The 71597-nt window shown below is 38.1% G+C and overlaps 6 protein-coding genes across 13 annotated transcripts in view; 3 read left to right on the top strand and 3 right to left on the bottom strand.

Annotated features, from left to right (window-relative positions):
* Nucleotides 1-906, top strand: part of LOC146482026 (homeobox protein Nkx-2.4-like) — a 1842-nt gene extending 936 nt beyond the window's left edge. Inside the window, exon 2 of the mRNA XM_085108059.1 lies at nucleotides 1-906. This exon is cut by the window's left edge and continues 233 nt beyond it. Within this exon, the coding sequence (XP_084964185.1) occupies nucleotides 1-249 (249 nt within the window). The 3' untranslated portion in view covers nucleotides 250-906.
* Nucleotides 1-29708, bottom strand: part of LOC146482024 (nicolin-1-like) — a 39526-nt gene extending 9818 nt beyond the window's left edge. Inside the window, exon 1 of one of the 2 annotated variants that reach the window (XM_085108126.1) lies at nucleotides 29604-29708. The gene's annotated coding sequence lies outside the window, so the exon portion shown is untranslated. Of the gene's footprint in view, nucleotides 1-13670; nucleotides 14092-29603 lie in introns of those variants that run through there. The other variant, XM_085108125.1, reaches the window with a different exon arrangement.
* LOC146482025 (uncharacterized) lies at nucleotides 15116-21846 on the bottom strand. Its single transcript, XM_085108118.1, has 2 exons — nucleotides 21543-21846; nucleotides 15116-17288 (listed from the first exon to the last, which is right to left on the bottom strand). The coding sequence occupies exons 1-2, from the start codon at nucleotides 21751-21753 to the stop codon at nucleotides 16750-16752; spliced, it is 750 nt and encodes a 249-aa protein (XP_084964244.1). The 5' UTR covers nucleotides 21754-21846; the 3' UTR covers nucleotides 15116-16749.
* An 11435-nt stretch (nucleotides 29709-41143) lies between the features above and the next one.
* On the bottom strand, nucleotides 41144-68224 carry LOC146482022 (homeobox protein Nkx-2.2a-like). Of its 6 annotated transcripts, none has more exons than XM_085108130.1 (3): nucleotides 68105-68224; nucleotides 42892-43026; nucleotides 41144-42218 (listed from the first exon to the last, which is right to left on the bottom strand). In XM_085108130.1, the coding sequence occupies exons 1-3, from the start codon at nucleotides 68139-68141 to the stop codon at nucleotides 41767-41769; spliced, it is 624 nt and encodes a 207-aa protein (XP_084964256.1). In that variant the 5' UTR covers nucleotides 68142-68224; the 3' UTR covers nucleotides 41144-41766. The 6 variants fall into 6 exon arrangements, with proteins under 6 accessions (XP_084964256.1, XP_084964258.1, XP_084964260.1 ...); XM_085108132.1 differs by lacking the exon at nucleotides 68105-68224 and adding an exon at nucleotides 49241-49262; XM_085108134.1 differs by lacking the exon at nucleotides 68105-68224 and adding an exon at nucleotides 48992-49210.
* Nucleotides 50382-53414, top strand: LOC146482023 (homeobox protein Nkx-2.2a-like). Its single transcript, XM_085108127.1, has 2 exons — nucleotides 50382-50627; nucleotides 51137-53414. Exons 1-2 carry the CDS (start codon nucleotides 50435-50437, stop codon nucleotides 51622-51624), a joined length of 681 nt encoding a protein of 226 aa, XP_084964253.1. The 5' UTR covers nucleotides 50382-50434; the 3' UTR covers nucleotides 51625-53414.
* Nucleotides 66478-71237, top strand: LOC146482021 (homeobox protein Nkx-2.3-like). 2 transcript variants are annotated; one of them, XM_085108121.1, is made up of 3 exons: nucleotides 66478-66613; nucleotides 68298-68357; nucleotides 68928-71237. In XM_085108121.1, exons 1-3 carry the CDS (start codon nucleotides 66574-66576, stop codon nucleotides 69458-69460), a joined length of 633 nt encoding a protein of 210 aa, XP_084964247.1. In that variant the 5' UTR covers nucleotides 66478-66573; the 3' UTR covers nucleotides 69461-71237. The 2 variants fall into 2 exon arrangements, with proteins under 2 accessions (XP_084964247.1, XP_084964245.1); XM_085108119.1 differs by lacking the exon at nucleotides 66478-66613 and having other exon boundaries at nucleotides 68171-68357.
* The last annotated feature ends 360 nt before the right edge of the window (nucleotides 71238-71597 follow it).

The following is a 71597-nucleotide window of genomic DNA, read 5'->3' as shown; positions in this document are numbered from 1 at the left end:
AATCATCGATACAAATACAAGAAGCAAGTCGGCGATAAAGGACATTTGCACATATCAGGAGAAGCCTTTCCGACATACATGAGTCCAAGAATTGTACCAGTACCTGTTTTAGTTCACGAAGGACAGCCTTGTGTTAGACACACAAGTGTGACTTCCAGGCAGGAATTCGCTAATGGATTCGCCTACCCGCCGGTGCCATTATTGTACTCGAACCAGATATACAACAATCGATATTGGGGCTTTTCTTAGATTACAGTAATGCGTTGGTAAACAGCGCGCTTCGTGGCGAGTTATGTTCGTTCATACAAACGCAATTGAAGCGGACTTAATCTTCTACATGTTTGAACTGCTTAGCTGTTTTCCGGGGTTTGTGTTTCGCTTTCCACCACTTATCACATTCAAGACACTTCTGATGTAATCCTCAAAGATTAGTCTTTGATTCCACGTATTTAAAGCACACCAGCTTGGCTTGACTTTTCAACTTTACAAGAAGTTCAATTCTCTAAGATTTTGTCTCGGATTTTAGGTTCGTTTGAAAAGAACTTCAAGTATTCGCCATAATGAATATTAGTTTATGTACAAAAGATTATGACCATATCTGTTTTGTATTTTAAGTAAAAATAAAATCTTACCCCCGTCAATGAATTTTTAAGTGGGTGTGAGAGGTATCCCACCAAAGGCGTGAATTAGATTCAACCATTCCTGTTCTGGATTTGCTTTTTTGTTTAAGAGTTTATTGTTGGCGCTAAGAATTCGCGAGGAGACGCTTTGGGTTAACATAAAGCTGCAATGTTTACGTTGAACTTGGCAAACAAGTTGTACAAGATTATGAGATTTTGTAATCTACTAAATAGCCAAGAGTCAAAAGAGCGCACGTATTAATAAAATTCGCACGTTTTGAACCACCGAACGACATTAATTTTCAAACTCCCGACAAAAATTAAAGGAAAACCGGACATAGCCCTATAACAAAGAATCATTTTCCTATTGTTTTATGCGTGGGTCCATCTATTGGAGTATGCCGTCTTGACGGGATTCCAAAATTACGAGGTGCAAATTTTCCAAACGTGATGTTATTTTGAGCGTTAAGTATGCCTAAGAGAAGATCTTGGCAGATTTACGTGGGGATAGAGTCAAGGTTAGATAAGGGAGCAACGATTTGGCGGTGCCAACGCTTACAAGGATTATGTCAAATCTTTAAAACCCCAAAACAGCTTGTAACCTAGCTATCATGTTGAATTCAGTCTTATCTCAAGAGCGTTATATAGAGACCTGAAAGTCAGCATTTATCGGCTATGAGGAGGGTTTACGGCTATATCGGTTAAATACGGATCGAGTTTTGTGATCTTTTGTTAGAATAACTCAGTTTTGCGCACAATTTCTCCTTAAAATTTGCACTGTAGTCAAATTCTCCAAATTGCAGCTTAGCGCAAGTGTTTACAAAGCTCTGTTTTGTGTGAAAATTGATTAACCGAGTGTTAATCTACAAAATTGAGTCCGTAAAGCCAAGTTTAAACGATTAGGTTTGGAAAATTAAAGCCATTTTAGAATTCCTACGTTGCTATGTAAGTTCAGATAGTACATACTTATTGAATTGCCGGGTAAGACAGCAAATAAATGCCAGGATAAAGGCTTAAAAGAAATGAATAGCTTTTGTAACTCAGCTTAATAAACCATCTAGCAATAGTAATTAATTCAAGATTTGGATGATAATTTTCGCTGGGTATAAATCGAAAATGCGTAACAAAAGATCGACAGGTACGCTAAAATTTGCCCATAGTGTAAATACAGCTTGAAGAGGTTTAGAATAAGAAAAGACGTTTACAGAGTGTGTCATTACAGCTGTCTAAGTATATTTATGCCGAGCAGTGGTGGGGTTTTCAATGAAATAACAAGCTGACATTTTCTGAAAAATATAAGGCCCTGTCCACTTCTGAAAAAAAACACCCCAAACCACCAATTTCCACTTTTCTTTGGGATTTACTAATTTAAGCTGAAAAAACACAGAGCATGCTTTTCTAAGAAATATCAGCTCTATCGTGATCACTGGTGGAATTAATTCTACGTCACTTTTAAGACACAAAAGCTTCGCGAGGCTTTTTATTTGCAACTTTTTACAGGTACTAGCTCTCTTGAGTTTATTAGAGACTTCCATCAATATAGTTTGCAGTCGCATTACCATATCATAGAATCAGTGATCAAGTTATGTCAAAAATATGCAATAAAAACGTCAGAAACGTACAAAAAATACTGCTGAACTTCTCTTCCTCCTGATCGAGCCTTCGCAAATTCTCCTGCTACGAGATTTTGTGTGGAAAACTTCAGTCTATACTAGGGAGAAGGAAGGAAATTCAGTGCAAAAACTTGCAGAATTTCATCTCAAATTCGGTCCTTTGTGGTCAGGAATGATTTTCTTGGGACTGGCATCGCTCAAAACCCGGGTAACAAAATCCAGATTAATTTGTATTCACCTTGAAAAACAAAAATTACCCCATGAAAATACTGTTCAATATCAGTTTTCACTTTTAATGGTTGCAGTTTAGGATATCGACTTACAAGCCAACAACAAGCCGTGTAAAAATACCTTCTATAGCACTAAGTCCTAAATTGTGTTAGAAATTCAGATGGAATTGTGCGGAAAAAATAGCGTTTTCTCTGCAGTTTTGTCACTGCCTGCTATGGAGAAATTCATACAACAGAGCGAAATAAGACGAGCTGGGATTTTCGGAAAGCCAGCGTACACAAATAGAGTGAAACCTCGATTTAACGAAGTGCCAAGAGACTAGAGAAATTGGTTCGTTATATCGCGGTTCTGTTCCATACATCAAAAGTCCGGGCTGGAGAATATCGTTCGTTATACCGAGGACTTCGTTATATAGAGGTTCGTTAAATCGAGGTTCCACTGTATCCCTTATAGAGGTCCGTAAACGAACTTTGAAAACAGAAAACGTTTGAAATATGTTTTCTTTAAAAGTATTCTCGTTAAGTGTCGCAATTTTCAGCGTTTCATCCATAGGCTCAAACCGATAAATTCACCAGGTACCTCCAGTAACCAACGTCACCATTGAGTAGTACTGCAGCTTTCATTTGAATAGTAACACTCTTTGAGGTGTTATAAACCGAATCAAGAAACAATAAACAGTATTAAACGCCTCACAGAAAAATATTCAACTTAAAAAGACTCTGAGATTTACACCAACCATATTAATTGACTCGATGTTAAACTCAATAGCTGGGAGGGTGAAAAATCACCGTTTAGTTTCCTTTTTTGCGTCTGTCACGAACGCTAACAGCAGACCACTAAGGTTTTATTTTGGTGGGACAAGTACTCGATCTTAATAAAGTTTTATTGTTTTCCATCTTATCGGCTGTAGTCTAGTTAAGTACTTGGCTGGCTTTTATCACGAACTTTTTCACTCACAGTTGATGAAACCCAAGTCGAAATTTCAGCAAAACAAATAAAGATGACATATCTCAGGTGAAATGAATACGAAGACGAACAGGTTAGCCGTTTTGACGTCAGTTAATATTACAATGTTTGCGTTCTGCTTTGTGGAATCTTTCATGATTTCACCAGGTGCAGTGTTAAATCTACAACAGTAGACAAAGAACGTTGCGACATCGAAAAAATTGAGGGGACAAAATAATTTAAAATTCCGACTTCTTAAAACCTTTTCTTGATTTTTTTCTTGGACAACAAGAAAGTAAAATATTGAAAAAGAAAACTCTAATCTGATTTATTTATTATTTCAAAGCATTGAAAAAGTCAGTACGAAAGCCTTCACTGATAGGTTCAAAACCAAGACTTATCATCTTGTACATGAACCATAATAGACAACACCACAGGAAAGCACTGCTCAGACTCAAACGTTAAAATCACTTAGTATACAGAATTATAAACAGCACCACAGGAAAGTACAGCTCAGTAGCTTGAATCATTTGAATGGTCACACTTTAGGATTCGTCTACAGACTAAAAAGTTAGAACCATCTTATACAGCATAATAAACTGCACCACAGGAAAGTACTGCTCAGTAGCTTTCATTAGCAAGCGAATATCTTTCGTGATCCTATAGCAAATGACCTTATCGGTGATGGCTGAGATTTAAGTATGTAATAACGTAACCAAACTTTGATTCTGCGAGAGGGTTGAAGATATCCCTGTAATCATAACTCTCCGCCCAACACAAGGTCAGTAAGGAACAAGAGCGTAGTGCTAAATACGTTTTCTCCTCCATGGTAAGGATCTCGGGCTATAAACTGATTCATGGTAAGCGTGATATTTTTAAAAACGTATTCATTACAAAAATGAATTTGCCACACTGAACGCGTCAAAGGTGAGCAAAATTCAAAGAGATCTGATTAATACTCGAGGAAACGTAAAAATTAATAAATTGTAACTATACTTCTTTGTAAAAATCGCCGGTAAAATTTTCACTTCTATCCGGCTTGAGATTAAAGCAGACGAGTCCTCAAAGTTAACTTCACAGTTTTTCTAAATTCATCATGGCGAATGTGTTCCGCGCGAATTCAGTTTGTTTTCGTTTAATTCCTTGTTTAAAAATGCGATAATAACCCGAAATGTGCTTTTTTTTCCTTCAATTAATAACAACTTAGAAATTATTATTAAATTTCCTTGATGCGCAAGAACTGTAGAATATCATGAGACGGAGGGAAACTAATTACAGTCAAAAGCCAGGTTAATGAAGTTAACTGAGAGATTGAATTATCCTATTTAGAGGCGAAGTAACGTTTCTAATCCCAAACTTTGACCTATGTACTGATAATTTTGCGTCTGTTGATCAAACGCGGACCATAGTACATTTATTACACGGAGTAGGACTGATAGCTCTCATTAATTTGCAACGTCTGTGGAAGGTTTAATGCAAAATCAGAACTTAACTTTTTTCCCTGATGTGGTTGTACTGAAACCCTAGAATGTTGTATTGAAATGAAAGTTGCTAAGCAGTACTGAACTTTTGATCCTGTACGTAGAAGACAACCAAACTTTTGACTATTCAAATAAGGCATCGAGCCACGAGCCACGAGCCACAAGCCACGAGCCACTTCCTTGGTGCTGTTGTTCATCTTCAAAACCTTTACTTTGTACACAGAGAGCCGCCTCGGAAGCATATTCCCAGTAGCAGCAGAAGTAGCCAACTTTTGAGAGATCAGGTCCCGTTCTACTCTCTGGCACTGAGCACGTGAGAAGGTCACGTAAAGTTAGCTGTAGCCACACGCAACAATTAATTCAATTTGGAAAGTTTTCAACTGCAGCTCTCATGGTGGACTTCAAGACACTTCAAACAGGCGTATTAATTAATCCCATAGAGGTTCGGCCAAAATCATCAAATAAAAGGTACGATTGTTCTTCGTTTGTGCTCCAAGAAAACCTCCTCACATGCTTAAAAATGCTGCCCGAAAGCGTTCATTTCAATGGTCAAACATTAGGATATGGTATCCACAGACTCAAATGTTAGAGTCACCTTGTACAGCAAACTAAACAACTCATAATGACTGGGGTCACTTTGGAAGATGTCTTCAACAAACTGTAAGTTTAGGCCTCTCAGAAACTGTGGGGATAAAAGACTTAACCGAACATCACTTCAGTGAACAGATAAATATAGGAATAGAAGCGAGTTGTTTTTTTTTTCCATCAGATCTCGTGTCAATGGCCGTGTCACTGTTATCTATACACATGCACGAAATATGAAAACGTTTCGAGAAAGTATCATTTCTATCAAACTTTAAATCATTCATTAGGGTAACTCTTTGGTCTTATAATTATTGATGTAGTAAAACCCGTTGAGTGGAAAACGGATTCATTCGTGACCTTAAAAGGGAAACTCCGATGAACTAAAATTAAAGTCATCAGGAAAAGTGGAATTTTTTAAGACTTGTGTGTATACAAGTAACACGGTCGGCAGCTTAGCACCAGTTCATTTTTAATGAGGTAGGGTGCTCTTGTGGAATTTGAGGTGGTAGGGGGTCAAACGAAAAAACTGACTTCACAGGGGGGGGGGGGGGGATGGCACCTAAAAAATAGGAAGTCTGATGTTCTGATGATCATTGAAAGAATTCCCAGTACTAAAACAAAAACTTAAATTTGACGTAAAGTGTAGCACATTTTTCTTAACTTTCCTTTGGGGGAGGGGATGGGGGTTATCCAAGAAAAGTGTAATTCCGAGGGGGGTCGAGTAAAACGTATTTGAGGTGGACAAAATTCCATCGACTCCCCCTGATCTTTAAAAAGAGTGATCCTTGTATCATAAACAAGGAGAAATGAATTTAAAAAAAAAAAAGCAACAGCAACATTTCCAAATTCCAATTCGGCGATCTAGTGTTCCGCGCTAAATACATTGACATTTAAATAAAAGTGATTTAGACTGATTGAAAAAAAAAATTGTCAACAATGACCCAAGGGATAGAAAACCAACTTCGCACTCACGGAACACTAGTATGGCACTGTTTTGTATCAAACGGTATGTAAAATAGCGCGAGGACATTTCATCTCTTCCCCCTTAAAACAGGGTCGTGCAGGTCTTAAAAATTATTTGTTTATTATAGGTGAACAAGGGGGAAATACGAAAAATTCCGTAAAGGGATACACCGAGAACCTATTTCGCTACCAAACACATTTACACATTTCAGGAGCAAAAACACAGAATTTAGGATTTTCACGAATTCTGATTTTGGTTATTTCTGGACGATGACCCAATTAATCGCACCCAAAGTAAAAGACTGCCAGTCACGATATCAAATATAATTTAATACTTATTACTATTTGATAAAAAGAGATACTTGACTGGAAACGGGTATTCTAAGAGGGATCGAGTTGATGCCAGGGTTTGGCCGTTTTCAACTGGCCGAGAGCCGATGGTAACTGAATGACATTAATGTCACCTTTCCAGGAGTCCATGGGTTCACAACGTTTCTCAGCTGTGGCTGAAAGTTGCACGAGTAGTGAGGTAAATGATTCACTAATTTATTGAAGTATCACAGATACTTTTATTTCGTGGACTCAGACCGTGCCAAGAGATCGATCGTTTGAGTTAATCCTGAACTGCCTCTCCACGATGACGCCGGGTGGTTGCCCAGACTTTCCTGGTTTCAAATTCCTGCCCTTCTCTTCTGGAATAACGTCAAGCGCCAAAGTACAAATAATAAATTGATTAAATTATCACAAGATGGAATGCTGGTAAGCATGGGCGAGGGATTAGCATCTGTATGAAGGCCTTTACATGATTATATGGCTTGGCATACAAGCAGTGGGCGTATTGAGCTCATGCACTGCATGCAAGTATTTAACACACGCACCGACTAACGGTATTAAGAGACTTAACCTCCAGCTCTCAGAATAATACGTGATCTTTCGTAAAAGGCGGTTCTAGCGGCTTTGAGTGTGTAGACAAAAGTTATCAGTTAAGCTATTGAGCAATACAAGGTACATGTGATGTCAGATTATTTTAGTGGTTCTAAATTTGGAGTCAGGATATGGACAAAAGCCAAAGGTGTAACCATTCAAGTCAAAATAAGGCCGTCAAGCGGTACTTCCCTATGACACTGAGTGTTAGTTCCTTGACAGTTTCCAGCATAAAATTTCATTCGAACAGCCGATCACAAATACGCAGCACTGATCATGACGTAAAAAGTTGAACCACCTTGTATCAAATGGTAGTGCAAGAAAGTACAGTAACTGCTCTACAGTAGCTTTTATTTGGATTGAATAGCGCCACTTAGAATTTCATCCACACCCACTCAAAAGTTAGAACCACCTTGCACAGCATAATAAACAGTACCACATGAAAGTGCTCCTCAGTAGCTTTCATTTGAATGGCCACACACTTGAATTTAGAGAGAGAGTCGTCTTGTCAAACATAACAACACTGGACCACTGGAAAGCATTCGGCTCAGTAGTTTTCAATTGAATGGTCACACCTTTAGTATTTACTCAAAGTTAAGTCAGAACCACCTCGTAGAGCATTATAAATTCCGAATGAACGACAGAAGATTACTTCTCAAAACCTGTCATCTGAATGGTCACACTTGAGAATTTCGCCCACAATCTCAAGATTCACAGGACCATAAACCAGAGAATGACCCTCGGAGAGAAAACGGGTTGCACCTTGCCATCGGCGTTTCTCATCTTCAAGTGGTAGGCCAAGGTCGGAGGCGGCCAATTCATTTATCTTGTTGTGGTTCCGTTTTTTAATTCGTGCTAAATGACTCCCTTTGTTGTTAAGGGATTATGGAGTGCCTTCAAAGGAAGGAAATGAAACAGATTCCCTTATTATTTGCGGGCTGAGTGCATGGACCGGTTCACGTCCTACATGCCACTTCAACAACTTTGTATGATAAGAGAATGACTCCTACTGCGGGTGGTTCGTGTGAGCGGGCGGGAGAGGTAGAATTTTAAACAAAGAACAGGTCATCGGTCAGTGCTAGTGGAGTGTTCTTAAACATACCTTCATCCACTTCCAAACAAAGAAATATTCACGTAACTGTCAAATCTATAAGCACCTTAGAGGTCGATTTTGAATGATTCCTGCCTGTAAAGATGTGCTGATCTCATTAATCCTTTCAGAGAGTCTGCAGGCCCTTTCCAAAACCTAACAAAATAACGAAAGTTAAATAACCAAGCTTGGAGTTCCAAGACTTAAAACCGGGGAAACTCCAAACAAAGTTCTTTGTAAACTTTCGAAACCGTTTTAGAGTAGGAAATAGCGGTTCATTAGCTTTCATGTGAATTGTCATACTTGAGGAATGTTAGAGTGACAAATGCAAACTGGGGAAAGTTCCTTTAAGAATTTAAAAATACTTTTAAGTATTTAAAAATACTTTTATCTATATTTAGGTTTAATCTAGTCTATAATCTCAAAAAAATGGAGGGTGAAAAATCCTCAGAGGCCAAGACCTTGAAGCAAAGCCGTTTATGTGCTGTACAAGGCGGTATTCTACCTGCTAGTCTTAGAGCCCAGTCTGGGCAATGAGATCCACAGTGTAGAAAATTGATTTTCTTTTCTTCTTTCTTTGTGCAGCCCCTGCTATATTTGTCTGAATAGCTTAGAATGATGCTACAATGTCTCAGGTATACGGAATGAAATTTTTTTATTGCTGGGTCGGTGATACATCACTCCGATATCACCATACCATTTTGTCCCACTATGCTAATTATGCAATCTTGAATTATGCCATGAAGATTCAAACTTTTTCTAGAGTGCAGAATATTTGGCCGAAATACTTCAAACTTGGACTCAGCATTCAAGATAAGTCATTCTTGGATTTACTGACACACATTCAGCTTAACTGTACCTTTAGAAGCAGTGGGGTGAAGACGTGGAAAATTTATTGGTATAGATGAAACAATTTGTTCAAAATCAAAACTCATTTCAGGAAAAGTTATCGATCACACTTGTGTCGAACGATTTTATCACATTTTGTCAACTATGTTTTTAAATGTTAAAGTATGTTGTACATAGAAGCCTCTTTGAACATCTCACGTCCAGTTCTTTGGCCTCCTCTTCCTATGTCGGAGCTAAATACAATGTGTCCTTAGTACCTTTCGTGGTTTTCTAAGTTCTGTGGCTCCCTGGAAAGCATAGAATTTTATACCCTAAAGGCCTAGAAAGCCTGGAAATTTCAAAAAGCGTATTCCACGCTTTCCTGGCTTTACCGAATGTGCAAAAAAAAGCGGGGAAAGCGAAGAATGAGTTCTACCTTAACTATCTTTCCAGGGTTTCATAGTTTCCTGGAGAACGGGAACATTACACCCCCGGCATTACACCCTAAAAGCCTAGACTACCCCGGCGTAAGCCCATGCTTTGTTACCATGGAAACCTTGAAAGCACAGAACGATAATTAGGACGTATATTCATACCATGCTTCCCAGAGCCTTTCAGTGTATGCAAATATAAGCGTTTAGTTCTTCAATCAAATTTTATTTAATTTAGTTCTTGCTTTGACCTAAGTGGAATCTAAGCAACGTTTATACCACGACTATATGCATGATAAAAGGAAATATTTTTTGCTGAGAAGGCGTGACAGCCTAGCATAACCCATGACCGGCTACTGAGGCAAACTAGCAATTTGATTGGCCAGATACGTATACGCAAGGGCCTTCTAATTATCGACCCGCCTGCCCTGGGAACGCGCGAAAGGAAATTACCTTACTCATACAACACAGGCTTGCCACAAGTCGACCACCTTAAGCGACGAAGTCGCGAAAGTGAATACCAAAACCAACTTAACATAAAGAGCGAAGAGGGAAAATAATATTGAAAAGGGCTTTTAGACAGTCTACATACAACACTGTTTCTTTTGCTACTGATAAAGTGTTCTTAACCTTTTACGATTCGCCTTTAATTTCAGTGAATTAATAAAAACATATCAAAAAAGTCATCATTTTAAACTCTAAGAGAGGTTTTATAGAAACTGAATTTTACTATAAACTTAAACGTAAGACAATAAGATTCGTGCCTTTTTGTGATTGCTTTAAAACACCTTTGTAGATTTGTATGACAAAAGGACACTTTTGTAAGCGTAAAAATAAAATTTGGTTAATTAATGTAGCTTTGGATAACAGAGTACCTTTTTTAGGCGAAGCCGCATTTGCCGTGTTTTTCAGAGACACAAATTCCATTTCAAAACGGAGAGAAATTACTAAGAAAGCAGATAAGAGACAACTAGGATAACAAGGTCAGTAAGTTAAATTTTGCAAGTATATTTCCATAATTACTAATTGGGTATTTTAAAGTGTTGCAAATGGCTTCAAATATGGCTATACATGTACAGTCCAGCATTGAGCACGTTCTCGGTTAGTTTTAAGTGTGGAGAAAGCGCCAAACAAATATAAGGCCGTTAATTCGGTTTAAAGATTCAACTAGCATGAATGAAGAGCACAAAATGTGCTGGCAACACTTTTATAATTATTTATTGTAAATTTGTAATAACAATAGGATTAAAGAACTTGTGGTCTTCATGTGTGACCAATACGAGACAGCGAAAACGACCGGGATGCGACTTCAGACCTTGAAGTTTGAAGCTCGGGCATATACCGTTACAAAGAGCTTTTTTGGGGCAACTTAAAATACAAAAGCCGTTCATCCGAACTAGTAATCGGAAGGTCTTAGGTTCGACTCCTGATAGGAGCACTCGGAATTTCTTTTTCCTAGTTTGCCTGTGTCATTACTGAATATACATCCTTCTCAAAAGTTCACCATTATACCAAGTTTACCATTCTCCGGTAAAATGGTGCTACGCAGCTTTGTTCGGCAACTGTTCCTGAAATTGTTTTCAATTTGGAGCATAGAAAATCGATGAAAATATACGTACTGAATTAATCATGTTTCCCAGCAACCGTTTCTATGGCTACAATCCAAAAAAACGTCAAATTGTTGTATCTGAGTTTAGACAGAATTAATTGTAGCTCGCATAATAAGCACAGCTCGACACAGCTCCGCCAAACGGTATCTGGCTGAAAATGGTGTTCCGTGGGTCAATCAGTAAGGACTTGAGATTTTTTCCTATAATTTTTGCTATTCAGATAAATATATAAGGGGGTGAAGTGAATCGACTTATACTGGTATCTGGCTCCTAGACTATGCCCTTTGTACCTAGGATGAAGCGTTCAATTCATGACTATTCAACTGAACTGCACTTCAGCAACGTTTTTCTGTGGTGCTACATGGTTTTCGTACACTTGCACCCTTGGGAGGAAAAGCGGGCATGAACACTATGCGCATGTACCAGTTTGCTGCGAGATGATATTTCCTATGGAGCATTCTAGAGCTCTAAGCGTTGTAATTGGTCCCCCCAGCAAATAAATAAGGTTTCTCCAGCGGCAACGGTATAGAAACACGAGTGAGTCACCGTATTACTGAGTACGACTAGAAATAATTGGCTCTCAACTGAAAAGGTGGACAAGTAGTGTCGTTCAAGTAATTTCAGTCAATGGGGCACTGTTCGGTGACTGTTACCCTAAGGTCGAAAGGATAACAAATTCCTAACTTTCAATAATCAAAATATCTAAAGGAATTATCATCAACAGCAACAGCAATTAAAAGAACCGCTCAGTAGCCGTTTTCATTTGAATGTTTCGTCCACAGACTGAAGACAGAGCCAAAGGGTTAACAGACTTGAAAAGATTTGTTCAAATAAGTCGGTAAATCATTGTAAATATAATAGCCATTTATCTTCGTTATCTTATTTTCTCAAGGAAGCTTTCACAGGCTAAAGAGAGAGCCAAAGGGTTAACAGAAGATTTTTGCAAAGTAAATCGCTGTAAAGAGCAATTTAGCTTCATTATCTCATTTTCTGTAGAAGCCGTCTTTTCCAACGTATTTCCGTGAGTTCGTGCTTGCCATGAAGTGTAGCTTAGACGCTGTAAGAGGATTTAACGGGATATAAGTCGCAATCTGTAAATTCTTCGCTTTTCAATTGTCTAACTGATCAATGCCATGTATTCTAGCCGCCAGGCTGGCTATAAAAACAAGCCTGCAAGTCTGTGAGGGCTGAAAAATGAAAACTGAGACTTTGAAATTTCGTTTGCCTAAAGGTTTACGTAAACAGTACCACAGGAAAGTACAAGTGGAAAAGCTTTCATTTGAATGATACAGTTTCTGAAGGATTCTGTACACAAACTCAAAGTTGTAGAGTCACCCTAAGCTGACCTCTCAGTGCAGCAGAACTGATAAACCCTACAACAGGAAGCGAAAGCTAAGTAGCTTTCGTTTGAATGGTCTTAATTTAGAGATCTCATCGAAAGACCTCAGAGTTAGAACTTTGAATGTACATGACTAGACATGGGTGGGCGTTTAGGTCTACAGCAGCATAAAGGTGGGTTATACCGCCAATACAGACAGTATAACAACATATACCCTTCTTGCAAAAACATAGTGCGTAGAATTCAGAGTTCACAAACTAGGTAGATTTCAAGTTTTAGAATGATGTGTTCTTCATAATAAATTGGATAAGCTAAGGTATTTGAATAAAAAAGAAGGATTCAGTTTTGAAGTCGTGAGAATCAGCTTATAAGCTTAAGCTTGAACCGAACTCGAAACTCTGACCTTTCAGTGCAACAAAGCGGTGTCCTTGCCAAGAACACAACACATGACATTTATAAATACGCATTAGAGATGAGATAAACCGTGGGACAAAATTGTTGCGCAAGAACACAATACATTTATAAAGCCACCTGGATCGAGAGAGGCACCGTGAGGGTAAAGTGTCTTGCACAAGAATTGGCGAAAAAATTTGTAAACCTGGGCCAGGATTAGTGTCAATTTTGACTTGGACGTCTTTCAAATTGTCACTCAAATTAGTACTGAAAACACTTCCCCAGTAAGGGCAACAAAATATTCCAGGCTACTTTGATTCACGAACAACCAATCGAGTCCAGCGGTAAGACAAAACATATGAAGCAAACCCTCTTGTCTAAGGAACACAAGTTTGGTCAGGGACTACTAGGCAACTGCAGCTACCCAAAACAGATCCTAGCAAAATAGCATGCATTGTCAGTAAAATAAAAGTTCTGCTCTCCAACACTTTTCACGGCCAACACCCCAAACAACCAAACACTTAAATTACAGACAAGGTATCGGTGAAAATGACATATGAATTAGCGAATGCCCGGATGTAAAATAAAGACGCATAATTGCTTATGTGATAACGTACCTGCATGGCTCATGATTGGCACATGTTGGTGGAGTTGTACATTCACCACACAGGCAGCCCATGCTGTTGTCACCATTGAGTTATGCATGCTTTAAAACGGAACTCAGAGATATATAACGTTCGTCCCGAACAATGGTGTCCTTATATAGTTGTGACATATAAAACAGATAGGACTTTAGAAAACGATCTGATCCTCATATCCGTAAACGAGTGCAGCTGAAACAACCCAGACCCCTTCTCTTATTCATAAGCCGTTTATTGCTGTGGCTGGAAAGCCTGACTTGCTAACTCAACGATAACTTAGTACAATCCAGATAAATGTCTCTCTCTTGTCGCAGCAAAAGTAGAATTTACCTTATTTCACTATATCACCCGTTTAAGATTTCTGTTCAGTTTTCTCATCACATTTTGCATGACAATGTGTTGTTTTTGTAGCGAGAAGTTGAGTGTTAATCATTCTATGACCTGCTGCATGTTTGGCAGTCCAGCTGAGACAGCTTAGTAGGAATGTTTTTTGTTGTTCACAACTCAGCCCTTTAAAATCTTGGGTCATATCATGCTGTTCCCCCATCGGATTTTAAGCCAGAGTATTAAATAAACAAACCTGAAAGGAGAGAAGGATTGTAAAAAGAGTAAAATGATTTGTCCATCAACACAGCTCGTTTAGACAGCCTGGATGGGGAAAGGCACTGAGACTGTCTGAAAGACACCAGTAGACATGCACCTTTCAAAAGCTGTATTTTTACTGGACCCTGATATTCTGCAGCTGCATCTTTTTAAGGGTGGGGATCATTGTTCTGTTGTTCGTCCTTTTGTCCTCTCGACCAACCATGTAAGACGTTGCAAAAAGGGGAGGTCGCTTCAAAGACACAATTCAAAGGAAAATACAAAAGCTCCAGCCTGTGTAGGCCCGATATGGAGTTTAAGATGCATTTTAAACAATCACAACTTCGATATTGATATCAAAATATTTTGTTACTGCATGGTGCTATGCTGTTCGAAAAACATGTCGATCTTTCAAACGACATCGCGAAGGTGTAGTCATAAGTGTACTGCACGGTGCTATCCTACTTGAGAAAACATGTCAATCTTTCAAACGCATGAGATCGCTTAACCATTGATGTACAAAATGTTCGTAACTCATGCGGACTGCTGGAACATGGGCACAGATCACGTAAACAATTAACCCTTTAACCACTGATTTCAAAGAACAAATTCTCTATCTTGTCCCTATACTTTTCTTATAAAAGTACTGGGGAGAAGTTACTAAAAATCAAGAACATGGGTGATCATATCCTTAATTCTCATGACCTTAGGGGTTTACTAAGCATTGACATTACAAGGAGAAATTTGATGCTTATCAGTGTTAGGGCTTTGAAAGTGTAACAAATGTTTTAACAATTTTATTTAAAACCTGACTGATGAGATGAAACGCGTGCAATACGAAGGTTTGTTCCCTGAGTTTATTTACAGAGCAATTCTATTAACATAAATTCATTTTAAATGTATTCTATATGTAAATGTAAAAGAATGCAACAACTTAAGCTTGAGACTTACAACAAAGAAGACAGTGTACGTTGAAGAGTTTAAATAAACGATGGCGTCGTGTATACGCTCGTTTGAAAAACGTTGTCCCGTGTAAACTGTGAATGGTAAACGATGCTACATGATAGAATTTTGGGGTGATCTAATCAGCTGAACATATTTCATATTTTTTTCTCTTTCTCTGAGAGAAATATGTAAGTTTGAAGCCCTAAAAACCGCACAGGCTTTTATTTTCTAACCGAGAAGAATGTAAATAAGCTTATAGGTCAAACGCTTCCCAGAAAGCTATTGGGGCTTATTGCTCGTGGTTTATGCCGTTTACTTGTCAACGTTTCTTCAATCGAGTATATATAGAACAGGAAGGAAGTGAAACCAGAAAAAGCTTTTAATACTGAAATAATCTTTTGTACAATCCGTTCCGGTGATTCATCTTGCACTCGCACGGTGGTAAATTGCAGACTTTGCAGACTTTGGGGGGTAGTTGTCGGAAGCTTGGGTGATAATCTGCTACCAAGACCTCCTCTATACAGACCAGACTATAAGTAAGATATCCCACTTATAAGAACCTTGTAGATTCACAAAACATAGGCTAAACACTGTTTTTTATTTCTCTAACCTATAAGAACCTGTGTTAAGCACTAAGGCTTGGAAATGAAAGACAGAGTTCTTCACTTTGGAAAAATCGTATACGACTGAGTTAAAAAGCTAAACAATTTTAATTTCAAAGGAACTAGAGTAGGGCCTATGTTTGTTTTGAATGTAATCATCATAAGCCTAATTCCGTTTATCATGGATACAACTGAGAAGTAGGGACCACACCAATACTGAATTAGTTTTCTGACGAGGAAGTCACGTGCCATGTCCTAATTTATCAGTAGTCACCAAAACAAGGGATCCTCTTAATCCTAACTCGAAGAATGTCGACGTTTATACTCGGATTTTAACTGTATTCAGACTATATTGCAAGATTTTTCATACTCTTTTAGAGATAACACTCCTAAAATCAGCAAGGCTCAAACCCCATTCCCTCTGGGTGGGAGCATTCACCCCTCCCTCTTTGTAGAGAACATAAAATAAGGACAATTGCATGAAGAGTGATCCTCCACGAATATTTACAACCAAGCCTCCGTCCTGAAATTGAACTGAGATGCTCTTGAGTCTTGGAAGCAATTAAATACATTTTTCTTAAATTATTCCATATATTAACCCCTCTTTAAGGTTAAAAATAAATCATTGAGAAACTCACAATTGAAAAGCTAATTCACAAGCAAAATAGAAATAAAATTTAATGTACAATTGTTAAAATATTTCGTTGTCAGGAAATGATAAAACAACCAAACGAATAAAATGACCGAATTCAAAATTGAACCTGCTCTGCCAACAGTGCAATGTTGTATAATGTGTCATAGCAATTTGTGGCTGATACTTAAGTTGAAAGCATTTTAGTAAGATGTTACCATTGCAGCTCTTGTTGTTTGATTTGATTCTATAAATTGAAAACAAAATTTATCGAATTTGCGCCTTTACCGAAGGGTTAGTAAAAGAGTGGAGGTGGATAAAACGAGTGTCTTTGTCCTTCATACTGACATGACGGATAACGTAAGTAATGTTGGCTTTGTTGCGCTGCTGGCATCGAGAAACTGCTTACAGAAGAGGCAGGACAAACAGTTGACCATGGCATGAAGGCTGAGGAGAAAGCACTAATTGTGTCCCTAGGCTCATAATAAGGACATGGCTGTAAGCATGGAACCTCTGAAGGATGGTAATGTCCACCACAAGGAGCCTTAACATCTTCATCAAAATGTCCATCCTGCTTAATTTGTTGGCGACTCTTGTATCGATGATTCTGGAACCAGATCTTTACTTGTGAAGGCGTCAAGTTGATCATTCTAGCCAACTGGTCCCTCTCGACAGCGGAAAGGTACTTCTGAACTCGAAATCTACTTTCCAGTTGAAAAACTTGAGCCTTACTGAACAGAATGCGCCTTTTCTTTTTGTTTGAAGCTTTCGCCTTTTCTGGCGAAATCCGTTGGTTATCTTTGTCATGTTGCTTTACCTCCTCGAAGCTGTTTTCTGGTAGAATAGAAAAAAAAATCAAATCAATTTTGTCATTTGTTCAATTATCTAAGAGTGTGTTCGATTGGCCCCCAGTATTCCGGAATAGTTACCAGAATGGTTACTAGAAATCCCTCATCAGAGACGTTTTTGGAGTTATTCAAAATATAAAATGACTCTTAAATTATCCGTGTATAGTATCAGCGAAAGTTCGCAGATACGTTTTCCTAAATAATTATATCGAAAAAGATAAATCTTCCAGCTATTCCGCTTAATCTTATTCCGGAATACTGGCGGTCAATCGAACGCCACCTAAAATTGCTACAACATAAAAGCACATCGAAATGTCTATGTAAATCGCTGAACGGTATCCGGCCATGCACGACCTATCTTGCCGGAAGTCAAGAATCGGTGAAGTATTTGTTGGCGATGAAACCAGTGACAGAAGGGTCGAAAATTAATATAAATTTCAGCTGGCGTTTAGTCTAAAACGGTGTCTGGGAAATGCTATAAATTACACGTCTAAAATCTGAAGAACAGTGTAAATCGTGCGTCCAATTGCAAGCAAGGGTAGTGTGTTTTGTATGAGCCATGAATATATATAATGATCCCTTTATTCCTTTCCGTTTCTAAAGTGTGGTCAACCCCTGAGCCAAATCATTCGCGAATGCAGATTTACAACATTTAAGCTTTTAAAACAATTGGAATACAAAAGTCAAAGGGTAACCACTTTTTCAAACCGCAATTTAACCAGTCGACTTTAATACTGTGTTGCTAGTCTCCTAGTCATTTGCCAGTATTTCTCGAATAGAAAATTAGAATTATTAGTTGGCACATTTGGTATACTCTTAGGAAGCAATCAGACGAGTCAATATTGACTAGCTAGCACACAGCACCAGAAAGTGCTGTTTGTTCTTTTATATTGCTTTGTTACGCAATTATATAACTTGCTTTTGGCTGCACCAAGGGGGGGTTGAATAACGAGGTATTAATTACTCGGGTAGAAAGTAAATAAAGGAACATGGATTGCTCCTTGGAAACAAAGAACTTTAAAGATGAGCTTTGGAGAAGTGAATGAGACTTTTACGATCGGAATAACAAAATAATGATCAGTAATTTTCAAAACAGAACTAGGAATAATGGAGTAATAGAGGTATCTCGCTCGTTTAATGACACACTGTTCCATTAAATGAGAAGGTGAAGTCTGCAATTTTTACGTCTAAAGTAACGCTAAGACAGAACTGAGTGACCTATGTAATAATGAACATCTTTCGCTATAGAAAAGGTTCATGAAGTCGCGAGAAGAAATCCTCAATTGTTGTTTTGCGACAACTGAATAAGGTGGAAATATATTAGTGAAGAACAAACCGCTTTCCTTCGATGTTCACACGTTTAGACACCGGTTTAGAGGCACCTTCGTGCATTCACTAACAGACAAGGGCATTAAATAAACAGAGGTTTCATGCTGCGAGTGTGAGATAAATTATGTTCGTTTTGGATGAATCGTAGACTAGTCAAGGAGAAGGTTGCAGTGTTGTCTCGCCATCATTTCGCTTTGCCTGATTTCAAACGAGAAATCTTCAATTGATGACAGGAGATAGATAAACCGTGAAGACAAGGAGGAAATGAAAAAGTTTGTGGTTATTTATCTCACGGGTGAATGATCTTGAGTCTACTTTAGTTTTAATGGCATGAATTCTTAAAAAAAAATAGTTATTTTGATTGCTGAAGTTCGCATTCATCCATTTTTCTTTGCAGCTATAAACTTACTCGACCATTGTTTCAATAAGAACAATTTCTGATCACTGGAACCATTTAATCAAACGAGTGTTTGATGTATTTGATAGCAGTGCAAACAAAACACGAGAGAAAATCTATATCGTTCCTGGTATGTGCCATCTTACGGATACGTTTTGAGTCAAGAGTGCCTAAACAGCACTCAAACAGGTTTTTTTTCTATATTTCTTGTTACGCACTGCTTTATTAGAGATTTAAATTTCTGCAGTCATCTATTTTCAGTCAAACAATTATTTAATGCAGTGCAACAATATTGAACACAACAGAATTTGTATCGCCTCTGATTTACAAAAATAAAAAGCTTTGCGTGTCATGAAATCAAATGTTTTGAGCTAAGAGTGCCTGAGCAAGGGAACTCCGCCCCCTGTTAAAAAATTTACACCTTCCATTTTATAGTGAGTGTAATCTCTTCTGGACTGAGAACACACTTTAGACAAATGGCGCCTTGATTGCCAGACAAGCCAGCGGGAATGACTCCCCAGTTACTGGAGCCTTGTTTCTGTCTAAATGTTCAAGAATGACTCAAGAAAATATAAAGAGGAAAATCAGAATTTTACGTATTGAAGCTAAAGTGAACTGAAATCGCATTGAATTAGTTTGTGAATGAGTTGCATGTCTTCTCCCGAACTCCTTGCATAGTCTAAATTGTCAGAGACCTTAGTAAGGCATAAGTGGTTCAAGTATTCCATTCTATAATCGTTTATTCTGCAATTCAGCGAGGCATCGTATCAACAGCTGATTGTTCAGATTTCGTTTTAAATCCAGCGTTATAAGGATTTAGGTTTTTGATGTATTAAAAACTGCACCAATTATAATTCCGTTGAACAATACGTGCGAATTGAGGTGTTTTGAGATCCAGATAAGATTGGTTGTTGCGTTTTTCCTGTCTACTTTTCGAGATAATTCACAATAATCCTTCCCACACAACGAATTCTCAATAGCGTAAATGCAAAGTCCTTCACGCTTTCTTCCGTATATTGTCACGTTCAAAAGAAAACAATTTCCTTTCGTGGTTGAACACAGTGTAAAACTTAATTGAAAAGACAAGGGATGTCTTTTACAGATCTAGATTCTTAAAAGTGTAAATCACAGCGAGTTATTCCCGAGTAAATAAGGGAAGTTATTTAATTCCATAGAAGACAAATTTGTCGAAAACATCGCCACTGTGTCGAGAAGATAAAATATGTCAAGACTTTGAGAGACAACAACAAGAATAATGCAAACCAAAGAAAAACCCAAACGATTGAGAGTGGAGTCAATGAAATCAGTTTGCGAAGCAAAGAAAAAAAATCGCATAAGAATTTAGTTACATTTGGTCACAGGAAATTCGTGACTAATGCCAGAAAAATCCTCACATTCCGTGAAAATCTTACGCCATTGTTACATTTCCTTGTGGACCGTGAAATATGGGTTTTTATCCTCTGCAGCTCCTGGTATCTGGCGATAACAGAAAGCTCTTACGCTGATAATTTATCACGTAGAATCGGACGTAGAGATCTTCAAGATCTTAATTCAGATGATCTGGTTATAACATTATCCAATTTACCCCGAACTCAATGTCTTTTTAATTGGATTCAAATACGTTGGGAAGGAACCATATTTGCATTTCTTACCTCTTAACACTAAAACAGCTTAATCGAGTTAAACTTTTTGAAAAGCAATTAATTTGGAAATTTGAGATTCTGATAGAACTTTCCTTTTCCTTTTTCACTGCCAGAGAAAAACACCAGCTCATGTTTTGTGCCTCTGAATTTTGAGTCAGTGGACAAAGCTCCAAAGTGTGACCTTTCAAATCAAAGCGACTTCGCCAGTATTCTTCTTTTGTGTGTGTGTGTGCTGTTTATTTTGTTGTACAAGGTGATTCTAACGTTTGGGTCTGTGGACGAAATATTCATTAAAGTGTGACCATTCAAAGCTAAGCGCGTACGTTCCAGACCTGTAGTGCTGTTTATCATGCTGTATAAAGTCCTTCTATTAAACCTTCGAGTCTGGATAAAATAACTAATTGTGACCATTCGAATGAAAGCTGTTTAGCTGAATGTTTAACTACTGCTGCTTGTCTTCAAACATTTTGAGAAATTTGTTTTTTCTTCTTCTTTCGTTCCAAACTGCTTTAAGTCACGTCTGACAAACTCGTGATCATGAAGTAGACACGACAACAAATGTTCTAAGCGGAATAAATAAGCGCGTCAGAAAATTCATACTAAACAAGAATACAGATGATTTTACAATTTTCACTTGCTCATTAAAAATCTTCGAATACAAAGGAGATAACCTAATGATTTGTTCAGGAATACTACGATAGGTATTATACTTTTACTACACGCGAAAAGCTGCCTCAAGCGACGAGACTATGTCAGGGATTGATATAGCGTTTCCCATGAGTTCTTTGAAACTAAAAAAGCAAAACGCTTGAAATTTAAAGCTACAAAGTCTTTGGTAAATATACTACATAGATAAAGCTAACCAACTGACCTGATTGTTTATCCAAGATGGTCCTTATATCGGGGCTGTTATCGCCTCTTGTGCTGTTCCCGTCGCCAGTTGTCGTAGCTTTCACAGAAGAAATCGCTTCAGCTTTACTGCAGCTTTCTCGGTTTCGCCGCAAATTCTCATCTCCGCTGTTGGAACTTAGGATTCCATCGATAGAAAAAGAAATATTTTGTTTCGGGCTGGTCTGAGCCATGTTTTGTGACGCAGAAGCAGAAGTACGAGTGTGATACTGATAGCTGGTTGACAAGAACCTGGATAACTTTTGACCATGGATTTGCGCGTGTGGCAAAACTCCGGAAATGAGGGCGGGACCTTGACGAGTGGACATGGCGCAAACACTAGACAGACAGCTCTGTGATTGGTCAGAACGAGAGGTGCTGATCCGTAAGAGTTTAAAAATAATTTAGATAAGTGCAATACTTTACAAGACAAACAAAAACAAAAATTGATTTCCTAAGACGGAAATGCCAGAGTAGCGTATGAGTGTTGAGTGTTGTAAAAGACAGCAGCTTTAGCATTAGAGTGACGTAAAACATTTAGCTTAGGGTAAGAGGTCACATCTTCGACTTACGGGTAACCCTGGCACGAAAAGCATAAATGCTGTAGGTTGAATACTCGCCAGACCCAAATCGTTTTGCAACTTACCAGCATTCAAGTTCCTCTCGTTAATGGTATTCACGATTGCAAGCCTCTTTCTTGTTTAAATGGACTTCATTTTATCGGATTTGAGCTGTCAGTCAAATTTGACAGACAAATGATGCCTGTTTAATGGGTTTAGGCACGAATTCAAGGACAGTCTATTGAGGCTGCCATTTGCCATGACCCAAGGTATGCGAGACGCAAGATAACACAGGATTAACAAAGCCAGCAGGAGAAAACGGAAGAGAAAATAGATTGTGTCAGACTCTCTGTTCCTTGCAAAGTAAAACTTACCAGAAACTTCGAATTTACAGTTCACAGAGGCACTTGCATGTTTAGAGGGTGCAACTGAATAGCCATTCTCTCAAGTCATTAAACTTGCGCTTAGTATAAAATACTAGATAAAGGTCAGTAAATGTTGTTTTCTGCGGACACTCTAGATCAAACTCAGCTCGGTAAAATGGTGAGTACCCATTCCAGCACCGAAAGTGCCATGTGGAGTAACAATTTGGCACGAGACTTTCCGTTCTCAGTTAAGCTGTAAAAAATAACATTGAACACGAACATTTCCACGTGAAAGTGCTGCTTAATGGCTTTCATTTGAATGGTGACACTTAAAAGATTTAATCCAAAAACTTCATCAATATAAGACTCGAATTTTGACGCGAGCATTAACTAAAGACTTATCACACTTTTGTCGACGAATGGTCACGACTGGCATGTTTGTAGTTCACAAAAATAACTAATAGGTATTTCTTGGGTTCTTTAGATGTTTCCCTGCATAGAATCAAATGCTCCAGACTGAATGACTCAATGAGGTTTTCGAGCCTTATTGGAAAACACTGTCGTTCTTTTCCTTGTATCCCCATCGTGCAATATTGCAAAATATTTAACACAATAACTACACAGGTGGCCCAAGGCTGGAGGGGATGTGTTACTCGATCAAGCGATAACAATAGGCCCTTTGCCCTTTCAGAAGAAGAGGTACTTGCACTTAAAGTCTTAAAAGATTGCTGAAGTGCAAAGAGGAGGTCAACAGTGATAAGCATTGAATTAAAATGGGCTGGTGCTCGAAAGATTCAATGAGTAACATAAGCTGTTTGGCTGGCGTACGAGGCATGCAGAGAGAGAAACGCGAAGGAAAGCGAAACACGAGTGGAGAGAAGGAAGGAGCTCTCTTTCCCTTTCTTCATTTATCTATGAACAGCCCCTTACTTTCCCCCTGTTGGCTGGCTCCCCTTTTTCTTTGCCTCACTGAATAGAGGGCACTCCTTCTCTCTAACAGATACATGTAATCAAGTGGAGAATCACACGCGAGAACCCACGAAGGCCGCTACCGCGCGCGCGAACATTCCGGTGCGAAAAGAATTGTTTGTTGTCTATTTTCAGTCTAAAATATCCTTTACTTAAGTTAAAAGCTGTTATAATTAAGGAAGGCTGTAAAAGTTTGTTTAAAGCTCAGAACCAACATATTTATGTAGCGGGGCCGCGCGGGGTGTGCGAATTCGCGAATGACGTAAGGTCGGCAGGCCTTCCTATGAACCCTTCTAAAAGAAGGGAATTCAGAAGAAAATTCACTAGAATTCAGCTTCTTGATTCCTTTTCTATGTTTTACATGCATTTTCCATCCCTGAGTTTAAGGAATCGAGATCCTCATTAATAATCTGGACCGATCTTCTAAAGTGAGTTGTTTTTGTATCAGGCCTGCATGGCATCAACTGACATGAGAGAACAATAGAATTTGACTGATCGCAATCAAATGGAACTGAAATTTTCATTGCTTGTTACATGTAGTGTGTAGTTTATGTAGTTTTCTGTCTTTTTCGATTCCATTGGAAATCTCAACCACCTTCCGCGGCGACGACTTGAAAAACTGGTGAAATTTTCGTTGCAAAACAAAAAGATTTTATCCATGTGGCTTGGTTGAAGCTCTTCGTATGGTGAGTCTGGTTCTACATTGACAAGTTCTGCCTGTTTACAGTGCCGGGGATCCTACTCAGTATATGAGCAGTATAGCAGGCGTCTATGCGGTCCCCAAGTAATATAGTTTTTAAGGTGCTATAGATTGAGTAGGTTATAGATTTCGTGACGAAAAATATCTAAACGAAAAACATGACGTTGCCCTTAGAACATGGCACCAACCCTATAGATTCGCATGAAGCTCTCCAAGTAGGCAAGATTTCGCTTTCGTTTTTGTTCTCAGACAAATCGGAGAATCGTAGTGTAGATAAAAAGGTGAGACGCGAGATGTAGGTGCTCGATACATTTATGCTTTATTTCACATTACTGTACGTGAGCCACATCATAGCGGATTAATACAGCACTGCATGAAAGATGGTGGAAGGGCTTAACAATCGCACGAAGGCTTCTACGATCACCAATATTACCATTTAACTAAAATTATGTATTTTTTATTCTTATTAGAGTCCAGTAGATGAGGAAATCATGAATATAAAAAATTTCCGCAGAACCAGCAGGCAGGAAATAGTTTTCACGAAGGCCACGACTTATTTTAATGTAAACATGAAAGATCACCCATCCTCAGTGCAAATAACAGCTAGAACCCGCTAGTGGTTGTGATATAAATGCAAGAAGGATACAATAGTGTTAAGAATATAGCTAATTACAACGCCCCAATAAATTTAGAGCATATAACTAATTACAACGTGACAAGAAAAGTGAAAAAAAAAATGTAGCTACTTTACGGTGTGACGATCTTCCGTTGATAAAGAAACGGAACGGAAAACATATATGCTGAGTAGACAAACAAAACTAAACAGCCAGTGAAAGATGGACATGAAAAATTTGCCTGTTGAGTGAAGGTTTTTCCCAAGGAATATGCAGCCGGCCCCCTTGATTTTGAGCTGGACGGGGGCGGAGGTGGTGTCCAAGATGGAACTCCCTTGAAAACAATCTTCAGAACTTAAAGCTTGGCAGTTTTTCGAGCTTGTTACCCTTCTTGTATTTATATTACATCCACTAGCGGCTCTGTTACTTGTACTGAAGATGGATGAAGTTTCATCCGAAAACTTTATGCATTAAAAAAAGTTGTGTCCTTCTTCAAAAGAATATGAAAATACAATTACAGTGTACATGGGTGACCGATTATTTTCTTTTAAAACAGAAAAAGGCAAACATTAGTTCGTGATCTAACTGAACACGCCCCAGTTGGCAAACACTTTCTGAGTAGCATCAATTACTGACCAGTGATAAACGTGTTTTTCGTTAAATGTTGATTCTATTTTAGCTGGCATTTTAATAAGTATGTACAAAATTAACGTATGGTATTTTCACCGCAATACTGTACGTGACTCATGTCCGTACTATAATTTTATCCTCCGGCAATACCTTTGATGAGTTTTCGTGCTGTGCAAAACCTGTGATTTCCTGATCAAAGAACAAACGAAGCGGATCAGTATAAAGGTTTTAAAAAGTAGCTAGAGCATAATATTCTATCGCTCACGTGAAAACGACTGCACAAACCTCAGTCATCTTCATTCGCAAAAATCGTCCAGAGTTCCTTTTCAGGTGTAATCAAATACTACAATTTTGTGCTGAAAACAAAATTCATGTAATTAAATTTGGACATTGCTGTACCGCCAATAAAGGTCTATATGTATATTTTTTTCTCTCCAATCACATGCATCTTTTGAGAAATTTCACTGCACACCAGGAATGGCTCGGTAGATCGAAGTGTACTTGTGCTTATCCCTTTCCATCTTGAAGTAAAATCTTGATTTGTGTATTAGGGTCAAAATTTCGACAACAGTAGATGATGTTGAGTAGGGTTTTGCTGTGCTACTCACTCTCAGTCGCTTTACTTTCCAGCTACTCAACTCGAAAATTTAAGAGGTTTTTACTAAGGAAACAAAGGATTAAACCGTGAGTCTCGACTTAAACAAGACTCGCAGTCGCGATAGACATGCAAGAATCTCTGAACACACGTATAGACGAACTGATGACACTTCGGCGGTAAAAACTTGGCTCACTGTTATCTCATGAGATGGCTTCGACCCAAATTAATTCCTGCACGTCTATCCAAAGCTGTTAACATCTGTGTAGCAGTTATATAACCTCTTTTATTGCTACTGTATGCAGTGTAGCTTACACCGTTATAAAGTTTTCTAAAGTTTGACCTCTCAGTAGTAACGCACTGCTGTTTGATGAAGCTTTAAAAAATGAAATCGGTCTGCACAGGCCGGGCGCCTGTATTGCCAAAGGTATTCCTATGCTTCATTCACACCAAGGCTTAAACACGTTTAAAAGCTGTTTAGTTAAACACAGTTTAAAATTGTTTCCTTCACAAAATTTTGTCGACTACAGATTTAGCACAAATGAAAGCATAAGTTAAAGTTTACTTGAATCCTATGTCGAAGCCAATGGTTGAGATTTCTGTTATCAATTTTCATTTTGTTAAACCTGGTTTAATTAAACATGTTTTGTTGGTGTGAATAGGGCTTTAGTTATAGCTACTGTACTCGCCTCAGGGCTTACTGCATGCGTGTGTTTCTTCAATCATAGAGGTTTACTCAACTATCCGCTGATTTTAAATTCGTCAACTCGTAGGTTGCACTTCAGCAGTTCAGTATTTGCTCTAGTGCACTGTAAACGACACAAACTTACCCTTATTATCAGTAAGAGCTGTAACGCGGACATGGACTGAATTTTACAATACAATAACTTTATTAAAAGAGGGAGGCGTAATAATCTATTACAGTTTTCTAACTTATGACCCTGAAAACAAGAAGAATAAATAAATACAACATGCACAATATTGAGGTCACTATGCTATAAATACAATGGGACAATCATAATATTGTAACATTCGACTCAACATTCGATTCAACATTCACAACTTTGAAACTAACAATTGAAATTATCAGTTGATCACAGCATAATTTTCCAACAAACCTCCATTGTCATTATGTGACAATGGTAAATTGAACTCTGACTTGTGTTGTTGTGCTAAACCCTTCGGTCCTCATGATCAGTAGCGCTCTCAAAACTGACGCAGTCTGTGGTCATTTATTTTGATGGATGTACCATGCCAACTAATACAAGACAAAAACCGTGCAAGAAAACTGACAAAAATTGAAACTCTGGAATTTAGTTAATTCATGAAAAATAAGAACGATGCCTTGTTACAAACGGTTTGAAAAACTTAACAGCCATTTAGAAACATCCTTGAAGCGGCGTTTATCAAGTTTGCGTTTCGTGATGAATGAAGGCTTAAGACATTGGGAACAGTCTTGCTATACCACATGAACTGAAGGGAGGATAACATCAAGCATGATGGAATGTATAGTGTCACAGTTAAATCCATAAGCTGATTTAAAAGTGAAACTATTTCGTTTACAATAACGCGATCACGGATGATGCTTTTATCACAAGAATTTCGTGAAACATGGGGAATCGTGCAAGATCGTTCTTTAATGAGAACTCAGTTTTTAGCAAACTTAGATCTGTTATTCAAAATGCTCTAAAAATTGAAGTGCAGGGACCATTCAGTCCATTCAAATTAAATGGCCCCTCGTGCAGTTGAGCAGTGCTCTTTGGTGCTGTATCAGATGATTCGTGAACCGTTTTCGTTTAGTATTTGGATCTCCATTTCCACTGAGCAATGTAGATCTCCACCTCCACGTTTAGCATGTGGATGTAAATCTTATGACTATCCAAATCAAAGTTAACATGCACGCAAAGAGAATTTTAGAAATTTTGTTAAATGTTTACTTTGGCACTTAAGGAGATATACTGGTTTAAGCTATAACAGCTGCTTGAAGATATCAAGCTAAGTGCGTTAAATCTTCACTAGAAAGGCAACAGTTACGCATACTCTGATGCAGAGCCTTATCTGTATACAGTGCCGCCACAGGGATTGAATCATCTTAGGCGGCTGTTATGATAAAAATATCTATGGTGGCTAGTATTCTGACTACAATTACGAGCAATTAAACAGAGTGAAATGATTAGTTACTGTGTCATCTATTAATTCTGATTAAACTTCAAAACTTCAAACTGCAGACCGGAACTTCTTGATAGAAATGGATCTGTACTTCTAAAGCTCTCTTGAAAATATGCTGATCAATGTTGATAGCGAGAAAGAACTGTTACTCCGAACGTTTGGCACACAGTCTGTTGTTGTCGCAGCGATGGATTAGGATGGTAAAGTTCAAGCAATCTCTCACCATTGCAAATTCAATGATTTAGGTAGGGCATGTAAAACGGAAATCAGTCTTATTAAAAAATTAACCCTCAGAGCCAAAGTTGTTTATTCACGTGAAAGCTATTGAGCAGTACTTTCCTATGGTGCTGTTTATCGTATGCTGTAGAAGGTAGTTCTAAATTTTGAGTCTGTGAATAAAATCCTTAAGTGTGACCGTTCAAATGAAAGCTACCGAGCAGTACTTTCCTGCGGCTGTTTATTGTTGCTGTACAAGTTGGTTCTAGTAGCTTTTAGAGTCTGTGTATTAAATGGCCTAAAGTGTGACCATTCAAATTAAAGCTACTGAGCAGTACTTTCCTAAGGTGCTGTTTATTATGCTGTACAAGGTGGTTCTAACGTTTTAGTCCGTAGACGAATCCTAAAGTGTGACCATTCAAATTAAAGCTACTGAGCAGTACTTTCCTGTGGTTTTGTTTATTATTGCTGTACAAGATGGCGGCTCTACCGTTTGAGTCTGTGAATGAAATCCCAAAAGTGTGACCGCATTCAAATGAAAGCTACTGCTACTTGGGCACTATACGTTCCTACTTTGCTACTGTTTATTTTGCTGCATAAGATGGTTCCAGCGCTGGAGTTTGTGGATGGGACAAGTTTTTGGGGCAGACAGACGACATTTACTTCATTCTGTACTATAAGGATTATTGAGATAACAACATTGTTGAGTGAAGGGGACATGCATGGAAACCTTTTAGGGCGTCAAAAGAGTTTCCAATTCGTAAGTGCATCAATATGTCATACATAAAGCAGCCTACATTTTACAACAAATTTTCCATAAAACATTTTTACCTAAATTAAATGGCTATCAGTCCGTTTTTTTGGATTGTTTTTCGTTAGATATTGGATATTGTTTACCGATTTTTTCCTTCATACTGTACGTGTGTGGTGATTTGACCTCCTTCAGACGTTCAGATGTGATGGCCGATTCAAATGAAAAGTCTTCTGCTTTTCTGCCAACTGACTCTGTCGGTTTTTCAATAACAGGGACTTCCAGAAACCACGACGGTGAAGCCAACGAAAACTCGTAGCTCCAAAATATAAGTACGCATTACTTGTCACTACTTCGTGATTATTCCAATTCGTTCAACTTCATTACAATGTGGCCGACCTACTTAATAACAGAACAGGTGGGAAAGGCGTTTAAGTTGATACAGAGAATGAAAAATTTACCGTTATGCACTCACGTTCTCCATAAAACCTTGAATTTATTCCTTTCGCGTTGTTGTTCGGCCGAGTACGGCGAAGAAATGTACCAAAATTTAGTGCAATGGCTTTGTGTTGTTTTGTGACGTTCTTGTTGCCGTCATCGTAGTAGCTCAGTTCTTAAACTCCCTACTCGTCTTTCTTCGACAACTTTCGGAGTGAAAGCGGACCTTAAAAACCTTTTTTTTATGTCGCGAGCTTAAAATTTTTTTACTCAATTTTTGTTAATATCCGCATATTTGAGGTAAATGAATAAAGCTTCGTTGAGCCGAGCCAGCTGCGGCCAGATGCTTGGCCATAGCGAAAGAATCGCTGACCCTTCCATCTGCTTTCATTCTCAAGAAATATGTTTCAACACGGCTCAGAATTGACTGAAATAAAAACTTCAAATTCTTCCCCAATCTGAATGGTTACATTGCATAATTTTATTTGACTTACCCAAATGATTTTATCATTATGACTAGCATGTATAGTTTCTGCTCGGTCAGTACGTAGGCAGACCTTCACAAATACTGAACTGAAACCCAAGTTAGCCATGATTCAGCGCATGGCCACACTGATTCAGAATGTATCTTTAGAGCCACCTTATATAACGTAGTAAACAGTTTAACAGTAGAGCACTGCAGACTGGACAGTTAAACTTTAGAATTTGATTTACAGAGGCAAAAGTTGGAACCAACTTGCAAAGCATAATAAACATTACCACCGAGTTAAGACTGATTGCTTGTACATAGTCCTTCTTTAGAATTTCACTTACAGACTCAAAGGTTAGAAGCAATTTGCAAAGCCCAATAAACACCACCACACCGTAAGGAACTGCTTAATTGAATGGCCAAAGTTTAGAATTTATTCATATTCTAGAAGTAAAACAGGATCTTGCTTTCATTTGAGGAGTAACAAGTGACAGCATAATCTGCATGAATCAGCGAGCTTCAGGAACAGACATGCGCACAAGGTGTAAATATTCGAGTGTATAAACGAATTAAAAGTTGATTCTCGTGAAGTCCAGAGCTATAGCTAAAATGGAAAAAAGAACTGCAACAGACCTTTACATACGACGACGCCATCTTGCTCTTGCAGGCTGACGGGTGAATACCGGAAATTGCAGCGTGTATATGAGATTCCAATGTTAAAAAATTAAAATTCTCGGATTGACACTCTTGAAATCCAGGAAAGCGTTCTATAATTTGCCCTTAAAATAAAGCCGCTCCTAATATGATGAAACGCAGTTGCAACTGAAACTAAACTATTTAGCTTCGACTGCATGCAATTCAGTGTTCTGAACCAGTGAGGCTCGAGAATTTCGCTAAACTGAGAATATAAAATTTAATACTCTTCGCATATTCGCATAGGTAGATTGTCTGTTCTTTGGAAGTTGCGAGAAGCAGTAATTTCGGCTTATCGTTAGGAATCATTTGGCACTGTCTTATCATCAGAAACACTCGAAGGTTTTCATAACCATGAGCGTTCAATACCGCCATATTGCCCTTTTCGCCCTTCATTTCCTGAGAATGTTTATCTTCAGAACTGATAAATTTTTGTACAAATTCCTTTTGATTAAAAACTGAACCGTGAACAGGACTGATGCCTCACAAGTGTCACAAGTAAGCACTGCAGATCTCTCAATCTTCACCCAAAGAATCCGCGAATGGCGATTGGAATCACTCAAGTTGTGCCGCATTGCATATGAAAGTGCTGCTCAATAGCTTTCTTTACATGTTCCATCCTTAAACGCTAGCTCACCACGTTGTATTAAGAAATAAACAGTACCACAGAAAAGCTTTTACTTGAGCTATTACTGACATTACATTTTCTCAACAACCACTTAGCAAAGTGTACTGATAGCCGATAGGAAGAGGTAGTGCCGAGTTCCAGGTTCAGCTGACAGCTGAGGGTCCCGAGTTCAACACCTTGGCCAAACCGGTGGTGCAGCCAAGAGATCTGCCTCCTGCCAGCTGGCCGATTTTCAACAACGTTATTTTCAGTTTTATTCACTGTGTTTGTTCCATGTTGTTCCTTATATCTCGAAAGCAGCATCGATCACGCGTTACGGACTTGCCGGCTTGAATACTCGACCCCACCAACACCTTGAGCTACAAACACTTATCGAGGGTCAGAATACAGGACGTTAGCTTATTTAATGATTTTCTTTTTGTATAAGGAACTGAGTGCTGTTAAATTAATGGCCATGCTTCAAATATGCACACACAGATACAAGAGTTTAGTAACGCCTGTAGATTATCTCAAGGTTTTGCGGAAGGAAAAAAAAAACGAAGAAATTACTTGAGTAATAAACGTTCATAAGAAGTGTGAACCCAACCCAAACGACATCCGTCTTTAAATGTTTTAATTGACCTAGAAACATTCTTAGGATATGAAAGTATGTTGTCCAGTAATCTCATAGCTTAAAAAATCTCCTACATTAGTGCCTTCATGGTGGACTAAAATACCGTATCGCATTACGGTTTAATCCGCCCTGAACATTGCTTGGTTTCAAGTACGGATTAAAGTGTTTCTTTGTACACTTAATCGACTTAATTATCGAATCAGCCAAGACCAAGATTTGCTATCTTATCCTCATTTCTTCACTCAAATGCACTTGAAAACAAAACACCCTCTCACGAAAGAGAGTGTGTCGAAAACTTAGCGCTAAAATCAAGGCAAATACAAGATATGTTAAGAGTGGGAAGTGAAAATCCTTGGAAAGGTACTGGTTTGATCGTCAGCTGTACCAGTCCACAAAACGTAAGGCTTTTGGTGTGACATACTTATTCGTGCTGGGAAGTTTGTTCAACTCTAGACAGAATGGAATTGTTTTTGTTCAAAACAGACGACAGCCGGATGTGGCTTTTTAAACGTCTCGTAATTTCATGGAAAGCACAAGGACCCAATAACGCCTTTCTAAGAGATATAACTTACAAATGTGGTTGTCAATCATTATGAATACCCTTGCCAATTGGCTGGAGTAAAGAAACTAAGTTTCATGAGCTTTTTCTTTCATTCAGTGTCATAACCAAACATTTAAATGATGCTACTGTGTCTTTGTGGTCAACAATTAAAGGAAAAAGGACTTTATTTTACTCATATCTTAACAATTAGTTCAGTCGATTTTTTTGCTCTAACAAGATCAGATCGTATCAGAAACAGCGGAAATTGCAATCTTCAAATAACAACAAGAATGAAGAGTGAAATCTTTCAAGAAGCTATTTTTGTGTTAACCTTTTCACCCGCCCTTTTACTGCCAAGTTCAAAATCAACAGAACGTTTCAAAATTTCAGTTGCAAAATACACAGAAAAAACAAACAGCATCCAAATTCATTTCTGCTTAATACCTTTAATCTGAATGGTCAAATTTTAAGATTTTTTCCAGGAGATAATAAGTTTGGACCACCTTGTAGGGCATAATAAACAGTGCAACAGGAAACCACTGCTCAGTGGCTCAGTTTTATTTGAATAGCCACACATTGGGCCCAAAATTAAGTAATATTAAAAATAATTTCATGTGTCACATTCTTGTTTTATTTTAAGTTTTGTTTACATTTCATACAACAAAAAGGCGTGTCGTCCAACCCTAAAGGAAGCCAACTTTGAAGTGTTCATGCTTTTTTGTCAAACAAGTTCTCCAGCCAACAAAAACACTACCTACAAAAGCGTTTTGGGTGCAAGACATTTAAATATAAACAAGCACTTGAGGATTAAGACAGACAGTAGACAAATAACAAACTCCCTTCAACATCAGAGGGCGCCATTATATCAGCTGTAAAGGTTTGTCCTAGAGGGTATAGTTTTTGAGACATAATGTTCTGCCGAAAAAGACCTGCCCTAAAATAAGACGTGTTAGCTATTGGTGTGAAATAGAACAGAGAGTTTGACAAAGTTGCGAGACCGTGACTGGAAGCCACGAAAACAAACTTAAACAAAGTCTAGTTTACAGGTCCGAAATTTAAAAGGGTGTCAGTTTTGTGTTATGTTCTGATATTGTACCGACTTTTTGCCACTTTCACCCGAAATAGAAGGAAAACGATTCAGTTAAGAGTTAGGACTTACAAAGTGTATACGGAACCATGTCTGGTGGTCCCCAATGGCAGTTTCACTCTTGGGCCATTGTGGGCGGTGGGGAGGGTGTGGCCATTTTTTCTACCCCTTTCAGAAACTAAACATGTTTTAGATAGAAAGCCACAAAAACCCTTTTCCCCCAGGGGGATGCACACCCTGACCCACAATTCCAAGACGTACCCCTCGGGTCTTGTCACAAGAGTATTGAAAACATTTTATGAAACAAACTAAACACAGATCGCGACATAAGGAACACACAAAGAGGTCATCTCAAAGGCGTTAAACTTGGTAATCAAACACCGCGCATAACTGAGATTTAAGCTTAATCTGTAAACAAAAACATTTGCTAAAAGCGATCGTATCGATTTGCTCTCTTGCGTCTTTTATTTACATTTGCTGAAACAGCTATCTCGTTGAACTTTTAACCACCCTTCCGATACCAATCGTTTAGCAGATGCTGAAAAGACTTTCATCAAGAAGATCAAACGCTTTGCCAAACGGCACTACAGGAAAGTACCGTCTCAACAGGTTTCAGCTGAATGCACACCCTTTGCGCTCGTAGATTAGAACGAGCCAATGACGCATACAGTACATTAAGCAGAACTAGAACAAAACCTCCCTATAAAGCTGAGTCACTTTGAGGATATCGTCCAGAGAAAAGTTCAAAAGTTACTGAAAAAAAAAACATTAAAACATACTGAACAGACAGTACCACTTTTATTGTATACAAATTGCTTTTTAATGTAGGAAGGGATATTTTTATACTTTTACATGTCAAACCTCGTAATTTTAAGATTAAGTAACTTTAGTATCGTAAATAGCCTTATCCTTTAAGGGACCGTAGCCTCCTTCGCAGACGTCACGAACTCCTCCCCACTCGTGTGTGACGAGACAAGTCAAAAGTGACCATTATTTATTTTGTAATGCAAGGCCCCACTGGATATCAGCCTCTCTGGTGAATGGGCAACCCTACCTAAATACACTTACAGATACATTTTAGCATAGGAAAGCACTTAGTTCAAAGGGTACTCTTTAGCTCAACCACACAACCAAAATTAAGAACCAGATTTTTAAGTCCCTATCCCCTGCTATCCTAAACTGGGAGCAAACTCTCGGAGAAGAAGGCTGGGGATCTTGCTCGCATGCTATCCATATTCTGCCGGCCTCTCAAAACAACAACTCGCAAAGGGAAAAAATGGCAAAAAAATTAGTCGTTAGCACATCCAAATAAAATGGATGTTTCGTGACTACAAATGTTTGGATTAAACTATGCAATCGTCTTGCTGAAAACTTCGGTTCTCACATTGAGCAGGACTTTCCTGTGTTGCTGTATTTTGTAGGAAGAATGACTCATACTTCTGATTCCGTGAACTAAATGTTGTGGTGATACCATTCACATAATGAGCAGTGCTTTTCTGTGGTACATTGATTTAATATACAATACAAAGTGTTTCATTACTCTTTTGAATCCGTGAATGAAATCTTAATCTGTGGCCATTCAAATGAATGTTATTGAGCAGCGCTTTCCTGTCCTATTGTTTGATTCTTTAACATGCTGCAAATGTGGAACCGAATTTTGTCGTTGACGTTAACTTGGGTACAATAGAAAACGTTCTTTTGTAGGCTTCAGTTAACACCCTACACTATTCTAAACCAAACATCACCTCCTTTGATGAAATTAACAAAGCAGGTAAAGAAAACAAAGTGTTGTTTCTGTGCGTATGTTTAAACAGACTTCAATCAGAAAATGAAGCTGAGCAAATGAAAGCAGCGATTTGAAGAAAAGCCTTGTGTTTTACGGCCTTGTGTTTAGGTAATTGTTTACTGCGTTGAGGTTCAATTTTGAAAGAGCTTGAGATCCCTCTTTACTGAAAAGAAGATCACCTAACATTTGACTAGTCTTACATGGCGTTTCTGTTGAACACTTGTGCACTTTGAGGGTGCTTATAACAATTATAACAGTATCCTTTCAGGGTGGTTATAACAATATCATGTAACAAATATCCTTCTGTCCACTCAATTAGCAAGTTCTATTCATCATGCCTTCTTCTTTCAATGAAAGGAAATAACAAGATTGTGTCACTAAGTTTTATAAATAATGCAACATCTAGAGCTGATCTACTTACTGTCTCTTAACCGTTCATTTTTGAGTCTGTGGATGAAATCTAAAATGTGATCACTGAAATGAAAGCATATTAAGCACTAAATTGTCATGCAGTACTGCTTATTATGATGTAAAGGGGGATATGCATTTTGAGCCCTTGGGTGAAATCCTGAACTTTGGCTATTCAAGTGAAAGTTGTTGAGTTGCTCTTTTCTGTTGTATTATTTATTATGTTTAACAAGTTAGTTCTAACTAGTTAGCTTGTTGGATGATTCTAAGATGAGGCCATTATATTTATCGAGCAGTGCTTTCCTGTGGGCTATTTCTCATTCCGTCCCAAATGGTTCTGAGTTTTGTATAAAATTCTCATTGACTACACAAGTGAACATGATTGAATAATACTTTCTCGAGCTATTGTTTAATATGCTCTATAAGGTGGTTCTGGCTTTTGAGTCTGTGGATGAAATCCTAAAGTGTGACCATTCAAATGAAAGCTACTGAGCAGTACTTTCCTGTGGCGCTGTTTGTTATGCTGTACAAGGTGGTTCTCTGTGGAAGAAAATCTTGAGTATGACCATTCTGCTAAACCTTCTGAGCAGTACTTTCCTATGGTTCTGTTTATTATGCAGTACAAGGTGTTTCTCAGTTTTTCTCCTCACCTTTTCAGTAAATGGGTGAAAGCTTTCGAGTGTTACACCGTTCATAAATGAAAGACACTGAGCAGTGTTTTCAAGTGTTGCTGTTTTAAAATGTGGTTTTAAGCTTTGAGTCTGTGAATGAAAATCTAAAGTGTGGCCATTCAGATAAACCTTTCGATCAGCACTTTTCTTAGGTGCTGTTTATTATTCTGTACATACAAGTTTGTTCGGCTTCCGGGGATAAGATCCGAAAGTGAGTTTAATAGCTTACAGCATAAAGTAAAAAGTTTTACAAGTTTGAAATTCAGGTTGTTTTAGAGAGTAACAGAATGAACGTGATGTATCCAATAACGACAAAAGTTAATCGTCTTCTTGTTTTGTTTCAAAAGTCGTTATTACCGATGTGAATACAATTAGCAGCATTTCGTAACCAATGACAACAAAAACGTCCTTTTTGTTTTCGTTTTTTCATTATTTAGACGGCTGGTAATGCTGTGTTTACTCGCCGAAACAAAGTATTATTTTCTTGCTATGTTTGCTGATGTCGGAGTTGGGCAGGAAAATACTGTGATAATGTTTGGTCGATAATTTAATCAGAAACACAAGTAAATGTAGGAAATTAGGATTTGAAGCATGAGTCATTATGGATTAAAGAGATTAACACTCTAGCTTTCCATCTTTTATCTTACATCTTTGATAAAGGCGCTAAATAAATACTGAAAAATGCTGGTGCAATGAATTTTTATCACTACGCAGTGATGGACAAAAAAGAAAATTAACAGTCATTGATGACGATGGTTCAATCGATGCATTTTTTAGAACGAATGCCCTTTCCTTCGTTGTGAAATAAAACACTGAAATGTCGCTGAACGATAAACCTTTTTAGATTTCTTAAATATACAGTCAAAACCAAGAAATTATTCCTACACGATGCAAATTTAATTAACCGTGATCTGACATCTTTTTGTCATTTGTTATCTCGATCAAGACCACGTGACAAGGCTCTTATTGTGGAGGGTGAATCCCACCCTCCAAAAATTGGTCGTCCCAAAAATCTCAGGCTAGAGAGGCCACTCAGAGCCATGGAGTACAATTCAGATACTTTTAAGTTTAGCTTTTCTTTACAAACTAAGATACTGAATTAGTAAAGTTGCATTGGACAAAATTATTTTGCGCTGCGCGCAGAGCGAAAGGAGCCAATTCCGCTATCAGTCATAATATTCTCGAATCTTTTAAAATTGTTCATGTTTAAATTTGACAAAAGCTACAGATATATCAGTTTTTTTGTAGAATGTTTAGCAGCAAACATCATCACAGAAGCTATTGCTGAACAACTTTCATTTGAATAGACACTCGAGTAATTCATCCACGGACTTACATGTAAAATTCAGGAACGCCTTTACATGTAAAGCACAGTTAACAAACAAAATCAGCGTGGAGGGGATTTCTCCATAGCTTTCATCTGAATTGTTACACTTAGAATTTCACGAACAGGATGAAAACGTAGAATCGTCTTTACAGAATAAGAAACACTACCACAGGTAACTACTGCCCAAGTTAATCTCTAGATTTTTCCCAAAGTTAACATACTGAGAAAAAAATGTTACTCGTCAAGTGTTCGTTGGTGTCTTATTTCATTTTTAATAATCCTCTGTAGTAGATTAAACAACGGAATGAATGAACAAAACAACACAATACTTAGTATGAATTTCACTTTCCAGAAAAGCAAACAAAGAAAGGAACGACAGAGAATAAGGAAAAACGGTTTGGCGTTTTTTCCCTCCATCCGTTTGCTTTCTGGGTTAGTTTATGGCAGTTTTTTGTCATCGAGCGTACTCTAAAAATAATGATTTTCCCTGCGGTGGTTTTTGCTAAAAATCAAATAAGGGAAAATAATTTTAGATTGAGGAAATATGAGTTTTTATTTGATAGACAGTATCTCAGAGGCTCTCAAAATTTTCCAATTTCATTTTTATCATATACATGCAAAATTGAAATTGGATTAATTCAAATCTTGTGTAAACTAGCTTATTAAGGAAATACGAAGATAAATTTCGGAAACGTCAGTTTGGATTTATACAAAATTTAAAACTAAATGAAAATAGTTTGTGTACATCCTTGTGTTTGACAAGACGTCGCCGAATGCAATGAGATATCGCCAATCATTATTTATTGTTTAATAAGTTACGTTCGCAAACTCCAACAATAACCAATGATTTTCTCGCAAAACCACCTGAAACTACACATATAAAAGAAACAAAGGCCAAAATCAACACCACGGTTTAGTAATCAAACATCTTTGCACAGTAAACGGCGATTTTTAATTAAAGTTAGTGTTATTAAACTATTGTTGGTCATACAAAGCTGCTCCAACAAATAAACAGAGCCTTTTGATATCCCTTTTGTACCTAACAGCCACTCACTCGTATAAGACTTTATTCCCGCCACAAAATTAGTTAAGGTTTTTAGAGATCATTCATTTCAAAAATATGAAGGTGTTTTGATTTCGTGAAAAATTAAAATTTCAAGTGGGATTTTTTAAGGAACTGGACGCAAACGGGACGCGAGATTATTTGGACAGGCATTTCCTAAGCTTTATTTAGCCAATAACTTTGAGATGTCACAAACTTCTGACATAAAATCACAGTTAATGATGTCTTTTTAATTCTGTGCTGACAGCCATACAGAAAGAGAAAACTATTCACAAAACTACTGTACGCCGTCGTCCGAAAAGGCTTCGTTTTCTTGAATGAAAGGAAATTATGACTTAGTTTTGTAGCATAAAATGAAATAATCGTGTTTTTCGCACCGTCCAAAACTGACACGTCGGAAATGTATTTCCGTTGTCAGTTAAAGTTTCAATTAGAAAATTCGTGTAGGGTAGTTCCAAAGCGTCATTTTTCAGTGGAAAAGTGCGATACACTAATTAAACGGAAAACAAAAGTGAGTAAAGGCGAAATTTGTTGGCTAGTCTTATTCTATGTAGCAATGAAATCACACTTTTCAACAAACTTCCTGAATTCGCGCCCGATATAGGAAATTTAAAATCTAAATAAGAAACCTTTTATTACCCTGTCAGTCAATACAGCTAATCCTTAAACAAGCATTGAAAATCTTCTTGATCGTTGTCACATACTGACCGCAAAAAAACTTGATTTTTCCTCACTATTGCAATAAATCACGGCTACAAAACCATTCTGGTACATCGAGCGTCGACACTGGTCTCATCACATTAAATTTAATATTCTTGCAGAATTATTACACTACAATCTTAGCCAGAGATTTAATTTTTTTGCCAGAAATTCGTCACGCTTTTGTTTTCATAACTCTGCTGTTGTGCAGTACGAGTTAGAAGTCGATTATCTTTGATTCCGTTGTAAGCCAATTCAACCAGACTGACTCTCTTATTCCAAAAAACCACTCCCATTTGAATAAGTTAACGTTTGAGTCTGTGCATAAAATCCCTAAGTATGACCATTCAAATGAAAGCTATTTAGGCAGACTTCCTATGAAAAGGTTAGTTTTTCAATGCAGTGCAGAAAGATTTTGGAGAATTTTTCTTGCTTCGCTCCAGAACACGGTTGTTCTCGGACACTTGTCGAAACGTACTGCTCCAGTAAGTATCGACGAAAGCGGTATCTGAAAACACTCATAAAGCCCGGATATGGCCTAGCCGGGATCCCGTCCTTCCAGAGGACGTTCCACTGTTTTCTGTTCAGTATCGACTATACACGTCTTGAATGAAATTCGGATTTTTTTTTTCTAGAAATTAAAAAAAACCATTTAAAGATATTATTTATTGATTTAAGAATACACAGTAAACCTTTCTTACCCCAAAGCGAAGGCTATCAAGTCGTCTTGTTCACGAACAGGGCTAAATTAGGTTTGCAGAGAAAGAGATAAATTGACAATGACCTTGCTCGGGATCGGTGGGTCATCGGGTGCTCACAAGACGAAATTTTGTTGCGTTTTTCTGTTGCTTTAGACGATAGTAGACAAAACAAAACAGTTTTTGTTATTTCTTGTCGATTGCTAACCTAATCTTTTAGATTCAATATTGATGCTATGGCCTAACGAAACTGTTTAAATATTTAAATACAAAAGAAACTTGATCACTCACCAACAAGCGAGCAGAAAAATACCAAGATATGACTTTTCAAAGCAATTGGCTACCTCTTGAAAACGAGGGAAATCTTAACCGAGTCGTATGAAAAGACCCGTGTAATCTAAATAAAGCGATGAAGGGAATTAAAAATTAAGAAACCTTGGTGGTTGTGTATAGAATCCTAAAGTGTAACCATTCAAATGAAAGCTCTGAAGAAGTACTTTCCAGTGGGGCTCATTTTATTTTCAACTCTTTTCAAAAGAAACTTTTTGTATTTTTTTTTTTTTTTTACACTTGTGTGGTAGTGAACGACACAACAATGGCACAAGTTGATGATAATGGTGTTCGCACAAGAGATACACAATTCGTCACCTGTTGTGTTCGCGAGGTACCGCAGTTAAAGGAAAGAGCCTTTTTGGAGTATTTCTGTTTTATTACTCCTCAGAATGAATATCTTAACGAGTGGCTTGAAGGAAAAATAAGCTTGATAAAGCATTCAAAACCTCATAAAACAACGATAAATCACAGCCCAGCGACTTTTCTAAATTTGAATGATCGATCAGTTGGCGATAACTGTTTTCACAATTGTAGCCCAAGATCTCAACTGCTGAGAAACGCTTTGCCAAAATGTCTGAATTGTATTTATTGCTGTCCATGATGAATTGCTGATAGCTTTAGTGTCTTATAAAACATCACAGAAGACAAATGATTACACAAGAAAATGTCTAATACACGTAGTTCATATTTTCTGTACATTCTATTTTCGCTGTAAACATTCAGCGCCTAGCGTATAATATACTACATATCACTTTACATCGAATTTTAGAGTATTTACAAGAGAAGTTTTCATTTTAAAAAGAAACCTATTGCCTATGATTGCAGATTTTTATCGCTTTAATATGCGCGCTTTCCCTTGAACAAACTAAACAAGTGTTTAACGAGGAAACCGAATCCTTTAAGGACAAAAATCAAATTTACAGGAGGCAAAATTTTTTAAGAAAGCCGGTTGCGAGCCTTGCTATGACTTACTACAAAGCTTATTTACCTCACGATGTATTTACGTGGCCCTATCATATCAAACGCTGCCCCTTGTCTATTTTAGGCAAACGCTAGTTGAGTGAGCATTTACTACTCCAATTACTTTTAAAACACAGACGAACTGTTCGATAAATAAACTCGGCCTCGTTCCCTACAATATATGTAACAACTATTTGTTCTTGCAGCGCGCGTTTTCAGTCAAATCACCAATACGACGTTGGCTGTATGTAAGTAGAATTTACTGGCGTAGGATAATGAAGGTAATCCCCTTGATAAGGCGTACTACCGAGGTAGCTACAACTAGGACTGACACAGCTACAAAACTGTCCTGGTCCGTTGAGCAACGCTCCTTGTGATAAAGGCGAATATGGCTTGTCCCACGGACCTCGCTCGCTAATTTGCTTGCGGTATTTATATCTGTGGTTTTGAAACCAAATTTTCACTTGCGCTGGCGTAAGGTTGACTATCCTAGCCAACTCTTCCCGCTCGGGTGCTGATAGGTATCGCTGTTGTTGAAATCTTCTTTCTAAGACGAACGTCTGTGCTTTTGTGAACAAAACTCGTCTTTTGCGCTTCTTGTTGGAGTCAGAATGCTCTTTCTTGCCCGAGTCAAGTTGGGCGCTCGGCGTTGGAGAGGAAAGTACTTGTTGGACGCCTGCGTGGATAAAACAGTTCTCCAAGTTAAAGTTGATCTGACGTGCAACTCAATAGACTACCAGTAACATTATGAAGACTGAATAATCTATTTTGGATTGAGCCAATTCACCTTATCTCAAGAGTGAAAACCTGGATTTGCTCATTTCAAAGTCCTTGAATTCTAAACCTCGCAAATCAAAACGCGAGATTCTCAATTACGCGCCAAAAACCTCGACGAGTTTACGGATCCTTGATACAGACGGCCTAAAATAGAACCAAGGCACACAAGCTCGAAAGGTTGACAATTTCATTGACATATTTTTCGCACCATAGCAGAATTAATCACTTGAAACTTTTTCCGTTTCTATTGAGGCTATAAGTGGCGGTAGAGGATGTACTACTCGTTACAATACAGAAACAGCTTTACTAGAGGCTGCTATAGGACTTTACTATGAAGCATAATACAAACTGACAGTTAAACTTCGAGATTTCTCCGATATTGTAAAGTTTGAAGAGTTTAACTTTACTTAACTCCTGCGAATCAAATCTTTCCTTAACTGTTCTTCGCAACAAAGAACTCTTAAGTTCGCTTATCTCACGCGCTGTACTTGATTATCATACACTGTTTTCTGGAAGCAGTATGCGCTCTTAACTTCATCAAAAAAATTCAGTTACATTAAAGTGATTCGTACTTGACTTTGCGATGTCTTGCACGCTCGGGTCCTCATCTTGTTCGTCTGGCCCGGGTATACCGATCACTAGACTCCGTCTTTCCTGTATCGACATCTGATCTTCGCCCTTGGCGCTGAGAGAGCGGATCCTGTCCTCTGGAAGATTAAGAATGTCTCTTATGGAAAACGAACTCATTTTCATCCGGTGCTCGCGTTTCGTGTAAACGGTCTCAAATGGGCTCCATTGTGTAGGGAGCTCAGATAACAAGATTACAGCAGGTCGCACGCACGCACGCACTGGGCAGGCCGGTCTTAGAGAAACAGGGCGGGGCTATACTTCAAAAGCACGACAGGCCATTTGAAATAAAACAATTTAGCCTGATTGTCACCAGGCTGTTTTGTTAAGAAAAAGCGCTCTGACACAAGTGACACATCAACTGAATGCTATGATGGCAACACTAAATGTCTGTCAAATCACTGGACTTAATGTGACAGCCATTCCATTCTGTAGGCGCGAGCAGTTTCCTTTCGCTTTTATTTCACACATGTTCTGCCAAGGCATTGGTCTCTGTTGATTTAGGGTTTAATTGGATTGGCGGATTAGGAAGTTTACGTTTATCTCTGTTTCATTGTTCTGTTTATTACATCGTCACGATTGGGAAATCAGTGAATCCAGGGTGAACGGCCCAAACAGTTTCTTTTCAATTGTCTCGCCTCCCGTTGACAAAAGCCTGATTGGCACTGTACTCTGTAGGAACAAGCCTCAAATTAAAGAAATTTCCTTCAGTATAGATACAATCTTCATGGATTGCTGCGAAATGCTCTCATATCTTATTTCAGTGAAGTGACATTGTAAACATTGTCTACTCTTAAAGATCTCAGGAAATTAGAAGTGATCTGTATAGCGCCTCCCAGGGACAAGAATAACATTTTACTGTTGACTTTTACCGATAAACCTATTTCCACATAATTAAACATTCAAACAGTGATTTTTTTCTGTTTTAAGCTTGTTAGTTTACATCACCAAACGTTATCTACAACGAAAGTTTAATTGAAGGTATTCAGTTCCAATTGAATCGATTCATGTAAAATCTAATTGTTTTTACACACGAGTCCGGCATACACGATGTTCTGGTGAAATAATTGTCTCTTTCGCTTGGTTATGAATAAATAATAATCCGTGTGCTGTTTTTACCAGCTTAACTGCTGTAGAAAACAATAAGTATTTGCTTTTTTAATCACTGAAAGAAACTGTAAAATGAATCGACTTTGTCGGCCACGTTCCCTTGAAGAATATCTCTACATATGCGCTTTATGGATTCACGCCAAATATGGACAGCAAAAGAAAAGTTGAAAAACATTTATTTAGTTGACTTATAGGCTTTGAATAAAAGTCTCCTTGCTTGAACAAAGGCGTTCTTCGCTCTGGCTACCAGCGATCTAAGGCAAGTGAATTGAGTACATCAATCGAACTGTGTTAGGCTTTCGATGTTATATCAGTCGTATTATTATTATTATTACAACTGTTTAGCTATTTTCAAATAACTAGCCGGGAGCTTTCTCTCTTATTGTATATACTAACTATGTCATTCATATATTTTATAACTAGAAATTACCTGCTAACACACTGAAGAATAGCTTAAGATGTTCGCCATTGTTAGGGATTCATTCCATTAGAGATAGAGTTGAACAAATTCGCGTGGATATGGTGGTACATTGTGCGTTTGGTAAGAAGAATTATAATGACCATGATTAATGAATCGAAATGAAACAAGAAACAAAGACAAAATATATTTTGAGTTTTGTCGGAATTTTTTGCCCTGGATACCAAAATTGGTCGCATCTACCATAGTTTACTACTCAATCTGTGGAAAACGTTTGCTACACAGAGATCGACGAAGCTAGGTAAAATTACTAACGTCCAAGAGAGTTTTCTCTTCTGCCATGTGCTCTCGCTGTTAGTTATCTGTACCAAACGCAGTGAAATGTTACAAGATTTGTACTGAAAACTTAATGGTGCTAAACAAAAGCGTTAACTCTAATTTAATCCTACTTTTTCGACTGGTTATGAAATTTAACAAGGTGGAATAAGAAAGCATATTAACTAACCTAGATATAATTAATGCTCAGTTACTTTGCAGTGTTTAGCGCACTGGTGTAATTTCATGTGAGAAATATCCCCGCTCGGGGTTGTTTTGGTAACCTTTTTTCTACGTCTTACTGCATTGACAGCAAAAGATTCTTTCGACAGTTTTTCGAGTGTCGCCGCAAGCTTGAGTGAATATAGATATACGTCTCAATTTCTTCTTCTTCACTAAATGCGAATATGAAAACAAACTGTTGAAACCGTCGTAACCTGATTCCTTCTGAGCAAACTTTTCAAAGACTACAATGAAGATTTTACGTTTTTTACAGGTCCATAACAAAACAAAACTGAGATTCTCTTATTAGAATTATGGTACAGGCATTCAAGTTATTTAAATCCTGATAAAGTTTGTCACGAGTTGTTCGACATGTTTGGTGAATAATTCGATCACTGGCTGAGAGTAAGACTCTTGCATTAATATGTTTACTAATGCTATCACGCTTGATGTTTTCACAATAAGTGTGTTCTTGTTTCAATTTACGAGCACGGTTGCAAAAGCAAACAGTGTGGGGGTTTGGCTAACAATAGAAGAAAAACTTTTCACAAGCGAGACAGACAGATGTGACATTTTGTCCGAATGGAACAATCACCAGAAAGGAAACTAAAAGAATTGGCTAAAGAATAGGCTTTAATTCATAAGGAATACATTAAAAGGGTCTTCTTTTCTATTGTTCCGGCTTATAAACTGTATAAGCCCATACCATTTAAATTTGTCTTTTGAGTGTAAGTTCAAACTCCAGCATAAACAGCTTTGGGTTTTTTGTTAAGCAATTCGCTTCCAAAAACGACGAGATTTCTTTTGTCAGCCTTGTAGGGATATAATCCTTTAGCACAACACATTACCCGTATAAACATAATTCATTGCTTTGTTATCTGCTGAGTCAACCGGCCTCTGTTATTTACATACCATATCTCCCACTCAGGCCTTTAGGAATATTTATAAAACCCTAAGAGGTTGAATATTGGACCACTGCAGACTGTTTTGTTATGCGGTGTAAACATGCCCTTTTGTTGATGTATTTGGAAACGATATCGGCACTCCTTCATTGTGCTGCAACTGCTACACTCACCTTGCTCCATTTTTCTTGTCCGCGTTTGCACGTGGTCAAAATTTCAAATTCAACACCAACCACTAGACAGACGATAGAAAATATTAAGTTCTAAACCTTTGCAAGAGGAAGCTGGCAACTGGTTGATCTTGCTTCCGTGCCGTTTCATTTAATTTTGTTTCAAGGGGCTCGTGACTCCGGATTCTTATACTCCGGGACATTTTTGACGTTCGGAAACATAATGTCTTTCTACTTAGCATTGGAGATGGTTCTAATGAAACAGATACAGAAGCCTATTTGAACATCACGGAAAGGACGTTTTCTTGTTTACTCATAGGAGGATCATTTCTGACAATTTACATCAATATCTTGTTGAAATCGTGCGACGTAATTTTCAATGCATCCGCAATTGATAGCCAGTATATGGGCCCCGGTTGTGTTTTGACTTCACATTGTCAATCTTTTGTGCATGTTGATTCCGGAAAACTTCAGCGAACTAACCATTCATGGTTCCACTGATGGTAAATGGCACTTGTTCTAAATCATTAAACACAAGGTGGAGAAGCAGGAAGGAACTAGTTTACTCCCAAAAACAGTGCTCAAGATCTACACAAGAAATCTGAAATGCCGTCTTTCTGCAACAAATCGACTGAGAAACAAACAATGTCGTACGATTGTACTGTTCAGAAGCTTTCGTTTTGAATGGCCCCACTCTGAAGTTTCTAAGGTAGAATCACATTACATGAGCCGATATATTAAATAGTGCTTAATGAAACGTGTTTCGAATCCAGTTTAATTCGGTGACTATGCTATTCGAAAGGGGCAAAACTTCCTAGTCAAAATTACTGTCAGAAGCGTAAAAATAAATTAGAAACGTAATTTCCCATATGTCAAACAATTTTCAGTAAAGGGTGAAATTGACGGCGACAAGAAACAATTCATTAATAAAATGGCGCAAAGTTCACATGTCCGGCCTCGGCGCTACTTTGAGTAAAACTTAGCGGGTGTTTGGAGACATGGTTTCTGGTATCAGTTTTAAGCGTTTATTGCATTGTGCCGTCTTTGCACCCCTTTTTTCTCCCGAGAAATGAATTAATTCATTGTTCCTGTTATTAACGTTTACCGGTTCAAAGTTGAATATAATGAATAAAAATTTGTGGAGGATTTACCTGGTTAACAGTAAATTGCCCATGGCCAGCTGCCTGCAGCTGAAAACAGAACCAGTAACCGTTTTCTAAAAAGTACTTCAAGATGCGCAACTTTTACGCCCTGGGCTAACATTCAAAACTATGTTATCCACCAGACAGTTCAGTTTACAACAGACCGTAAACCGGAGTGGACGATTTCCAGCGTGTAAATGAAACTTGGTTGAAGTAATTTTGTAAGTCGGCGCCATTAAAAATTGATTGTTTGACTGTAAACTGATATGCCACTTACGCCCGAGAAATTTCAAAATTGATGTTGTTTTGAAATTTTCGTTTTTGTTTCTGACCACTAAAATTAATTCTTGTTTTGCTCTCACATTGGAAGTAGAATCATAAATTTTCAATTAACGCTGCACCGTTTTAATAAAACCCGTACAGACTCCCCTCAGCTAGGGTCCTTTGTCTCTAAATTAACAACAATAAAAATTCGAACACAGAAAGTAACCACTATTTATCAGCGAAATTCACACCCAAGCATACAGTTGTTAAGCATGACATTGCGACTTCATTTTCTCCTTAAACATATTCACGAAGCACTACAGACCCCGCCATAAGGCACTTAAGGGCTCTCGTCTATGTTTTAGAGTGGATGTTAGGGTAAAGGCTACAAACGTTGTTGAAATCTTAAGATGTTTTCATCTTAAAAGGCGCCAAGGCTCTCGTAAAAGGCTTTCAACCTGCGTGTTCGTGAAAGTAAGCGGCACTTTTGAATGAAATTGGATACCTCTTTAGCCATTTACTGAGTGGCCCGAACCCAAGCCACTGAATTTGTTGAACATTAATTAGTGGTTGTTTGGACGAACGGGTGCTAAATGATTTGGCCAACAGACAATAAAATTCATGAGAACTGTAGTTATAACATATTTTTTGTCTTATTGTGGCTAGGACATCCAATATTCCTTTGTGACTTTTTAGAATGAATAGAAAAGCCAAAACTTAGACAATTTCTAGGTGTAAGACTTTAATCCTTCCTAATTGAAAAATATTAGAAGGTTCGGGTGATAATGATTATTTATAAACTTGGCTTTGTTGAGTTTTCTTGTCAGTCAGAGAGCTTTCCAGAGCACGCGAAAAAACAAAAACAATTTATTCTGTGAGCTAAGTATTGATCTACGATATTCACGAAGCGAAATTAGAATATCTTTAGCTTAATGCTATAATGGCGAGTATGTCAGTCAAACGTGACACGAATAAACAGTTTGTTTGAATGGGCCGGTTAGTAAGCAAACACGTTTAGCGACGTAATACCCTCTTGTACAACATTTCACCTATTCTCTCATTCCCGGCCGTAAAATATTTATGAGACAAGCGTTCGATCATCAAAAACCTATTACACCTGACTTTTCTATCGATCTTAAGGCGGCTGCCAGGGAATTTAGTTTTCCATCGTCGAAGGGACAAAAAATTTCAAAAGCAATGCCGAAAACTTGCCAAACCGGTAAGAAAAGCGAGGAAGAAATGATAAGGAAACTATCGAAAACGATCGAAGATATTTACCTGTTAAGTTTGCCAAATTTTTTTTTTGGCAGGGCAATCACAGGTTAAAGAAAGGCACGAGCGATAGACAAAGCTCGCTACGCCGGCCTTCGACTAATATTAATTCAAGGTGCAACAATCATGGTTGCTTTATTCATAACGTCCTTCCTGCTTCCAAAGTGCCTCGTGGTCGGCTTATTCGGCGCGCCAGCTGAATGGCGGCCATCGCATTCGTTACAGCCTACCTGACCATTTAGTTAGCAATTGCCGGTCAGCTCCATAGAGTAGCGGAAATCCTAACAGGGAGCCAAGTTTTCAGTTGTTTATATTCCAGACGTTTGGACGTTTCAGTTGCACCTGAAGTCAATAGCACCCCGGCAAGAAAATGTTTTGTTCAGTTCCAAAGTCCGAGAGCCTTCAGTTAATGTACTCAATTTTCACTCACTAAAAGCCAAGTAACGCTCGATTTAAGATGTAAACAGTATACGAATAACCTTTCATTTTCCTTTTTTACCATGAGAGAACACAGCTCCTTTCCGCTGTAAAAATTATTTATGAAGCTACTTCTATTTCTATTTATAAAGCTACTCTGACCTTCTATTAATAGTTTTCCCCGGTTTTACAGATAAAGAAGGCTTTATTTCCCAGATTTTATGACAATGTAAACGTTTCTTTTACTCAGCGCGTAAAAGGGAAACAATAGAAAAAGTTCTCAAAGAAAGAGCCATTACCTCCTAGCTTATAATCCGACAATCAAACGAACATTCTTATAATTAAAATGTTGACAGTTTGTAAACGTTTTTCGTCATAAGTAGAATGCCATTTTCTGGCTGTCGGTAAGGTGAGTGGAAAAAACACCCGGTACTAACTAGGCAAATGCATTTGTGCCAAGCGCGGTAAAAAAGCAGTCAATTAAATGTGGTATTTCGCAAGCGTCAATTTTATAACTACCCGCCCAAACGAAAAACGAAAACGAAAACTGAAAATAATTTGTGTACTTAAACATTCAAATGTATGCTTTCTTCAGGTTTAGCCAAAGAAACTGAAATAAAAATTAGGACTAGTCCGAGCGATTAGCAAAGGTGCAAATTTTTATAGATTTTATCACTAATACAACAGCTAACCCTTCCGATCGCCCATTAGTCGGTATTCAAGCTTTCAATTTCGATTACATCGATCTTTCAAAAACTGAAGAGGCGTGAATAAGGGGATATGAGCGGTTCGAGGACTTAGCAAACGAATCTGAGAAGAGTGGGTCTCTTCAAATTAGTTTGTAACGTCAGAATTCCAATTTATTAATACCAAGTGACCCATTGGAAATGAAGCAATGGTTGTTTGAATTCTAAGCAGGGGATTGAAGCACTAGTGGCGCGCCCGCCCAGCGTGACTTGTCAAATGGAGCCTTTTAGGGCAGAGCTGTCACTCGAAAGGGCTTTACTTGTGACAGGGTATTCAATTGCTATCTTTCTAATTAATTGTGATGTCAACTTCGTCACCACCTTAACCTATTCATAGAAGTTGACTTAGGCGAATTTGGGCAACATTTGTTTAATGTCAAACATCTTGTTCAGTACTCGAGAGTCTGGGCACGCCCCAATCTATAAGAAGCTGTTGCGAACCGCGGTGGAGAGAGTATGAGTGAAATGTGAACAGCCCTCCGGGTCGGTAATGGTAGTCAACTGAGATCCATGTACACAACCGATCGGCCGCTCGAGATGACTTCGTTTTCCGTGAAGGATATCCTCAATCTGCCAGAGAATAGCATATGCTTACCTAAAAGCGAAACAACTCTTGAATCAACGCAGTGTTCCGACGGAAATTCACGGAGTTCGTCATGTGGCCCTGTAGTGTGTAATCAAGTCCAAGAGTGCTCGTATACAAGTAAGGATGAACTTGATTTTGTATCTTTGATCGAGCGGAAAGTAAACCGGGATCCTTCTTGAAGTGCTAGACTCAATAGCGGGGAAAAATACGCGACGCTAGACTCGAGAGGTTTCATCTGCGAACTTAACAGCACAGCAAGCAAATTTTCAACACGCAATTCAATTTGTTTTGCTGGAAAACTACGTCGGGGCCTCTTTTTACAAGGCAATTATTCCTACTAAAAATACAAAAGTTTAATTTTAATTTTTTTATTTTTAGTTAAATGTTTTTCTAAATTATCCCTACGACTGAAAAATGTCTTTGGGTGAAAATTATTACTTTGAGTGCTATTTGGCATCGAGTACTTGTCAGTAGGGTCTTTTGTTTATGCCGCGTGGAGAACTCAAAGAGGTTCCTGTAAGAGCATTTCACTTAATTTCCCATAAGTTTATAACCCCATATATGTGCTTCAGGTATCTTCACATGCACTTTACACTGATCAAATGTTTTGTTTTCCGGCGTCACAGATTCACATCCGAGTCCAACAGCAAAAGCTTCGACTTCGGCAGCCAGTCATGAAATAACAGAACAAGAAGAGACACAGGATGACCTGAACGATCCGCCGAAGAAACGCAAACGTCGTGTACTGTTCAGCAAAGCGCAAACATACGAACTTGAAAGACGATTTCGTCAACAGCGTTATTTATCCGCTCCAGAGCGCGAGCAGCTTGCGCGGATTATCAACTTAAGCCCAACACAGGTAAAAATATGGTTCCAAAACCATCGTTATAAGTACAAGAAACAGAGCTTCGAGAAGGGAATGATGAACGAAGGTGCGCCTTTGTTCACTCCAAGAACTGTACCCGTGCCTGTGTTAGTACGTGATGGGCAGCCGTGTCATGGTGCCTCGGTCAATAATTTTGGATATTTACGGCACGATCCCACAGACTTTTATCATTTTCCTCCTGTAAGTTCATCGTACATCGCTCCTTCAAATCCATACTGGAACTGGTAGCGTAAACAGAACATGTACAACGTGTGTTGGGCGAAGAAAGCTAAACAATGCAGGTTTCCTTCAATGTCATCATGAAGGATGTAAAGTCAATTTTAAGCCTATATGCCAGGATTATGAAAAAACCTTAAGGGCAATGGGGCTCATATTTAAAATATCTTACAGTATGATCTGGTTGTAATGTTTTTAGTTTAGATTGTAAGAGTTCCAATAGTTCTCGTCAAACGCAAATTGTAATTGTGTCATAACAGCTGTTGCAAATTCGCGGTAGTTGCGATCGAAAACTTGTTGTTTTTAGGTTTTAAAAATTGTAGGTAGCCTGAATTTTTTAGTTGGCGTTTTTATAATGCTTTGTGTAGAGCGTGAAATTTTGATTTTGTAGTTTTTTATGCTTTAAGTTGCTAGGTAGCTGTAAAAATTGTTCTTAATGCTCTTAGTAAATGCATGTCTGAAATTAAGACGAATAGATAAGGGCTCATCATTCTTTTGGGGATAATCCTTTCCAAACCAAACTTAAATTATAATTACAATTCTTCCCTTCTTTACGTAAAACGTTGAATGTTTGAGCTTGGCATAAATGTCAGCAGTAATTATTTAGTTTCTTCGCCAAAGCATCGCTTCGCATTAACGCATGAATTATCACAAAACATTGGAACCGCAATGGGACATGACTGAGTGAATCAAAATTGACAACGCAGTGTTTGGCAAACAACATGCCTCTTTCTACTTAAAGGATTTATAAGATGCTCTCTACGTCTTGACATATCTCCTTCTTTGTTTACATCAGGCTTTTCTGAAATCACACAACCAAGGAAAGCACCCTTATGATCTCAGCACCAGTTTATTTTTGAATTCGAGGTTAAGTTGAGGCAGAGGTTGTTCTGGCTTGTACACATGAAATCAAGCGTTAGCGTGTGAGAGCCGTAATTGATTGTCGGTTGTGTTTACTCGATGAAAAAAAGAGGAGGGGTTAGGCAATTTGTAAGAATGGATCTTTAGTAAATTGAATCAACCTTCGTTTGCTTTCGGATTAGGGAAAAATAACCGAGACATCCATAGACAACAAAGGAAAGACGGCTTCTCACCACAGATTCTGAGTTAATTAAAATATCTCATGTTCAGTGAGACTGAAACAGTCACTTTGCAGTGCATTTGGCTAGTTTCCTCAAGATGCCAAACTGAAATAAACTGGCTTTACCGGGATAGGTTTCGTCTGCACAAGAAACTAGAACAGAAGGCTTGTCAATGAAAGAAAAACGAACGAAATCATCATGAAAACACCATGAATAAATTAACATTATCCACGATTTCACTTGTACTTCTTTGTTCAGGAAAGTGTTAATTTGTTGTGGAAACAAAGGTTTGTTGGGGGAAACAAAGGATCTGGGGGGTGAGTTTGGATTGTTACAGTTAGGAGTATTGAATGTTGCAGGCAAATTCTCAATCACTTGTTTCTTTACAAGAGTCAGTTACCATCATCGAACTCACTCGACTTTGAAGAGCTTAAGTCTCAAAGTCAAAGTTTATATACCACAAACCTGCTTATGGCACCAGTTTGGATTAGCTATCACTGTGAAATACAGCGATCACAAGCTGTAGTTTAGATCCGACTAATAGGATTTCACGTTATAAGTTACAACATTTGCAATGAATAAGCGCTACCATTTTATTTGACAAAATACGTATTTTAAAATATTTCCTGCTGGCCAAGAATATCATTTGCACTTCGATCATAAATGTTATCCAATAAAATGATAAAATATGCATTTGAAATAAAACGAACAAAGAAGAGATCCTCTTCTTTTCTTATTGCTTTCCGATTGCGTCCCGTTTTAAACTGGATATGCGTCAGCCCCAAGGAAAAACCATTTGTAAATTATTGTATGCTTCATATTTCCCTTTTGGCACCGTTGCGTGCGTTGGTTGTTTTACATCATGCAAATATTAAACATAGAACAGTTTAAAACGACTACTGAAAGGACAAAAAGGAGGTTATATAGGTTGCATTCATGGACTTCACGAAAAATAAAGAATGGGGAAAAGCAACTGGCTATTTAAATTAAAGGCCATAATGCTCCACCATTACGAATACAACATACCAATTGTTATTCTAGATTTCCATTGAAACGACAGACGCCGGCCGGGCAGTTCTTTTGCTTAAGAAAGTAGGACATCTGGAAGAATGGGTGTATAAAAGAGGACAGTAATGATATCTTTGCCAAACTTGGAAGCTCCAAGGAAACGTTTTCTGAGAGAGTTTCTAATAGCGTGAGTTGTTTTATTGCGACGATTGGCACGAATGGAAAATGGCTTTTATATGAATAATGTGTCAGTTAAAGATAGGAGAAACTGGTCACAGGTGAAGACAGCTGACTGTTGAACAGAGAGCAAAACTTATCAATATAAAACTTATATTTCGTTCAAGAGTGAGGTAAGAACAAAACGCTTTGATTGGGATGAAACCAGTTTGTATTTATTCCTTTCTACTATTTAAAGGGTCTGCTCCGTCCTCTGGCAAACGTCCTTTATCCCTTTTGAAACCACCGGCCATTTGCTCTCCATACAGCTGGTGGTCAATAAATGGAATCGAAGCAAACGTCGTGTTGAGAAAGTATTGGCCAGTATGTGAAAGTAGCGGAGAATTATTCGATTTCTGTGGCCCCTTGCAGTGATCAAACTTCCTTTTGCACCGATATTACTTTTTTTGACACGTCTTTAAAAAGGTAATTGTTAAGCAGCAAAGAAAAAGACCAAGACAATTTGCATCGGACAACATCACTAACACGGATGACACGGTCAATTGCATGCGAAAGAATTTTTAACAACTAACTCAAGGGCTTTTCCCGAGTACAGCTAACGAGACCACTTCACCAAAACAACATGCCTTATTCCTTAAAATTAAGGCGGCACGACGCGATAAGCGCAATGTCCAAATGTGTGCTTGGACCATAGGCAGCTCTTATTAAATTCTCAATTTGAGGGAAATTAACGAAGACAAAACATTGAGATAATTTCATGTTATTTACAAACATGTAGGGACAGAGATCCCCAGCCGTGCACGCTCATCAAAGAACAGGTAAGCCATTAGTCAGAAAAATTACAGCCGCTTATTTAAAACTCAGTTAGTGAAACAATTATCCATCTCAGTAAACGAAACATTCTTGTTTCTCAGATCTAACACCTTGCTAATTATTTCAGTAAAATGCCAGCCACAGTGTTGCTAATGGCTGACGCGACAAGATCGTTGTATTTAAATTCATCAAGGCGGATTATAGTCTGTTTCGAGACAGGATCGTATTAACACCAGCTTGGATAACACTTCCTTCAAAACCCCTGTTTGTATTTCGTTTTGTTTGTTTGTTTGTTGGCAATAAATTCCCCAATGAACTGCTTTTATGACCACAAAAAATTGCGTGTGTATGTATCCAACCGAGTTCTACTGTAAGACTGATAGTTGTGCTGTAAGGAAATTTATTAATGCGGTAGCACAGTAAACTAAAATTTATTGGACTCTCTCTAATCTAACCATAGCTGACCCACTAGTTCCATGATATGTTTAAGAACAAGTAATGACAATTCAGTTTTAAATCAACTGAATTCAGTGCTTTAGGAAGGGTCAGTTTCATGGACACGAATGTTTGAACAGAGTCAGCTCTCCGTTAGATAAAAATTCGTATCTACAAATTGTATCAACCGAACATTTCAATTTTGTCAAGAATTTATTTTCATGGTCAAGAGGCTTCAACACGAATCCTACTTAAAAAGTTGCACGGAGTTAAGGGGGCCATTTATTCACAATTCTAGAAGTGTTTACTCGTCGATGGTTCGCCATGTGAATTAGTAACACTATCATGTGATTTTATTCGGGAACAAAATGAAATGTAGTGAATAAAAATACAAGGATTCCCTCAGTTATACATATAAACGAACAAAAAACATGGAACTTGAATGAATAAGAAATAAAGTTCTATTAAACACGTTCATATATGTTACAAATACGCCTTGCAAGCGGCGAGGTTGGTTAGATTAGGTGACCTTTGCGTGACTGTTGTCTACTTGTCTACTTGTTGTCCTTGATGAAGTTGTTTTTTTAACAGCCGGAAAATGTGTTCAAAAATTCTGAGACTTCCATCCTTACAACTCCAATGTTAGGTAAAAATTTGAACTTTAAAACTTCCGCTTATCGTGTCGTTATCAAGATCGTTATATAAATTCAACAGATCAATGTTTCTGTGTATATATAAAAACCACACCCCGTAGGAAAACACCAGACACGTAAGGACAATTTTCCTCGTTAAATTAATCCTTTTACACCTACGTTCGCTGTGGTGTTGATTGTTATTTTTCTTACCCTGAAAGTCCTAAGTAATAGCACTTTATGTAAATAAACAAGGAGTTCAAACCACCCTTCTAGCTCTTAAATGAAACACAACGAATGCATTACATCTTGGATAATAATTACTTATCGCCCTTAATCCAACAGGATTTTTCCCAGCGAGGTATTTCCGCTCCGGTCAAAATAAAACGAGACACACGCAACAACAACAACGAAAAAAGTTCATATCGAAAACCATCGACATAACGAACATCCTGAACAAGAGTACCGCCCATCAACTCTCATATGAGTGATCACAGATAAGGTTTCAGTCAAAAGCAAGTATCATCAGCACGTGGGGGAAGTTTGGGGCTAAGGTTATAACAACAACTAAGCATTACAGCTAAATGAAAGTAAAGTAAATTTTATTTGGAGAAAAAATTAGCAAATCAGTTAAAATTACGAATCCACGCTTTGAACGGAAAAGACCTCACCTCACTTCACCTCTACCTGTTTACCATATTACTTATAAACTGATCGGCACAAGCATTTTCTGAGCAATGTCCATCTCCCCGCAGCTGAGCTGAGTCTCGTTTGATACTGTCAGTTATGTAGTGTATCTTCTAAAGAAATCTGTAGGAAGGTATTGGGCTTTACTTTCCTGTGAGGTTGTTTTTTTATGCTGTCAGTAAAGTCGTTCGAATTTAAGATCAAATCCAAAAGCGTCCCCATTAAAATGAGAATTACTGTTGTACTTTTGATGTTCCATTTCTAGGTAAAGTTCTGCTAACTTCTGAGTATGTGGATGACCATAATGAAAGCTATTGAGAAATTCATCCCTACTGAGCACGTTTAAAGTTTTTTTAGGGACAGTTTCGTGAAAGTTGTGTTTTACCATGAACTCTGTGGAACTAATGACTAATGTTTGTGTTCTTTCGTGAGAGATCCCATCTGTTATCTCTGTTCTGCGACCAGCAAAATTAATACATTAAGCATTAGCATTAGTTTTTGGTCCGCAGTTACTTCAGCGAGTACGTCGCTTAACGATAATAATGTGGGTAACATTTGAACAAACTAGATTGTCCGTTTTAACTTCGGTATTCAATTTCATTCTGGCACCAAAATGTCGGTGAAATGAACGGCTTTTTAATACGACGATTTTTATTACGTTTTTAATTGCCAAAATTTCTGGTCAGGGCAGGAATTTGGTTTCTAATCTTTCGGTATTGAAATAAAAGTGAAAATTATCGAAATCGTATGTTATTAAGGGTTAATTCCATTCCATCTTAGCATTTACAAACAGACGACAACTTTTCAGTGGCCACGAAAGTCGGCCGCTCAGTAAACGAATCCTATCTACAAAACCTATCACTTGATTCAAAGGGGCCCCTCCAATATCAAGCTTGCAAATTTGTAGACCAATGTTGGTAACAACTTAAGTCAGATGGTTTTGTGGTCTGCATGTGAAAAAGACCAATACCATTGAATCGGGAGCCGGTAACAAACAACCAAGGCCTCGCAAACATACGGCTATCTAAGCCCGGTTGACCAAAATACGACGTCTGCCAACCGTTGTTGAATAGAAGACGCACCTAAAGCCTTTTTAAGAACACTAGAATGAGCGCGTAAGTAGCTTATAGCTTAACACTCGTTTATACTGACCGTTGTACATGACATCGCTACTCAGGGAAGGTTTTCGAAGAGTACAAGTTACGGTTCCAAACAAGACCAGACGACAATCCAGATGACAGTTGAAATTCAAAGACTAATGTTCAATTTAGGTTGTGAACAAGTCATCGAGATGTTTCTATCGAGTTCAAGAATGGTTTTCTCGATTTAATATCTCTAGAGCACTGGCGATATTTTTTTGGGCGAGAGATGTAAATGTCTTTTTACACTGCAGGTCTTTCTCGGCTTAAAACAGAGGGAAAAAAAAAACAACGCTGCTGGTCACATGTCAGTTTTGAACAGCCCTCGAGAGAAGTTGTAAGAACGAGAAATATGGATTCTTTGGCCCATTGAAGTCGTTATTTCAAGTTCGAAAGGTTTCTGAATATACGGTGAAAAGAAAACCACTTTACAATTACGAAATGATAAATTATGGATTTATTCGTGGCTAAAAGGGTGTCGGATTCCCTCCACTTAGAGTTTAAGATTTTGCTTGTCAAAAGCTCAAATGGCACGAGCTGGCATCGATAAACTCAATATGCCATATGCGCATAGGCCGAATTTCATATGGCTGTATAAGTTTACAAGGAAGATAAAGGCATTAAAAGCATCAAGATAAAGTTAGAGTTAAGTGTTTTATGGTAATCAAGATAGGCGCGGAACGAGAACAAAGGCGTACAAACAGTCCACATGTTTTAACAGAGGTTTATACTGGGACAGGGAGCGAGAAATGAATTCGTACTACAGCCTTTCATGTTTAATAGTACTTGCTTTAACCAGCTGAGAAGTAAGAAAGCCCAACCAATATGGCATTGTTTAATATGGACAGCTGATTTAAGAACAGTATTTCAAAGCAAACATGGCCGCAATACCAAAATTAAAATGGCCACTGTTTGGTGCGCTGAACCAACAAATCATAAAGCACCAGTCGACATGCGGGTGTGGGTCATGAAACTATCAATATCTTGAAAGAATTTATGTCAATCGAGGTGCTTTAAAACGTGACAAAATTCTTTATGGTCTTTTATTGTAGCTGTTTGGCAGAGCTACATGAAACTAGCACTCCTCTCACTGTGTAGCTATTCATCCAATCTTCTCATTCGAGCTCAAAACTTAACGACACTGGTCCACACTGTGTAAAGATCTATCCTCTTTAGATCATTTAGTACCTTCAATAGGGACTAAATTTTAACCTTGAAATCTCTACCCCAATCAAACCCTTTGACTCAGTGAGGCTCTAACGTTGGCATGTAGTGAATGAAATTCTAAAAAGTGTTCATCAGTTCAAATGAAACTGTACTCCGTGTCTTTTTTCTTTCTCCGGCAATATTTTACAACTGAATTGATTCTGGAAACACTTTTCACTCAGTAAGAACTTTGTTTTTATTCTTATTAAGAGTGACTTGGTTCAGAAAATGTGCAAAATATTTACACCCTTTCAGGAGCAGGCAAATGACATGTGAACTTGTCCTCACACGGGATTACAAGTGTTTAACAGCTGAGGCAAATATCTCAACACTGCGCCCAGTTTGAAAATCCTCGTGGCTCTTTTGTGCTAACTTTACTGTAATGGTACTGACTTGGAATATAGTTCATAACTCAGTCTTTAAGATAAATTATGGCGATAATATTACCATGCAGGCTAAATAATACATTGCCCAACCTTTTAACGCAACAGTTCAAGAACCCTTCACATATTCAGTCATGTTTACCTTAGAAAAAGCCTGCCTTTTTATTCAGCCAAGCGTAAATGTAACACGAAGGCGAAAAGCAACAAATGAAACAGTCTAAAAAGATAATCTAGCCGAACTTAACGTTCTGATTTCCAATCCTGCAAGAGAACAGTTCGGAAAGCTTTCCGTCCCGGTCTTCTGTTCCCACTACTAGCACACACAACAAGCTTCAACTTACAACCACTTTAGTCTCGCAGTTTCTTTTTCTTTTGTTCACTAGGCGAGCAATACCAGAATTAAAACCAATGTATATCCTATGATGTATATACAAAAATATTTTTATTTATCTCGTAGTTGTATGGTATTGCTTGACTGATAGCTTTGATTTAAGCGGTCTCGCTTGCTGCTATCATCCCCAGACTAAATGGCAATCACAACCAAAACACAAGCTTCAAATTGGTGATGATGCGGTTAGGTAGCTATAAAAGAATTTTTTGCCTCAGGAACTCTGCGTCCAACGCATAAATTGATCTCAGGGAGAGAGGGAAGAATGTTGTAGACGAAACAAAATAATTGTCTTTTGTGTGTGTTTCTAAAGGTGGTTTCAATAGTTTCAACAGAGCTTTGTCATGAAATCGCAAAATGAATAAGGACTGTGAATTTTGAGGGTCGGAGTTAACAATGACCTTACATGGTGAATGGGCACCAGTTACCTTAGAAGATAGTTAGCTACAATGGCAAGGTTAAAATCGTTGTGACAAGTAAATGCCCCTTGATGAGCGTTAGACGGAATACTGTATATCGTTGCTTGTTAGTTTTGCCCCGGCTAATTGCGCCAATCGAGTAGAGCTCGTTCATTTTATCAGTCAAGCCACCGCAAACCGATCTCAATACTCAGTGAATAATATTCGACAAGGAGATACCTGGAAATGGGGTTTTCTACTCAAAGCTTGCAGGCAACGAGACAAGTGCGATGGAATGGTATGAAATAAGGCAAAATTTGAATGTGAACTCAGCAACTGAAATATTGACAAACAAAGCGACGTACCACGAGCATCGGAAACAACCCTTTAGATAGTTGTCGATATGAATGTTTAGTTGGATTTAAAAACCACATAAAGGCTCATCCTTGGAACTCAGGGAGGAAAGGGGAAGCGATTTCAATTTAAAACCAAGAAACTGAGCATTTAGAAATGACTGCCTTAGAAGCAAGGGAACATACATTACTATTATAAATGCACCATCTGGGTTTTACAATTCACAAGCGAAGGACAAACCGAGTTTGGTTTTACAGCAATAGCGTTCGCCGGACAGTTCTTAAATTATCTAGCAGCGGTGAACCAGGATTAAATGCAAACTTATACTTGTATATTTAATAGATTGATAATCTCTTTGTACTAACAAATGATCAACTAACATCAGTACTAGGCATCACAAAATGTTGTTTACGAATTACCTTACTGCAAGTGCAAAACTGATACCTCGGAAAGTAGGACATACTCTTTGCCAACTGCCCTTCAAAATCATAAAACACGTTCTTGCAAAATGAAGACGTTTCTGTTAGCCTTATTGATAGTTTAACTCCACCAGAAGATATTCAGTTTGAAGCTGAAATTCGTGAGTAGGCATGGAGACAGCAATGGCAATGATACGTGAAATGTGGTCTGCCTTATGACTCATCATGGCTTCAAAATAAAATGACAATCGGTATGTTGGGACTGCAGCCTACATGTAGACTAATCCGGGCGGGGAATGAATAAATTTATTAGCTCCAAAACACTTCACTTGCTTGGAAACTCTACCCATGAAGTTCTTCACTTCAAGCCTTGATCATAGAGATTATTTTACATCATACATTTTTCAACGCCCTTGGATCTCTCCCCTCTATCTTTTCCTTTACTGAGAGATAAAACACTTGACCATGCAAGACCTAAATTAGACCTTCTGAAAGGGAAGAGAACACGGTTCAAGACGGGTTTTAGAAACATTTTCTTTCTGGTGAAATTAAGGTCAGCCTGAACTTGGCAGAATTTGGAAGACAAAGTAAACAGCGTGACTGATACTTCCGATCGGAAACTAATAAGGTTTAACCAAGTAATTAAGGCATGAGGCAATATGTCTGTATGTTTACATTGAACACATTTTCACATACAGGTTCAAATCCATCTGACAAGCTTATCTTCTTTGTCACGGGGTTTATCTGCGCAATACTACGAAGAAATGCTCTTGTGTTATCTCTATAAAATCCTCCATGAAACCGTTACGTGCTATTTCTCAAGGATAAATTGACCCACGAAGGTGTACTGCTTCCGTCGTTGTCTGTTTTTGTTGTTCGATTTCTTATGAGAACACGGTAGCTGTTCACAAAGGAAAAAGAACACTTCCCTGCTATTCAGTAATAACACATTCTACTTTCTGTCTGTCTGTCGGAAACACATTAGAACAAATTAGAACGTTAGGTAAATGGCATTTCTCGCAGCGTTGATATTTCAATACTTCAAGATTCCGTGAGTTCATAAAAGCATCAGTTCCATCTATTGTTTTTTGCAGACAGCCATGATTGTCAAGTGTCACAATCTCTCTACGAATGAGTTTGGCTGGGAGTTTAATTAGTTTTACCTCCAGTTCATAAAACTGGTTTTGACAGTTAGCGTGTCGTTTTTCTGTTTTTTCATCACCAGGCGTCTATATACTAACTTTATATTGACAGTTCAGTTGTGTTATGCCACGCGCGCCTGTTATTGTGTTCTCAAAATACATCGATTGAATGGAATCGAATAAAAAGTTAACACATTGCTCGTGTGTGTCACTGCAGGTGAAGGAAGGTGGATTAAACAAAGGGACATTTATTAAAAACGCGAAGCAATTTCAATTCTTGCTCTTAATGAGAAAGCAGTTTGTGATTCAGCCGGCTGATGCTCCTCAAAAAGCGTGTCCCACGTGAATTAAACTGTTGAAATTCCTCTTGTGCCCCAAGCTTTCGCCTCATTGATCACCTTGTCTGTTGATGGTGTTCAAACTATTTCCTTAATTCAAAACAGTTACTAAAAAACTACAAACATTTTCTGTTGAATGCGGTGTCCATTTACTTACAGTTCCCTATAATTTTAATCTGCTAAGCTATTATCAATTCCTAAAATTTTACTCAAATTAAGGTTTTCATCGTCTCAAAACAGACTCACACGAAGGAGTTGAGCCACACTTCGTATAAGCGAGAACAAAATGACTGTAACAAAGACAATTTCACTGTGTTACTGTAAAATACTTCAGTCTTACATACTGATATCAAAGTAATACAGGGCATGAGTTACAGTACTTCTTATTTTTTTATTTAGTAAAAAATATGACCAGAAAACAAACTTTAACGCCTTTTCAAATCTGCAGAGGTAATGAACAAGCCAAATATATTTTCTCGCTAGAAAGCTTTAATATCAAACAAACAGCAAATATAAATTGCTGCGCGACAACAAGAATGAACGACAGCTGGGCTGATAGAGGGTGGTGAAACCATTCTTGAAAAACACTGTCGAAAATTACCAAATTGCTGTTTTTAGAAACCGTGGACTCAGCTGAATAGTTCTCTTGTGTTTTGTCCTTCTGGGTATCATCCAGAGACATGACAATAATGCTTTACTGAAGATGAAATTGGAATTTATCGAATATCATATATGTGACCTTCGAACAATCTTTCGTCCCATTACTCAGTGAATTTACTCAAGATTCGACACTGCGAGGAATGCAATGGCAGTTTATTTCTTCTGAGCCTGATGAAACATAATTGGAGATTTCAGTCCGATTATTTTAGTTTATTATTTTTTGGTGAAGTAAAACACACTTTAGACCACGAACGAAGTGTATGGTTGTTATTATTCAAATAAAGTTTCTTTTGGTTTTGTTCCAAAAGCAATAATTTTTGACATATTGCTTTATTAAAAGGGAAGTTTATGATCTCATCAACTACCGTTGCATATGTTTTTAATAAAAGAAGCAAAGCACCTGAATTTAACCGGAAAGCGTTCAAAATTATATTGTGGGAAATTGGCTTTCAAATTACATCCCCAGAAATTATTATTCTAGATTCAAAACTAGTTCAATGCCACGAATCGCATCCCGTATTTCCTCCAATTTTGACGCTTTCAATCATTTTCAATTTCAATAAATTAACTTTAGTTTTAGACAATTTCTCAGTGTACTTGGCAACAAACCTAAACTAAATTCCACCTTCCTTTTACTCGTTTTTCTCACTTTTTCCTGCTTTTCTGGCAGAAATGGCTGAATTCAGTTTACATGCGACATAGTAAAAGTAACCCAGAGGCGGTGTTATTGAAAACAGTGCATAATAGTGCTATCTATCCTTCAATATTTGGACGAGGTTTTTTAGCAACAGAATTTAGTCAGCCAACAGCGCAAAGAATGAACCATATTAAATAACTCTATTTTGTTCTTCATTTTCATTTCCTCGTGGTCGACATCATGAAATGTTAAAGAGCGCACCTAACAATCAAATCATAGTCAGGGCGGAGCAGAACTGAGTTTATTGTTGTTCTTCATCTCTATTTGTTTGCTCTGAACGAGCAGAACTTTCATCTGGTGGGTGTTTGTTTTGTTAATTTTTCAATTTTGTCCTTGGGTCACTTATGTACGCACCACCCGCCCATTCCAATGTGCCGAACCAAAACGGCATGTTAGGCGTGAACTACAATAGTTCTATACTCTGGCACCGTGGTAATTTGGCATGGGCTTCATCCAAAATCCAAGAATACAAAACCAGAATACCTTAGCGCTGTCTAGAACCACAATACAACAATTTCCTAAGCGATCCTGTTTGAGACCTCGCTCCCCTTGATCAGACCAAAACTGGGCAAAAATCCCAGAAGTGAATTTCAAACCATAATTATGGTTAGAATTAAATCCCTGTAATAAACCAACCAGCTCTAAAACAGTGGTACAATAGCTCTTGTGAGGGGCTCCGCTCGGATCCTTCACAGTCGGACAAAGACTCAAGAGAAATGTCACAACGTCGAATTATTCGTTTGATAGAGACCACCCAAATGGCCTCCAACAAAAAGGTGAATTATAACGCAGTAGCCTCCAAGGTAGTTGACAGGTAAATTTTTTCGTACAGTCTTCTGTAAATCAGTGGCAGATAAGATATGCAACGTGAAGTTAATTAGTTGCCTAGAAATAAGCGGCCGAGACCTCGGTCAGTAGATGGGCGGTTTTGGGAAACTGATCACCTAGATTTCATGTTCAGATATGTGGTGACTAAGTGAAAGAGGATAGAAACATGTTCTTTTTTTTTAATTAAACGGGAACTGAGAAGTTTTCAAATTTTTAGTGCTAAGCTTTTATTGACAAGGTAATAGGCCCAACTGGTGTTTACTCAGTATTCCATGCACTGCAACTGATCCCAAAGATGGTAAAAAAAGACGAAAACAGCAACAACAACAAAACGGTACATATAAAATGAGAAAATATAGATGCAATAGAAAATGTCCGATATTTCGGTTTGGATAACAAACCTTCTTCGAAGGATAACGTACAAACAGCAAGATATTTCCAAATTTTCACTTAACATAAATTTAACTTTTTTGTTCTTGTCTCTCTTTTACTGCCGTAAGAATCACTCTCCCTGTTTGTAATTTATTACCAAGTGAAAATCCAGGTCTGCAGAAGATCCTGTATTCTCAGCGTCTTGTCGTTGTGGTCTTGCTAATTTTATAGTGCTGGAACATACGCAGTCATGTCGTTTAAACATTACTTAATATAGATCAACTAGGGTTTCATCTTTTTCCTTTAATTCGAAAGAGTAGAAAACCCCCAAGAACTAATTACTAAGTGAAAGTTATCTGCAAGATTTCGTCGAAAAAACAAGAGCACTAAAGACTTAAACCATATTACTGGCTCATTCTCTTATCGCACTTTGGTGGATGGCACCCATCAGTTGTTTATCTACTTAACTAATGAGATTTTTCATATAAATAGTCAATTCAATACACAAGTATTGTTTTAAATGTGTTGTCTGCGCATTCTGGAATCAAAAACCACAAGAATTGAATAACTCACTTTCCCTTCCTAAAGCATCCTACGCATTTTCCAAAAGTTTGAAAGACGGCAAAGAAGACGCACCACGAATAACATAAAAATGTAAAATATGGAGCTGTGAATCTGACGGTGCATTTATTGGACGACACTGTTCTAATCGTTTAGGATTAAACCCTTCATCAAGTGCAATAGAATCCATGACACTCGCTGAACTATCCACTTGCCATATGTGCATTTTCTCTGACATTCGTCTGCGAGGGGTCGTCTTTCGTTCTTAATGCTTTCTTTCAAAGGCCCCCCAAAAAATTGTTCACGAATTATTTCAGCAAAAGTACAGATTAAGGAGATCTAGTAAGTAAAAATGAGAGCTTCAGGCCAGAAGAGACTGAAAAACATTAAAGGCCCCCATGAAGTGCCCACCTCGTCGCAGACAGAACGTAACCCGATGAAAATATAACGTGCACAATACAAATAGATTTCCTCTATCAACTTAAATTTTCTTTTGGCGAGTTAACTTCCAAAGCTCTTAATCCCCCAAGAACTTTTTGATAACACAGTGTCAAGGAATCTTTGCAAAAACCATAAATCACACTGCATTGTTTTTATTTCAAGAGACTTTTTGATGACAATATCTGCTTGTTGTCAAGATGAGGCGCCAAGTTGTTTTCCTTGTGTGCCCGGGTCAAAAAGTTAGTCCTGCCCACCATTTAAACAAGAAAAGGCTAAGACAAGGGGCGTACACGGATGAATTCAAAGTGGGAATAATTGCAGGGTGCAATTACTAGTATAGCCGTTAATTTTTTTTTCGAAAACTCAGGGTGGCTCTTGGATTGTGCCATTAATCGGCATCCCAAGACTTTTGCGTGGAGAAGCCGCTTGGAAGTTGTGCAAAACCATTCCGTGATGTCCGTTATCGTTGGCATAATCACAGGCATCTCAATACTGACCACTTGTCAGAAACGATAGCAAATGACGCCAAAAAGGTCTCCTCTGACCTTTGGAGATGAAACTGAGATTTAGATTAACAACGGTGGACGAGGTAATGAAAACAATGAAACATTTGGATAAACTACCGTTGTCTCGACAAGAGTTTGGAAAAGGAGAGAAACGAAGCAATTGTATCAGGTTAAGTGCATCCTTGTTTTATAAGTTTAAAAGATTTCAAATTTGTGGCGTGTTTAGGATGTCATAAAATCAGTGAAATGAAACCATGTCAAGAAAGTGGACCATGATTGCACTGTTTAAGGTCAAATGAACGTTTTTGTCACAATTGATGCTAATCCCAATACAGGTATTCAAAACATTTTTGTTTCAGTGTTGCAAGCATGTTTGTTGAGGTCAACTTTGTTGTTTCCTGTGTTTTGAATTGTAGCGAGATACTCTGATGCATGATGCCACATTTTCAAACATTCTGTCAAAGTGGCGACGATACCCACGGCCCACGAGTTCATATTTTCATAATAATGTCTGTCACTCTTAGGAGCCAAAGAACGCACGGCCCCAAGAAATTGAAAACAGAAGAGCATATCATGGCTCGTTCATAGTCAAAAAGCGTACGAGAGGTTTTGATACGGAGGACCACCCCCAAAGCTCATTAAATAGTAATCAAGGCAGTCAGCGTTCGGAGGTTGAACACGAGTTACATTGCAATAAAATCTAGAAACTACAAAATCCTTTTAAAATTTAAGAGGCAGGCCATTGAAACGCAAGCGAAATATTTGGGGATTAAACCCAGCCAGGTAAAAATGTGTCACAAAGTAGACGAATTAACAGATTTAACTTATCACCTTGAAAATATCGACTACGAATCAAAACACGTCGAGATTCCATGTTTTAAAGTAGCTGTCATCAACTAATGGCAAGGAATTAAGGAATTAGAAATCTTTTAAAACCTTTTAAGAGTCGATTTTTGTTTTTCAGTTTTAAGACCGTGATCATAAAAGAAGAGATTAATCGACGACTGTGTTGTGACAGCAGTATTTAAAAGTTTCAAACGTCGAGTTAAGACAAAAGAATCTATTTTAATTTTAGCAAGGAAAACATCCATCAATCAATTTCACCTCTGAAGGTTTTTATAGGAAGACAAAGTTGTCAAGCTTGTCGAATGCAGTTATTAGCAATTCAAAATCATTGATTCTTTAATTGCAAATTATATCTCATCCCGCCCCAGTGAAGATCGCTGAAGCAGCATGAAGGCTAAGAGCACACCGATTTTAAAACATTGTTCTTTCAAAACAGTTCACTTATTTCAAATCCGGAGAACAAAAAAATTGATTTCTAAACGGTTAATTGCTCAAGAGCTAATCCAGTTAACTGTATTTAATAAACAATTCGCAAGCTCCACCACTGAACAATGAATTTCCCGCCTCCCTTTACCCAGTTAATTCAATGTTTTGAGAGGCGTGAGGCAGAAGACATTAGGGAACGGGAAGTGGTCAGGGATTGTTCAATTACACCACCAAAGTTAAGCGCAGAGAAGATTGGCAGGTCAGAAAATGGGATTAAGGAATTAATTGGGATACGCTGTTAACGAATGAAAAGAAAGTCAGCGAAAAGAAAAGTGATTCGTTTTAAGTCTTATAAACTCTTCTGCTTTGTCTAAAAGATTTCAATAGCTATCATTTTAATTAACGAACGTGTCAAAGAGATGACATCTTTTTATCACCCTAAATAAATTCTCCTCAAACAGTGAATAATAACATGTGTTCTATGTCAATTCAGGCGAGTCGTACATGACGTGTCTCAGCCTTGCTCATTAACCAACCCACACATTCCTACCTACCCTTTGATCTGTGTACAATCAACAGGCCAGCAGCCATCTTGAGAGCACCCTCCGCCGGGACTCGTAATGTCTTCTTTTTCCGTGAAGAATATCCTAAGTCTCCCGGAATCGTGCCTCCAAAACTGCTCTAACACAACTCCAAGGGTTCCTAATATTTGCCAAGGTGTTAATCTTTCTCCTGATCGACCAACAGGATCTAATTGCATACTAACAGCGATGCCACCTTCCGGCCAAAACCAAGATAACTCTTCGGGTAGGTACTACACTGTGTCTTAAAATCTTCTTTGTAACTACTCCAAATTTCTGCGTGGTTTTTTTCTTGATGACCCTTTCTTCAGAGGAAGGTTCGCTTGTCTTCTTTGACAAGACGCATCTCTTGAGAGTCCGTTGACGAATTTTCGTGACTCGGAACATGAAATGACACCTTTCAGTGAAAGCGTCACCACAACATAAACGTAGTGAAAGAAAGCTGAAGTGCAGCTTCTTATTTAGATACCCTTGTACGATACAAGAGAAAAAGCGTATTTGGTGAATTTATTGCTAAGATAATTAAGCCCAAAAATCGCAAACAGATTGTACGCGCGATGCGTTTCCTGTAATTTTGATTTCGCTCTATCTCACAGTTATGCAAGGTAAAATGAAGTTTTCAGCTTTATTGATCAGGCATTTTTCAAGATAGCTTTCCTAAATAAAGAGTAAGAACTTGTAGAGCATAAGAGTCCTTGACTACTGCTCCGCCTCGCTAGTAGTTTAAAACCAAATCACCCCTTAATCGGTGTTATCGAGTCTCATCAAACGCCTTTACCCGCTTTTGCTCGATTAGGTCCTCAACCACATCCTGAGTTGAACGACGAGTGCTCCGAGGCTGATGTGTTGCAACAAGCTCCAAAAATCACCAGAGACGAGTCCAGTGACGCTCCCAAGAAAAGAAAACGACGCGTCTTGTTCACAAAACAACAAATCTACGAGTTGGAAAGAAGGTTTAGATATCAACGCTACTTATCGGCACCCGAAAGAGAGCAGCTCGGACGAATGATTAACCTCACGCCGACGCAAGTGAAAATTTGGTTCCAGAATCACCGATACAAGCAAAAGAAGCAGGCTACCGAAGCTGGAGAGTTTAAGGACTCTCATTCGCTTTATCCTAGAACTGTGCCAGTACCTGTCTTAATCCGCGAGGGTCAGCCGTGTTACTCAAGCGATTATAGTAACGGCGTTGGGAATTACTTCACGAATCAGTACCCACCGACTTATGACTATACAAACTCGTACGGAAATTCGTACTCATACACGGCTCCCATATCATCGATGAACTCATCATGCATGCAAGCAGCTTATTCGTATTGTAAATGGTAAAAATTACCTCCACAAACGTGCTGTGCATTGAGTATTTCGCAATTGAATAATTGTAGTCAGATTGTGCTTGGCTGTTGGGATGACAGACTACAGACCAGGTTAAAAGAAACTCGACAGAAGACTGTCCAGCAGTGGGGCAGATTTGAAAAACTGCTTTCCTTGTTTGAGGAGCAGTTTCGGTAGTTACATAATAGTGAACCTGTAAAATGTTACCATGAACGTAATTTAACTTTAAGAGAGAGCTGTAAAAAATTTCCACGACTTAAGAATGTAAATCGCATTAATTTCGCTACTTTTCTTATCGCAAAATTCGTGTCATCTTAAAACAAACGGGCATTCCAGAGAAGAAAACAAATTTACACTTCTTTCACTCGGTTGCATCCCGACCTTTTCTATTGTAGACATTTAGAAAGAGGCAGTTTAATTTAGCAATTCATTTCTTCAGCCTATGATGGTAGAATCGCGCTTATTACAGTAGGTTGTTGTTCTTTAGAAACTAGGTGGCTTTTGTTTCGTAGAACGTGAGTGATAGGAAGGAGGTTAGCAAACAGAAAGGGTATACCCTTCGAATTCAGTCAAACAATTAAAAAGCTATTCGGATAGTACATTTCACCGAAGTTTTCGAATGAACAGGCAACCTGCTTTGTTGAATTATTGAATACTAATAACAGGGCGTGTAACTTGGTTCATCGGTCTTTGTTTTTTTCAACACACAACTCAATTATTTAGTTTGTTCCTGCCGGGTTGTTTCAACCCTTTATAGTAACCAAGTTTAAGCTGTATAAAAAAATAGGAGTTTTTTAATGCCCCAAACAACAAGCATCACAGGAAAGTACTGTTATCAACTTCCATTTCAATGGCAACACCAAAGGATTTCATCCACAAACCCAAAAGTTAGTATGACATGATATGTTCTCACTGTTTGTTGTGGGAGTGTTTCAGAACATTTCATTACTTACTCTTTCACTGGCCAAATAAAAGCACTTCCTTTCATCATTTCTAGAAACGAGAAATTTGAACAACCTGTTCATAACAGTAAAATGTGGAATTTCATTACACTGTGCAAACATCCGACAATTTTGTTATGAATCGACTTCTCCCAGGGAAGAATTCATGGAAATTTTGATGAGGCACGACTTAACTTATCCATAACACTCGCTCGAATAATATTTTAATGTTAAGGGACATCAGTCACAATTCCTGACTCAGTTGGCCCGAAAAATATCAAGGCGCACAAGGGCTCTACAAAATATTTTTTAAGACGAGTGAATGCTGGCAGGCAAACGCAACCAGAAAACGTGTTAGCACAACCACGCAAAGTGTAGGACTCTTTAGCCTAGCAGTGTGTCTTTGTGTTCTTTTAGAGAGTGAAAGCTTCTACGCGAAATTTAGGATAAAATATAAACACGAGACATTTCAGCTCAAACAAATTAAGATGACCAGACCTAACAAACAGTTCTTTCACAGCAAGGGCCAACCTTGAATCAGTCGAAGTGACTTTTGACTCTGTTGATGAATTTCTGAATTATGGCCATTCCAATGAAAACTACTCAAGCAGTACGTTCCTGTGACACTGTGCGTTCTTTAATATTTTTCAAACAATTTTTCAGACTTTCTCTTTGTTCTGAGTACCGGTGCTCGTTGGAGTGATCAGTAGGCTAAAGTCCAGTTGGCACCTCTGTGAATAAACGATCCTGTATATATATTTACACCTATGTAATGTTCGTCAGGTTCATAAACGAACTCTGCAATAAAGAAACATCATCTGAGTGTATAAGTAGTTTTACTGTGACCTTACAAATGCGAACAGCAAACGTTCAACTATATCACATGAAAGAACCAGCTGTGTTTTGACTTTCAAGGGAGTTTGTTGGTCAATCGAAGATTAACCCTATCACACCCAGAGTCAATCATTTTGTCATGTTATGTGGTTTTAATTTCCAAGTCTGTGTGTGAAACCCTAATGAAAGTACACAGCTTTTAAATCGAAGCTGGTGAGCAGAACTTTGGTTTGTTGGTCATTATTGTCCAAGGTATCGCGTACGTTGGATGACAGTTTAAAGTGCAACCATCCAGTCGAAAGCAACTGGGAAGTTTTTTCCTATCCATAATGCTGACACGTGGTGGTCTCTAATTT

This window comes from Pavona decussata, unplaced genomic scaffold (genome assembly GCF_977016875.1).
Source record: "Pavona decussata unplaced genomic scaffold, jaPavDecu1.1 SCAFFOLD_48, whole genome shotgun sequence".
Classification (NCBI taxonomy): Eukaryota; Metazoa; Cnidaria; class Anthozoa; order Scleractinia; family Agariciidae; genus Pavona; species Pavona decussata.
This window is presented reverse-complemented; position numbering and strand designations above follow the sequence as displayed.

Excerpts from the sequence above, each read along its gene's own strand:
- LOC146482025 (XM_085108118.1), bottom strand. The coding sequence starts at position 21,753 with ATGGCTCAGACCAGCCCGAAACAAAATATTTCTTTTTCTATCGATGGA. Across the intron at positions 17,289-21,542 it reads CATCTTGGATAAACAATCAG|AAAACAGCTTCGAGGAGGTA; the intron begins GTCAGTTGGTTA and ends CTATTCTACCAG.
- LOC146482022 (XM_085108129.1), bottom strand. The coding sequence starts at position 43,072 with ATGAAAATGAGTTCGTTTTCCATAAGAGACATTCTTAATCTTCCAGAG. Across the intron at positions 42,219-42,891 it reads GCAAGACATCGCAAAGTCAA|GCGTCCAACAAGTACTTTCC; the intron begins GTACGAATCACT and ends TTATCCACGCAG.
- LOC146482023 (XM_085108127.1), top strand. The coding sequence starts at position 50,435 with ATGTACACAACCGATCGGCCGCTCGAGATGACTTCGTTTTCCGTGAAG. Across the intron at positions 50,628-51,136 it reads CCAAGAGTGCTCGTATACAA|ATTCACATCCGAGTCCAACA; the intron begins GTAAGGATGAAC and ends CCGGCGTCACAG.
- LOC146482021 (XM_085108119.1), top strand. The coding sequence starts at position 68,171 with ATGTCTTCTTTTTCCGTGAAGAATATCCTAAGTCTCCCGGAATCGTGC. Across the intron at positions 68,358-68,927 it reads AAACCAAGATAACTCTTCGG|GTCCTCAACCACATCCTGAG; the intron begins GTAGGTACTACA and ends TTGCTCGATTAG.